Source organism: Alligator mississippiensis, chromosome 15, assembly GCF_030867095.1.
Source record: "Alligator mississippiensis isolate rAllMis1 chromosome 15, rAllMis1, whole genome shotgun sequence".
NCBI lineage: Eukaryota > Metazoa > Chordata > Crocodylia > Alligatoridae > Alligator > Alligator mississippiensis.
In genome coordinates this window covers 36,458,425-36,530,513 of record NC_081838.1, presented here as the reverse complement: position 1 = coordinate 36,530,513, position 72,089 = coordinate 36,458,425, and the positions used below count along the sequence as shown (strand labels likewise).

The 72,089-nt window shown below is 44.1% G+C and overlaps 1 pseudogene; it reads left to right on the top strand.

Annotated features, from left to right (window-relative positions):
* The first annotated feature begins 25,377 nt into the window (after positions 1 to 25,377).
* Positions 25,378 to 58,375, top strand: LOC132245685 (leucine-rich repeat transmembrane neuronal protein 4-like; annotated as a pseudogene).
* The last annotated feature ends 13,714 nt before the right edge of the window (positions 58,376 to 72,089 follow it).

Genomic DNA, 72,089 nt, shown 5'->3' with positions numbered 1-72,089 from the left:
CCAGATTTTTTTTAGTCAGTGGTAACTAGCTAATAACCTTTTAATAAGTTAATAACATGATCTAACATAAAGTAATGGATATTTCAGTTATTATAATGGTAAGATATGACATGACTGGCACATTGTGCCCCTGGGCATTCTTGACCTATTATAGGATAATGTAAATGTAACCACATCAATACAAAACAGAAACATTGCCTTTCAGAAGAAAAATTACCAAACTGTTTTGTTTGGGAAACATATTTTTTCCAGACCAAACATTTTATTTTGAAAAAAAAATGTTTGTTTTCATGGGCAAATTTAACAAGATTGGCACAACTCAGTGGGAAAATGTTAGTTTAGTCATAAGGCTTTAATGTGTTTGGGAGGATAAAGGAAACTGCTGCTGCTTCCCATAGTCTTAGGGTCTGATTTTGCCATTGCAACACTGGAAAAACTTTCTGTTTAGATTTATGCTAAAAGAGAGTGCCTTTGAATATATCCCAGATGCCCTGGACAAACGCACAAATATTTCACCAATAACAGCTTCAGTGGAATGTAATAATTATTAAATTATTACATCTAATATTTACTATTTCATCAGTTTTATGAACGCTGGTATGTTTTAAAAAAGAAGAAAGCACCATGACAAGATCAGTCATTCTTAGGCAAGCACTTACCATTTCATGAATATTTAAGCTGACTGTCACAATGGCAATGCTCTTGAATGTACAGAGCACTGGATAGAGAATTTAAAAACACATCAAAATTTTAAAAGATCAATCTAAATTAAACTTCCCAAAGGTGGCAACCTCAAAATGCAATTCATCTCTTCAGAAACAAAACAAAACTGATATATAATAATCTACTGCTTTTTCCCTTGTCCCTCATTCTTAAGCAAGCCACAAGACTCAAGTCCTGAGCATGCGGGATCCGTAGATTTTTGCTCGTATCCCCACATGAGATCCCATTTGGAGTCTTGGAAGGGTAAGCTCGTTAGCTCAGATGTCCTGGCATAAATGTTGACTTGCAAAATTAGTTTCTGACAACATAAAATTCTTCCTATGCTGTCATAAAACATATCCATTAATAAAGCAGCTATATTTGAACTGATACCTGAGATATTTTCAGCTATTTTATAACACACTGTAGATTTTTTTGGAACACAAGTGTTTCTGAAGCTGTCTGGATGACATGTCATAGACTAGGTGGAGATGGTGGCTGTGAGGAGAGGAAATGTTAGATGTTTGGTGTTTTTGCTGATGCTTCAGAAATACCCCCCAGTGAATTTTAAAATGTCACAGAATATGTTTGTGTGCTAAATCTCTTAAAATCCTGATTTAGCCCAGAGACTCATAGATTCATAGATGTTAGGGTCGGAAGGGACCTCAATAGATCATCGAGTCCGACTCCCTGCATAGGCAGGAAAGAGTGCTGGGTCTAGATGACCCCAGCTAGATACTCATCTAACCTCCTCTTGAAGACCCCCAGGGTAGGGGAGAGCACCACCTCCCTTGGGAGCCCGTTCCAGACCTTGGCCACTCGAACTGTGAAGAAGTTCTTCCTAATGTCCAATCTAAATCTGCTCTCCGCTAGCTTGTGGCCATTGTTTCTTGTAACCCCCGGGGGCGCCTTGGTGAATAAATCCTCACCAATTCCCTTCTGTGCCCCCGTGATGAACTTATAGGCAGCCACAAGGTCGCCTCTCAACCTTCTCTTGCGGCGGCTGAAAAGGTCCAGTTTCTCTAGTCTCTCCTCGTAGGGCTTGGTCTGCAGGCCCTTGACCATACGAGTGGCCCTTCTCTGGACCCTCTCCAGGTTATCCGCATCCCTTTTGAATTGCGGCGCCCAGAATTGCACGCAGTATTCCAACTGTGGTCTGACCAGCGCCTGATAGAGGGGAAGTATCACCTCCTTGGACCTATTTGTCATGCATCTGCTGATGCACGATAAAGTGCCATTGGCTTTTCTGATGGCTTCGTCACACTGCCGACTCACGTTCATCTTGGAGTCTACTAGGACTCCAAGATCCCTTTCCACTTCCGTGCCACCCAGCAGGTCATTCCCTAGGCTGTAGGTGTGCTGGACATTTTTCCTCCCTAGGTACAGCACTTTGCATTTCTCCTTGTTGAACTGCATCCTGTTGTTTTCTGCCCACTTGTCCAACCTATTCAGGTCTGCCTGCAGCTGTTCCCTGCCCTCTGGCGTGTCCACTTCTCCCCATAGCTTTGTGTCATCTGCAAACTTGGACAGAGTACATTTGACTCCCTCGTCCAAGTCACTGATGAAGACATTAAAGAGTATCGGTCCGAGGACCGAGCCCTGCGGGACCCCGCTGCCCACAGCCTTCCAGGTCGAAGCGTGACATAAGCTCATGTCTAACTTGAAATACTTTAGTATGTCTGCTAAAGTTTGCAGAGTGGCTAAGTGGTGCACGGACCTTGACTTCAAATATGCTACTGACATGGGTAAAGTTAGTTATGAAGTTCAGTCATTTAATGAACTATTGGCTACCTGATAAACCCATGGAAGTTGGCATTAGTGATCGTAATCCTAGACATTATATCCTAGACATCACATATTTCTAGGTTTAATCCAGACTAGAGCCATCATTATAAACATATGGACATCAGTAGTCTGAATTAAAATTGGATTTAAAGGATTAAAGTTAATGCCCACTAAGGCAGTCTGAACTAGGCAATTTAAGCCATATTAATTAAGACATATGTATGACAGGTATCTTGGGTATGCTGTTACTTGTGCCCTCCACCAGGTGTAGCAAGTGAGTGCAGTTTTGTGGCCCTGCTTGTGAGTGATGGGAAGTGTCCAGAGCCCCCTGCCATCTCTACTACAGAAGTGCAAAAATACATGAAAATCTCCCTGGTGGCCAATGATCATCTATTAGCCCTTAACTCAAATTGAAATTTGATTCCAACTGTGTGATGCAAATCCGTTAACATGGTGTAGAAAACAGGGAGCATGGCTACAAATGGCCCAAGAGTTTTACAAATTCTGACTGACCTACTGGTTTACTTAAAAAATGCTCAGAGAAAAAAAGTTTTAAAAACTCCTCTTATTAAAAAATCTATGCCACCACTCCTTACCTGTTAAAAAAAAGGGATATTGGTGCCAATATATTTAGATCATAACCTATACTGCCTTCTGTACTTAGATGGTAACCGTTCCCACAGCTGGCTGTTGGTCTGTGTGTGTGTGTGTGCACCATGCCATCCTGTTCTTTGCAGTGCAAAAAACAGGAGGCCATTTGTGTGAAGAGCAGTGTTCCCACCCCTTTTCTTTAGTGTGCCCTGCATGTAAGGTTCACATATCCCCCCAAAACTTCTGACTGGTTGATGTTTCTTTGGAGCCTGCTTCTGCTCTTACACCCCCAGTCTAACCCCGTAAATGTTGACTTTAATGGATTTACTCTAGGTTTACATTAGTGCAAATGAAATCAGACTCCCAGTGAGCACCAGCTCTCGTAATTACCACAGCTGATCTCCTGGGTTCATTTATTTCTTTGCAGAGGAACAAACTTCTTTTTTAGCTGAAATAAAGTTTTGTGGAAGAAAAAAAGCTTTGGCACTGGAAGCAAATGGGATCTGAAATTTTTTCCCCAAGTGCCAATAGTTTTCCTTTGAGATGTGATGCAAAAACCTGCTTTCTTCAAAACCGCCCCTTTCCCCATCTAGACCCCACACCACACTAGGTGGTTTGGGATGCCAATTTATTGTGGTTGTGCATTGTCTCCATGATTAACAGCACTCCCTTTGGCAACCATTTTTTGATTTTATTGACCATTAACTATTTTTGATGTCATACATCCAAGCACATACAACCCTGCAATTAGTCCCTGTCACTTAGGTTCATTGGTATACAATGAAAGTCTTTGGGCAGGGGCTAGATTTAACTAGGTCTCACTCAGCACCAGGTATGTCATTGGGCAAGAACAAAATCCTGGTAAGGGTGAGCAAACTTTTGAAAAGTGCTTCAGTGAATAAGGACACCAAGTCCTATTTCTCAGGTCCTTAGGGCATGGTTATGGTGTCTCCAAATCAAGCTAGGAAGGGCTACTGAGAATATGCCTTTCCCACTTACGAAGAAAGACTGGGGGAACTGAGCTTATTTAGTCCAGATCAGAGGAGACTGAGAGGAGACTTAATAGCAGTCTTCAACTACCTGAAGTGGGGTTTGAAAAAGGCTGGAGCTGGACTGTTCTCAGTGGTGGCAGATGACAGAACAAGGAGCAGTGGGCTCAAGTTGCAGCAAGGGAAGTTGAGGGTAGATATTAGGAAGACTTGTCTCACTAGGAGGGTACTCAAACACTGGAACAGGTTACCCAGAGAGGTGGTGGAAGCTCCGTTCTTGGGGGGTTCAAAACTTGGCTAGACAAAGCCTCAGCTGGGATGATCTTGTTGGGGCTGGTCCTGCCTCGAGCAGAGGGTTGGATTAGATGTGACCTCCTGAGATCCCTTCGAACCCTACTTTCCTATGATTCATTCTGAACTTGGCAGTCACAGAAATAAGGCAATGGTTTGAGATGGCTTTTGGGAAGTCCTGAGTATGGACAACTAAGCATGGCAGAGATGGAGCCTGAGGAGGGATCTGGGCACATGCTTTCTTGTTGGGACATAGCTTCCTTCCCCAAGGTTTAGCACACAGAGCACAGGAGCGAGGGGCCTGGACCTGCATGTCAGCAGTGCTCCTCAGCTCAGGGTGCAGGTGCTGCAAACCAGCTCTTTGATGCACAGGGCCAAAGTCCCACTGACGGTCATTAAAGCTCAGGGTTCTAAGTCACTTAGGCTCTTGTGAGAATTTCTCTTCTTTTCTTTGACCCCCTTCCATTGCTTCAGATAGACTGCAGTATTTAACAGGGAGCACTCCCTGGTGTAAGATATACTCTTACCTTCTTCAGCAAAATGGACTGACAATGATTTTGCTGCATCACTACTTGTAAATTGAACTTACTAATAGAGGTCTTTCTATGCAAAACTCTTTATAATTTACCTTGTAATCGTTGTCCTGCATTTTCTTATATATTTTTTTCTTTTCTTTCTTTCTTGCCTGAAAAAAATGACTTTGGTAGAAGGAAAGCCTTGTGATTCAGAGCCTAGCGAGAGATGCAGGTGATGTGGTTGTAATTTTTGGTCCTCTCAGACTTTCTGTTCCCAGGCAGGTCAGTGATGGGGAGATTTTTCCAAAGTGTTCCAGACCTACAACTGGGACCAGATTTTGGCACACAGTAAAGTGACCAGGTTTTCCTAACTAGATGGTGTTCCGCAGCCTGTATCCAGGTTTTAAGATCCCTTCTGGAAAACCTTCACACGTTAACAAATCCTTCTGCGAAAGTGCACAGAAGAACAAATTTTCCCTGCTGGGACGGGAACCTGGAGCTCTAGAAAATTGAAATGTTACAGACCTGTTGCTTAGATTTCAAAGCCGTGCACTTGGCCCATGATACCATTTCACACCTATGTTGAGCTCAGCATAAGTAATGACTATGGCCGGGTGTAGACGAAACAAGGGGCATGCGTGCATGACACTTGAAAGCGGGTTAAATGCTTTTGCACCACTTTAATGGACTTGGTGTTTGCATGTGTTGGCATAATGCACCTTAAATGACTTGGGGAGCAGCAAACTAAAACTCCTTCGAGGAGTTTTAATTTGCTGCCCTACAACCACAAAGCGAAGCACCGAGCTCCGTGCAGCTCAGGGGCTCTGCAGGAAGCCCATGCAGGCAGCCTGGCAGCAGCCTGGGAAGGCAGGCTCAGCCCAAGAGAAAAAAAAAAAGCAGCGAACCTGATCTTTTTTTTTCCCTCCCTGGAGCCTGCTTGCCTGAGCTGCACGAGGTCCTGGTGCTTCCCTCTACGGCTGAGGTGTACCCTGGGGCTGCTGGAGCCAGTGCTTGTGGGCGGGTGCCACCGCTGCTGCAGAGGGAAGCACCAGTCCCCCCACACAGCCCAGGGACCGCTCCACCTGCCAGCATCTCACTCTCCCCTCCCCACTGCCAGAGAGGCAGGTAGGTTCGTGTGTGTGCACAACATGGGGGTTTAAAGGGCCCTACATTGAAGCAGTGTTTTTAAAAAAAACACCACTTCAATGTAGGGCCCCCATTTCATCTACATATGCCCTATAGCATTATCATCTTGGGTTGGAGGGAAATATTTTCATTTTGCATGAATCTTGTTTTTTCATGAATTTATTTAACTTTTAGATTTCCACTCAAAAAGGGGTGGCTCACCCAAGTGCAGTTTTGTAGTACCATTTCCTAAGTGGCATAATTCTGTGACTAATGTCTGTCAAAAACCATGTAGGGGTCATCCACTAATTTTATGAACTCACCCTGTGGTTTGCCTATGGTGGTAGCAATAGGGCAGAACTGCACTGGCACGCAAAGGATGTCAAGTGGGAAAATATGCCATATTGTGGTCTGCAAAGACAAAAAAGATATGAAGGTGATCAGCTACTGCAACAGGAAAAATGGTTTATGGGGGAATAAAAATAAAATTAAAAAAACCTACCTTGCTTATATTTTTTCATCGTAATGAGGCTTTTGGTAATAGCAGGGTTGACAAAAGCCCCTACTCATCGGCAGGGCTTTAAGGGGATGCCACTTCAAATTGATCCCTCTTGTTCACCAGCTACATTCATATTCTACACCACATCAACCCTGCAGCTTGGCATGCTGATTAGTATTGTCCCTTTTCTTCCCCCTGCCTCTCCCTCTCTCTTTTTTCCCCTTCCCCTTTGCTTTCCAACATGGTCACACAGTTCTGTTGGTGAGATATGGTTTATATCTTCTTAGCCATTATGCTGATGACCTAGGGCAGAGCCTGCCACTTTTAATAAGCTATCAGATCATTTTTGGAATATCCACATATGCTTTTCTGGAGGTACAATTTAGCGCTATGATAATCTACTAAATTGCCTTCTGTGCTATGGCAACTCTTGAGTTGTGCTACATTTTTTTAAGGTATTAAATCACCAGATTAGAAGTGCGTCCAGCAAATCTGAAGCAGTGCTACGTACTGTGAGTAAGGCACAGATGTACTGTATAGCTGCTGCTGCTGCAATGTAGAATAGAACGATGCTTCTACAGTGTGCGTGCAGCAAATATAGTATGGTCTATTTTACATTCACCTGCCTATTGTTTTTATTTCTTTAATTAAACCTAGGTAAAAATAAAGCACTTGTATAATTGAGCTCTAGACAATTACTCTTACAACACCGTCATAATTAACTGACATTCTTCCAGCATCATAACGGTTACCAAGCATAACTTTTATGTGAATAATTCATAAACTCATGGGTCTGCAACATTAAATAAAAACTATGGATAGGCTTGGGTATTGTGTACATTATGCATATACCAACAAGTGTATACTCCTGCTATACATATTATGTCCTATAGCTTTTAGGTGTATTGCAGTATAACCCGTTCCCCTCCTTTTTTCCCAAGGTTTGTGATGCAAGACTGCGGGGGTGGTGGGAAACGCTTTAAAAAGCTCAAGTGTTTGGTAGGTCTGCGTAAGATGGTCACAGCTGTAGAGGTACCTAACTTACACTGGTTTCTGTAGGAGTTAGCACCAAAAAAAAAAAAAAAAAAGTTACCTAAACATCTTTGAGGCTCTTGATCTTAAGCACTATGATTCAAGTTGAGCTTATGCCTAAGTGCTTCATAGAAACAGGGCCAAATGGCTCAAAACGGCAGGATTTGAGCCAAGGTGTCAAATCAAGAGTCAAATACAGCTATTTTCTAAATCAGACACAGCAGGATCTGGCCATCTGTTTGCAAACCAGCCAGTTTTAAAGGGAACCCACTTGTTGGGTGGAAGGACATAACTGAACTTCAGCTAATGATAATTTTTGTTTGATTCAACCTTGGTAAATCAGGACGGCTCTGGGCCCACAGTGCCAAGCCAGCAGTGGTTGCTTGAAGCTTCCCACCCTTTTTGGCAGGTATTGATTCATCATGGAAAGGGTTAATAGGCTCTGCTGATGGATTGAGGCAGGTGGCTCATTATCTTGTGGGACTATAAACTGGTAGAGAGAGCTAGTTATCGGGGTTAGTGTGAAGTCGAGCAGAAGGCAGGGTAGTGCGTGGCTGGAAAGAAAGAAAAATTTCAGGAGCAGCCAGACTTTGGTTTGAGAGTATTTTTGTTTTCTAATAGAGGCAAGTCTGGACTTCATACAGTGTCAGTTGTGTTAGCAGGCTAGATCCATCAGGAGAAAGCCTTGGGGATCGCAACCGTGACCTCATATAAATGCCTGCTTGCTGGGATCAGAAGTTTTTTGGATAGCTCCTACTATACCAACTTTTGCAATGACTTTTAATCCATTGTACATTTTCAGCTATACAAAACATGCAGCTACCGTGAAGGAGTTGTTTTTTTTTAATAGTGCTCTGAATAAGCTTTCACTTGATTCGTTTCAGGAAAAAGATGGCTGACCTAAATAGAAAAAAAAACTAATGTTGATCTTCCAGAGGCTGAACTGTTAGCAAAAATGAATAACTGAAAATGAACACATGCAGCATCCCTCCAGAAATTAAAATTGATCTTTGAATCAGCAGAGCTCTGTGCAGAAGAAAAATATGAAGCCAATTTTGTCAAGAGTTTCTGCTTTCACAAAGAGAGGCTGACAGGTTTAAAATGAAATACGTGGGAATTTAATGATCGGGCCTCAGAGCTTTTAGGACTCTTGCCTCTTCGTGCTGTGCTGTGATGCAGCCTCGTTTCACAACTAAGTGAGGTTGGAGTGAGTCTGTATATGATTGGGAAAGTTGCCAAAAAGGTGCAAGTGCTACAGAAAGGAGAGGTGGGAAACATGGTCAGTGGTGGTAGTCTTTTAAAACTAGTATTTAAAATGATGAAGGTGGAGGATTAAGGTAATGACTGGGATGTGTGCGAGAACAACACACCCCGCTCTGGAGAAATCACTTGGGTGGAGATGTCTTAAAAAAAGGGAGAGGGATAAATGATAGCAAATCAGAAGGACGTGGGGAGTGACATGAGTGACTCCTTCTTGCCCTCAGCTTTCTCCCATGGTAAATAAAAGCAACACCAGGGCAGCTTCACCCTGTTTTGTGCCGGTATGTACAGTGACTAGCTAAGGGTCCTCGGTTGAATTAGGGTCTCTAGGAGGTAAGCAAATACGATTAATAATAGTCTACCTGCTTGTAGCTGTGAAATGTATGTAATTCATTCGGTGTGGAAGGTTTAATTAATTAGAAGTCATTTATTGCAGCATTGTGGTTCTTGAGTGCACGGCGTGGTAGGAATACAAAATGGTATTTATTATTAATTATTTAGCCAAAAGGTAGATGATAACTTCAGATTGTAGTTCCAATTTTCAGGATTTGTATGTAAACTGGTATTGCCTTAGACATAACTTGACCTCAATTTCTATTTATTGACTGTGTGTCTGCTGGCTCACCCTCCTCAGGCATTGTGGTGTGAAATGGGAGATTAAATTCAAGGAGGAATCCAAATGATTGCTTCTCTCTCTATGCTGTACCTGGTTTACAAAGAAACAGGGAAGGTATTTTACAATGAACTAACATGTGACACCCACAGGCAATACTTGGCATACCTTAGCACTAATTTCTGTCCATTTAGTGTTTTTGTTCGTCCATACTCCATCCATTAAAATAAACTTTATTTAATTTCCCTTATGTTATGATGAAAAAATGTAATCTATTACTCCAGAAACTAAAATAGGCAATGAACCTAAGCTCTGACACTGCAAGCATCTCGGGTAGTTTTGTACAAATGGAGAGAGGAAGACCTATCCAGTGCTCTGGGTGCCTCATTGCTATTTTGTACAAAGTACATTGCAAATGGAAGACGCATCATTCCTTTATCCCCCGTGAAACCCAATAATCCAGTGGCAGCTTCAGTAAAAGAAAAGAAATGAATCCCTTTCTCCTTGCACATGTACTGTCACACATAATTGCCATCAGCTAGATCTAACCCACATCTTTTCATGGCCAAGAGAAAAATGGTCCAGCATACTCTAATGACATATAACATTACCCTGTTATGCCTTGGGTTGGGAATGAGTGGGAAAGATGAAGCTTCAATGAGTGTGATACTTGGCTTCAGTAGGCATGTATTAAAGTTAACTGTGTGTGTAAATCATTTTTGCAAACTCTCTTGGTTTGATCACGAGTTTTGTGATACATAAGCTGAGTCCTAGCTGTATTGATACTTTGGATGTTTTGCCATTGATTTCACCTATGCTGTTTTTTGAGGGATGTGGGTAATTACACAAGAAAATCAACTGTTCATATTAAAAATAAGTCCTTACAAACACCTGTGAGGCAGGAATGGCTTAAGCAGGGGGTTAGTTTAGATAACTTTCTAAGATCTTATGGCCCCTTTTATTTTGAATCTCTAGTTCTCACAGTTGCAGAGAAAAGTTGGAAAACATAGACCCTAAAGCTAAGGCAGCAGCTGAAGGCATCGAAATTTATTATTAATATTTTTACCTAATCACATGATTGCTGGGGTTTTGGCTCATTATTTTTGAATGGTTGAGGTTGGCAGTAGTGGGCTTGATCTTTTCTTTTCTTTTCTCTTCTCTCTCTCTGCCTTCCTTTTTTGGAAGCTTTTGAGACCAGGATAATTGTAGCTTACCCTGAGCACTATAAAAGTGCATTGATGTGGTAGACTTTCAAGCACTTTAAACACAGAGATGTATTGGTTTCAGTGAAGCTACATAAATCCAATCTGAGCTGAGTGAAGAATTAGTCTTTTGGTTTCCCATTTCCACTAAATAGAGAGCTGAAAAATGGGCCTATTATTAAATGACTGAACAGCATGATACCCCCAAATCCACTAGGTTCTCAGTCTCTACACTGTTAATTGTGCTTTGGTCCCACCAGGATCTGGTCAGGAACGTTTGTCAGCAGCTGTTTCCAGTAAAGCCAATGCAAGGCTCCCCCTGCTTTTCAGATTGAAGTCTGAAATTGTCCTGTGTTTTAGTGCTGCCAAGTTTCATAATGGAAGCAATGGTTTAATTTGGCTGCAGTCAAACAGTGCAGCTATCCTCTCAGTGTGAAAATAACTGAGCTATGGTTAAACCAATAGCCTGTTCACCTGACTAATTTAATTTGTGCTCTCCATCCATTAAAAAAAAAATAAAAAAATAAATTTGAATAATTTAAGCTGCGACTTACCAGGCAAATATTGCAACCTCTGACACATACGTTTTCACTCTTTGTGATTTCGGTGGTGTGGGAATACATCCATAGTTAAGTTTACTATTGAACAATTTCTCCAAGAAAAGATCTTATGTTCCTCTGGTCCCATAGAGATGATTGGAGTGAATTGACACCTATAGAAATTACTCTGAACAGCTGTAGGATATACTAGTGAATGATGTCCTTTCTACACATACGTGAAGAAAAAAATCAATAGCAGGGGTAGTATTAAATTCTGTGGGATGGTCCAAAAATACTTTAACAAATTGCATCATTTTCTTTCAGGCTGCTGCTACCCATCATTAATCTGACAGTGACAGTGTCTTGTTACGTAGCACATACATTTTCTTAGAGCAGAGTGCCCGCCAGAAAGAGAATATACTTGTGCTCTGTGTGCTCTACAGACACTAATTTGTCCGTCCCATTTTTGTAAGTAAATCTGTACCGCATAGATTCATGATGGAAGAAAATCCAACATGAATTACTCTGCATCTTCTCTTGATACAAATCCTGTTAACATCAACAGGATTAGTTCATAAGCAAAAGGTCCACAGTAGGCACCCACTGTTATGCTCACTACCATGACTGTCACAACTAGTGCTGAGGCTGCTAGCTGGTCAACCACGAATTTGCCACCTGAACTGGAATCATGCTGGGAAAAGTAGCTGATCCCAACCTTACATATATAGCTTTAATGGTTTTAACTTGTTTGCAGTAAGTTGCACATGGCAAGTTTTTACTCAGTTCAGCTGGAGGATCCCTGTGATTGCTTATCTATTTTTTTTACCTTTTAAGGATGTACTGCTGACTTTAAACCTCTTTCTTCAGCAATGCTAGCCATAGAAAGCTACATCTAAAATGTAGCAGCCAAAACCTGCTGCAATTCTGGAAGGGCTCAGGTAAGCCCAGAGCAGATGGTATTTTGCAGCATTTATATCATAGCACCTGTGAGTCCTCATTACTGTAATGTCTGAGCATCTCACGACCCCTTCCTTGGTGTGAGGTAGGGATGTGTGGTTATGGAGCACAGATGGAAAACAGAGGGGCTGAGGCTAAGTGACTTGCTCAGCATCTTGAAGGGAGTCTATGGCAGAGCAGGGTTTGTACCTGGGTCCCCCAGTACTAGCCACTGGGCCATCCTTCCGGTTGCTCTCTTCCATTGGAGAGTCTCTTGTTAAGGGCCAGGTTTTACATGCCAGAATTTTGCTGTCGGGTAGTTTTGGGGAAAACTAAATGTGATGTTGTTAAAAACGGAAATAAACTAAGGCAGGCCTGCTGTGTAGGCTGCTGATTTGGGCCTGCTGCCTAGCCTGAAAAGGCTGCTGGCATAATTCACCCAGCACCGGGTGCTGCGTTACACCCCTGTGCTCAAACCTGTGGTGTGGAATTGTCTTCCCACATTTACGGCCAGTTCTTGAAGGGCTCCTGTACACCACTCTGGCCCTTTTAGACCACTCTGGTCTCAGCCAATGGGGCTTGAAGCAGGATAAGGACCGTAGGCCAGATTTATGCGTTGCCATTTTTGCCAAATCTGGTTCCACCTTAGTTAATTCAACAGGTAGAAAGAGAAACAACCAACAATTTAAACAAATGCATTGGGAACTAGATTCCCAAACTCAGTCCTGATACTTCCCAAAAAATCAATAGGAAGTGTCCCAGTGCTGACCACAGCTGATTTCAGCCCGAAGTAGGAATTTGTATGGCTTGGGTCATAATCCTGAAGATCTTTTCTTGTCCAAATGGTAAGAAATCAGCAGTATTGTTAAATTTTGAGGGTTGTACATTTTAATGGAATTTAATGCTAGTTAGTACCCAAATGCGGTGTATAAATCCTGCTTCCTCGCTACTAATTCAATGGCATGTCTAAAATGTAGTCAAGCTCACTGAATTTAAAATAACCCTGATCAGCGTGTATTTATGTAACCTGTTTTGTTTTTTTTTTTTTAGCACCCCATTCCCCCAGTGTAAATAGCAGCCTCCTACACCGAGTAGCACCAAAGCTGTGGTTATAGAGGGTATGGGCAAATAATATGCAAATCATATAGTTGTTTGGGGAGCTATTTTATTTTTGTGGGGGAGCGGGAACAGCTTTTGTATTATGATTTGCAAGGCTAGATGAATTCTGCAAACAGTGGAGATACAGCATTATTCTCTTAAGCATCTTTGTGAGACATTGAGATGTTTTTCTGCCAAAGACGCCACGGCTCTAATTTGGGAGAAAGAAGCCCCAGTGGTTGCTGGCCCAAAGCATCTTTGCAGATAGCCAAAACTATGCAGCCATTTCAATCCAAAGGGTCTGTCCCTCTTGGTAACTGCTGCTAGGACATTTCACATTGCTTTTCCCTGTCTGTAGTTCAGCTTCCCAGAAGACGTTCCTGTATTAATTCAGAGAGGCAGGGCCCAGTTTCCAGGCTGTTCTGGCTGGCCAGGACTGCTTGGCAGGTGCAGTCAGGTACTAAGGGTAAATGTTTTATTGATCTAAAAACGATGCCCCCAATTATTGTTGGTGCCTGTTCATAGCAGCTGCTTTGAGTGAAGTCACATTCTATAATTCTGGCTGGTGAGTTCTGCATAGACTTCTGCAGTCCGGCATTGTGCTAGGTGCACTCCAGGGCAGAGTATGATTCATATCTACAGTGTGTGTGTTTATATGCAGTATACATAACTAGGTATCTATACATAGATAGTATGTGTGTATGTGATTTGTCTGTATGTGAATAAGTACGTATTCACAGAGTTATGACATATTTGTGCGTGTATATGATTGTATGTAATTGTGTTGAATGTGTAATAGGGCTCATGTAAGAAAAGGTCCATGGTTGCTTTGTGTTACCCCAGTGTGAAACACCAATGTGCTGGAATTCACACCATTTCAGCTGTGTCTGCTTATCAGAACGCACGCTTCTGCAGATCTGCCCCCCCGCCCCCAACTTAAATCTGTGAAGTTAAACCATTGAAAGGTACAATTCCCAGCATTACAGCAGTGACTTGTCTTTTTAAAGCAGTCTCTTAATGAACTGCAGCTGCATATGCCTTGGTTGGAATCGTGCCTGACTTCCTCATTATTTTAAATAAATATCTGCCTGACCAGGTAAAACAATGGAAATGCCTTGACCAAGCTTGTCACCTGAGGTCATTGGTTTGAATCCAGTTTGCTCTGAAGCCAGCCAAAGTTGTCTAGTGGCAGTGTGATGCCTTGTGTAACAATTAGCTGGTGATGCTAGTCCAGGCTCTCCTGGGCAGATGTACACATCACAAACCCCCATCACCCTAGGCACTACAAAATAGCCTCATTGACCTTTTTCAGCAGCTGAGCCAAAGGTTTGCTTTGTGCCTTGAAGACTGAACAGCCTTCAAATGTGTATGTGCTCCAGCTCAGGAATAAAAGTGTTTTGGTGGGACAGCATGAGAAGAGCCTGAACTGCTGCTGGCCGTGCTGTACCTACTGCATGGATAGATAGCGTCATTGTCTAGGCTGATCAGTTTGGCGCCTTTTGTTAACACTCGGTAGTGTAGACACACGATGCACATGGCGCTGCACGGTGAGTTTTCAGGAGCCATTAGAACCCCAAAAGCAGGTTTTCAATAATATTCACTGTCATTAAGGCATACAAATAAAGGGCCAGATTTTAAAAATCACTGGGAAAGTTTCTTGAAGTAAGTCCCACACTAATGAAAACCTGCATCCAGTGGATCAAGCAGTGGCATACTGACGAGGTAGGCACCGGGGTGGTGGGGGGCCCTCCAGAGGGTACTCGGTCCCCCGACACCACTTCCACTTTTGCCGCTGGTTCCACCGTTGACGTTTCTGGGCTCAGCGATCGGCTGCTGGGGGACCCCCCTCTTCCCCCACTCAGCAATGGGCTGTGGATGGGGGGGGAGGTGTTATGAATACATATAAACTATTGTAAGCTGCATATAAAACTCATTAGCAATGAATAACCATGATTAAAACATCTACCAGCCCTTTATAAATGATTAAAATGTGCCCTCTGTGAAAATGGAGACTGTAGAGTTAGAAATGAAATAACGTAAGTGGGAAGATGAGTCTTTTCTAGGGTGTGGAGGGCGCAAGCATTTTAACATTTATACCATGGCAGCCTTCAGTTGAGGATAAGAATACAACTGCACTAAACTCCATGTTTGGAGGGTGTTAAGTAGCTTGCAGGCCTCGCACTTATTGTCTACACAGGAGTGAGTCTTACTCACTTCCAAAATAACATTTTTGTGGGTGTCACTCCCCATGGTGGGGTAAGTTTGCTGAGGCCCTGACCAGTTTGAGTGGCTTTGGCTGTAAATATTAGGCCACCTTCTTGATCCAGTAATTAAATAAGGCTTTAATATCCTTAGAGAAATCATCCAGAGAAAGAGTTATGGAAACATTCCCTCTGTGGCTTGTAAAATGGGCTGCGTTACAATGCTATCGACATGTTTAGTGAATCTTGTCTTGCTTTAAAAATGGACCTGGCTGGTGCTCCACAAATGCCAGGACGCTTATTTTCCACTTTGAAACTTAAATTACCATACGCTAATGGAATAACCTGATACTGCAAGGCTTAAATGTTTCCCTCTTCAGTAACATTAGGAGTAAAGACAGGTGACTTTTTTAGCCTGTTGAATTGTTCCAAGGATGAAACAAATTTACATTTATTAACAAGTGCCCAGTTTGAATTATTGTTATAGAGCTTCAGACCCAATTACTAACTCCAGGATGATCTTCAATGTAAATGATAACCTCAGACCCAATTACTGTGCAAGAGAGGAATGGAAAGTGGGTACATGGCATATTATATGCCTCAGCATTGTTTTGAATTTAAAAAGCAAATTTTAATTTAGAGTGGAGCAAGGAAAGGAGATGTTTCATTAGCAATTTTTTTTTTTAATACCTTTTCCAATTGATTTGGATTTTTCCTTTCTTTCTGAAAATTAGATTGTGATAACACCAGGTTTGGTGGCTGTTACAATAAGTTGAACCCAAACTGAGTTTTTTAAAAAATCTGGTGGTTATTGGGGGTTCAGATCCTCTGCTGGTAAAACGTGGCGCCATTCTGAAGCTGGACAGAGTTTTGTCTTGCCGCGGCAGTGCTGCTGTTACTCAGAGGTATTCTGCCCTTGTTCAGCTTGTCACACCTAACAACGGGCAACAATTTACACCTGTCAGCAAGCTCCTCATTAGTACCACCGCAGTATCTACTGCTGTAAGCCTTTTGGGCATGTATTTACAGCTCCCCTTTTGTGCTGATCTGCATTTGCAAGAGCCCTGAGCCCCAGAGCCTTGTCTCCTTGTTCAGATTATATTAGCTTGTGCATTTAGGTTTGGAAATGCCTGGCTCCATGTCTCTGTCAAGAAGTTGCAGAGCATCCGAAGCTGAGAACTTGGAAGAGTAAGGGCAGACCTCCTCGCCAGAGTTCAAATTTGTAATGACCCTTTACTTTGCCCAATGGAAAGTGAGTATAAAATGCCACCTTATTGCTCAGTGAATGTTTCACAACCCCCTGCCGCCCCCTCTGCAAGCAGAGGGCCAGGTTGTATGAGAAGAAAAGCAAGATAACATTAGGTGTAGAAAGATGACTAGCCTGTGCCATACAAGACTAGTCTCTGATCTGAAAGCTCTGCTGCAGACATTTGCTCAAATCATGTTTAGCTTAGAAGGATTATGGGGAGATTGGTTAATAGTCTTCAAATACTTGAATGGGGACTATAGAGACAATATGGGGATGGACTTTTCTCCATGGTTGTAGGAGACAGCACTAGAAGCAATGGCCTCAAACTGCAGCAGAAGAAATGGAGGTTGGAGATTGTTAGGAACTTCCTGACTGTGAGGTCGGGCATTGAAACGGGCTGTGTTGAGAAGCTGTTTAGTCTCCATCCCTGGATGTTTCAAGACAGACACTTGCTGGGATGGTTTAGTCAGGGGTGGTCCTGACTCGAGTGGAGGGGACCAGGTGACCTTACGAGTTCCCTTCCAGTCTTACTTTCCTGCGATCCTATGTAGATCCAGATCCCCAAAGGTATTTAGGTGCCCAACCTGCATAGAAATTTGTTGCAGTCCCTCATGTATAAATTGTCACTTCCTTACATCACAGGAGGATAGAAATATTTTTAGTTGTTAATTAAGAAAAACAATTCCCCCAAACTGAAATGTGTTCATTTTGGGGGGCAACTAGTAGTACCATTTCTAAAAAAAACAAAAACAAAACAAAAAAAAAGAGTGCTTAAAGGGGCAGGCTTGTTTCCTGTTGTTTGGTCCAAAAGTGACAATATATGTCAAAAGCAGGGCTGCTGCTGATAAACCAACAAACACAACATTTTAAAATTAAGATTCCTTTTCTTTCGAACAATATTTTCAATGGCCATTTCCAATGCCGATTCATTCTGAATTAAAGCACACAAGAAGATATATTCCTGATGGATGCCTGTAGACCTTCCTTTCTAAGTAATGAATATGTACTTCTGCTGCCCCAAAACAGCCAAGATAAAAAAATCTCCATCCCAAAGGGCAGATAAGCTGATTCACGCTGTGTGAACTGGGTTTGTGTAGTTATTGCTCAGTTTTGACTTGCGTGTTCGGTGTCACAAAATAAATGTCGCACATGAAACCAATGCTTGGAGAACCTGGAGCTAGATGTACTAAAGAGAGAAATAATGAATAATTTGAGAGCTTTGAGCAAGGTTCCTGGCAGCTCCGACAAATGCCGCCAAAAACGGAGGCTTTGTTTCTTGGGTGTCTTTTGAGATTCATTCTTTCAAGCAATACGGTATTTTTAGAAGCTGTATCAGGCTATGTAGCCGGGGGCAGTAGCATACTCCTGTACTCCGTGGACTCGCACAGCGTGGGATCTCAGTATGTGATCACCAATGGGTTATGCTCACACCAGACTATAAAGGAGAAGTAAATCTGAGGGTCCTACAGACATACCTGTGCACAAGCAGTCATTTCTGAGCTATGTGCCTAAAAGATGCTGAGTCTCTGTTATAGAGGTCTGCCTGAATACTGCCTCTGTCAAATATAAATAATGGTGTTCATTAGGGGGAGCAGTGAGCAACAGGGTTAGGTTGGCATACAAGGGAGGCAAGCATGTTACATCCATGCATTTGGAAAATATGTGAAACGGCTGTTTGCTGGATCACTATGGCATGAAGCAATGAACTGCAGCTCTCAGAGCCTGTGTGACCAGAGCTCTCATCCTCAAGCTGTTCAAGAGAACATGAATTAGCCAGGGGGACAGGATGTGGTAGATTCTCCATCCTTTTCTGTCTTTCAGAAACGTATGAGGCAGAAGCTATGGACTTCATGCAGAAATGTTGGGGGAAACTTCTTTGGCAGATGTTACACAGGCCTGGGTTTTGAAACGGTTCCCCTGGCCCTATGTTTTTTAATCAGTTAAATGAATAAGACAATGACTTGGCTGAGGCAGTCATAATTAGAGCTCTACATGCACTTTAAAAGTTTTTGTGAATGGGATGACATTGGTAGGCAGCCAATGCATCTAGATAATTGATTAGACGTGGTGGACAGTATTTTTAAAAATGTAATTAGCAAAACGAGAAAAAAATCATAAAGCTTTTATGAAGAAAACCTCCATTTCTCAACCAGTTAGTGGCTGGGGCATTTCAAAGTGTGGAAGAGCCACAGTCCAACTCCTGTGGCACTCAATGTACCAGACTTCCATACGTAGCTCCCCAGACTTCCATACGTAGATCCTGAGATGGTGCAGAGTCACTTAGAAGAACTGGATGCCTTTAAGTCGGCAGAACCGGATGACCTCCATCCGAGGGTGCTGAAGGCACTGGCCGACATCATTGCAGAGCCACTGATGGGAATATTCGAACGCTCGTGGCACACGGGCCAAGTCCCGGAGGACTGGAAAAGGGCTAACGTGGTCCCCATTTTCAAAAAGGGGAGGAAGGAGGACCCGGGCAACTATAGGCCAGTCAGTCTCACCTCCATCCTTGGCAAAGTCTTTAAAAAAATTATCCAGGCTCACATTTGTGAGAGCCCGGCAGGGCAAATTATGCTGAGGGGAAACCAGCGTGGGTTTGTGGCGGGCAGATCGTGCCTGACCAATCTAGTCTCTTTCTATGACCAGGTTACGAAACGCCTGGACACAGGAGGAGGGATGGATGTCGTATACTTAGACTTCAGGAAGGCCTTTGATACGGTATCCCACCCCATACTGGTGAACAAGTTAAGATGCTGTGATGTGGATAACTACACAGTCCGGTGGGTGGCGAATTGGCTAGAGGGTTGCACCCAGGGAGTCGTGGTGGATGGGTCGGTCTTGACCTGGAAGGGTGTGGGCAGTGGGGTCCCTCAGGGCTCGGTCCTTGGACCGATACTCTTTAATGTCTTCATCAGCGACTTGGACGAGGGAGTCAAATGTACCCTGTCCAAGTTTGCAGATGACACAAAGCTATGGGGAGAAGTGGACACGCCGGAGGGCAGGGAAAAGCTGCAAGCAGACCTGGGTAGCTTGGACAAGTGGGCAGAAAACAACAGGATGCAGTTCAACAAGGAGAAATGCAAAGTGCTGCACCTAGGGAGGAAAAATGTCCAGCACACCTAGAGCCTAGGGAATGACCTGCTGGGTGGCACAGAGGTGGAAAGGGATCTTGGAGTCCTAGTGGACTCCAAGATGAACATGAGCAGGCAGTGTGACGAAGCCATCAGAAAAGCCAATGGCACTTTATCGTGCATCAGCAGATGCATGACGAATAGGTCCAGGGAGGTGATACTTCCCCTCTATCAGGCGCTGGTCAGACCGCAGTTGGAGTACTGCGTGCAATTCTGGGCGCCACACTTCAAGAAGGATGCGGATAACCTGGAGAGGGTACAGCGAAGGGCAACTCATATGGTCAAGGGCCTGCAGACCAAGTCCTATGAGGAGAGACTAGAGAAACTGGACCTTTTCAGCCGCCGCAAGAGAAGGTTGAGAGGCGACCTTGTGGCTGCCTTTAAGTTCATCACGGGGGCACAGAAGGGAATTGGTGAGTATTTATTCACCAAGGCACCCCCAGGGGTTACAAGAAACAATGGCCACAAGCTAGCAGAGAGCAGATTTAGATTGGACATTAGGAAGAACTTCTTCCCAGTTCGAGTGGCCAAGGTCTGGAACGGGCTCCCAAGGGAGGTGGTGCTCTCCCCTACCCTGGGGGTCTTCAAGAGGAGGTTAGATGAGTATCTAGCTGGGGTCATCTAGACCCAGCACTCTTTCCTGCTTATGCAGGGGGTCAGACTCGATGATCTATTGAGGTCCCTTCCGACCCTAACATCTATGAATCTATGCAGGGCTTTTGAAAACCTGATTGTGTGAAACAGTTTGAGATCATTTGTTTGGGGAATTTTTTGTTCTTTTTTACATGGGGAGAGCACCCTCGTCCCTCCAGATTTCACAGATAAAGGGTTCAGCATGTGTAAGTTTGTGACTCCGGTAGTTCTCCAAAAAAGACCTTACAACAGGACTCAAACACATCTTAAATGCACAGAAACAAGAAGACAAATGTAAAGAATTTGCAACACAGTCTTATTTTTTGAATCCCGTGATTTAGAAATCATGAGAGTCAAAATGACCCCCCGCCACCCCACTCCCCAGATTTGTTATTATATTGATTGGGAGCTGAATTAAATAAATGCAGTCATCAGTCTAGATGATAAAGAATGGATTGCAGTGTAAGCAAGGTTAGTGGTTATTAATATTGATAATTTTTGCAGGTTAGTGATGATAGCGGGCAGGACACCTTGTCTTTTGGAGCATCCAAACCTCATACACCTTCCTAAACTTCTTCATGCAAGATTTATGTGATTTCTGTGCCTAGATAGACCTGGAGTAGAAATATCAAATAACATTTTCATTCCTATGTTGTACACTTTTCTGACTATTGAACTAGTTTTCTCACTATGGTTTGTGAGAAAACCAAGAACAAACCCAGACTGTTGTTGTTGACTGAAATGTTTTGGGGAGTGGGCACTGGTGGAACCACCAAAGATTTCAGTTTTGGGGGTTATGGTTTTCCAATTAAAAATCAAAAGTTTAGGAGAGAAAGTTCATGAAATTTTCAAGCAACAAATAAAGCTATTTTCTTGCTCAGAGCGTCTAGACTGAGGACAGTTCTGGCATTTTGTCTCATAGAAAAGGAAGTGATACAGAAGCCTAGGAAAGAAAACCACGTGGAAATGTTTTCAGTCTTTTTAGATCTTCCTTGATCTGGGGGTGGGGGAAGAAAACCTGATTCAATTCAGCCTTAGTTGTTCCGTGTACTTCTTCTTAGCGAACTGTCTATTCCAAGTCCCAGGATTCCAGACTCTGGCACCATTTATATTAGGAAATATTATTGGTCTTACATCTGAATGAGCATAAGAATGATGCTGATCATGATGACACGTTGCTTTCATAATCATGTCATCACAATTAAACCTTGAACCCGGTTGGTTGCACATGGGACTAGCTTTATAGCTTGATCTTGATAATTGTAAATCACCCTCATAGTTAGTCATGCAGATTAATCCAAATTCAAAACTTTGAACCATTATATGCAAACGGCCCCAAATCATTATAAGAAGATAAAAGGAAAACCTGGATCAAGACATATCCCAATAGTGAGATGTTGGGATTGTGGAACAGGATGAAAAATGCTGACTTGAGCCTATTTCTGTGTTTTATTGGCAGTGAGGAATTTTGCTTGGCCCTAGGCAATGAAAGCCAAATACTGAACTCTTTTGGCAGGTGTGACTCCTGAAGTTGACTGAGACTGGTTGAGAGGGAGAAAGCAGAGACTGTTTGGTGACCTTGATTTCATTTAAAGCTGATTGCAATATTAAACCCTCATTTTTTTTTTTTTAATGTAAGGAAACACTCCTACTGGAGCCAGTCATCTTTTTGCTTGATAAAGGAATAAGAAATCTAGAAAAAAACAGGCGTGGAATCTGGCCCTGAAGGACGATGGGATTTTATTTTTGTTAATACTGGTAGAATGAATAGTGGTAGCATACAGAGACCTCAGATAGGATCAAGGTTTATTTTGCTAAGTTCTTTCTAGACACATTGGCTATTACTTTCAGACTTTCTACAGCACATAAAAATGAGGACAGATTTTCTAAGGAGCTCGGATCCATCTTAGGCATGTCAGTAAGTGGCCAGATTTTCTGAAAATATTTACACGTTGAGGGCTGAACCATCTGGAAAATCGGGTCTATGCATCAAGAATCGTATGCCCCTGATTCGAAGCCCATTGACATCTTTCCAAAGAATTTAGCAGGAGTTGGATCAGGCCCTCAAATAAGCAAGGTAGATCAAGGTTGGGAGATGAAACACTACAGAAGTGATGGTTGCACAGAAAATCAAAGAAGAAACCATGCATCCTGAGTCCCAGGCCAGTGCTCTGTCTGTGAGACCTGACTGCTTCTGAATTTGGAAAAAAGGTGTTTGTAATTATGCCTCTCCAGCCTTGCATTATGTAACCTGGGTGGCAGCCCAGTAGTTGCCACCCTGCCCAATACCAGGGATGGTGTGGTGAGAGTGGGGCAGGGCTTCTGGTCAGAGGGAAAGATCAGGATTTAAATTAGAGACCTAACCATTGAAGTGAAAGAGAGAGACACATAAGGGCTTTTTAGATTAAGAATGATTTCACTTACTGCCTCTTGGTTTAACATTGGAATTAATAACTGTAGCACAGGGTGTGTGCATGTGTGTGACAAATAATAAAATGACTATTTACAGAGAAGATAACAGGCCTTTAATCAATTCTTCTGATGGAAGAATGCAGCCAAATGATGGGTGGGACTACAACTCTGGACTGAGCCAGGGGGCCTCAAAATTATGATTTGCTCTGAGAAAGTGTGTGTGTGTGCAGGGTGAAATTTCTGAGACTTGCCATAATTATTCAGAGACTGTGCACAATCTGACTGCTTAGCAGCAGTGAGGAACAGCAAGGGGGTCCAGATGAAAATATGACTCTTTAAATGTAACGCTTTTTGCTGATCTTAATGGAACTGTGAAGATGCTGAAGGGCTTCCTTGGAGTGTGCAAGTTCAGTCGGGGCGTTTGCACTCTTGAGAAAAGGCTCTGCATCAGGCTGTGCACACAGGATGCGTGCACAAGATATGACTGCTGGAAATCTAGGGCAGGAAGCCCAGGAAATAAAAGGGGAAAGCAGCTGGGGAGAGGGGAGCTGAAGGTCTGTGGACCTTCAAGGGCTGCTACTGCGGGCAGAGGAGCCACCAGCTACTGAGTACCCAGGATTGCCTTTACTGAAGGAGCAGGGGTTGTGCAAATGGGTTCCCCTCCCCACTTTAAGATCCCAGAGCGCAGGGAGTCCCTGGAGGGAAGGAGGGACAGGGGTTGCTAGAGGAGGTTTTCTGGGAGAGCTGCAGAAAGCAGCTGTGCGGGAGCTCCAGCAGAGAGCTCAATAACCTACAGCTGAGAGAGGTGATCCAGGTGTCAACCACAGGAGAGCTGCCTTGGGAAGTGTCTGGGGATCTGTGTGAGTGATTGCAAGTGCCCAGGAAAGACTGGACAAGGGAATAATCTCTGGCCTCCGGAGCAGCCACCCTCCTGACAGGCCCCCCATCTTCTGTCCAGATGACGGCATCGCCGCCCCTCTTGTGAGGCAGAGCGAGCACCGCTCCCCGGGGCTCCGCTGCAGCCACTGCACAGTGGGCTACTTTGCTGCAAGCAGAGGGATTTTGTGACTAAGCATATATACATACCTGTTATAAGTTGTCTGAGTGGTAAGGTTGATAACATAATCACTTTTGTTAGATGATGAGTATTTGCTTTATCTGCTGGTATAGATCATTATTGAGCTTATTGAAAACAGCTCAATAGTGAGCTATCATTACTAGCTCAATAGCTCACACAAGTTAATAGCTCAATAGCTTGCACAAGTAATATAGCTACAATGTCTCAATAATGAACATTAGTTTGTTATTTATGGGATGTCAAATTTGTCAGTCTCTCAGTTATTATTTGTCAATCTCTGAGTTGTTATTGTAAATAATACATTATTGTAAATAGTTACTTAGTGTGTGGTCTGGTGCGGGGAGCACCACAGGAGAGTGCTCCAGTGAGTGGTGCTCCCAGCCTGTAGACAGAGTGGGAGTAGACCGAGACCTATTGGCACCCCAGGATCCCAAGAACTTGGACATGGCTGCGGGTAGTGCTGCCACCAGGGTCACACAACATTGGTATAAAAGTGTGTGTGCATACATATACACACATACTCATACTTCTATATAGGTGTATGTGTGTGTACATGTGTATATACACACACATACATGTAGGTATGCACATGCAGTACATCAAAATAACACACGTACAAAATAATAGATATTCAAATATCAGTAGATGTGTTTACATCCATATAATGCGCATATAATGCGACCTTCAAAACTAAATTGTGAGCTGTGTATATTAATGAAGGCATCCTCATGATATCGGGGTCCCCTACATCTGCTACACAATATAGATAATACACATGTATGCTTTATGATAGTGTTTGTGTATGGGTGTTTACAGTGCATGCTTTTGTTTTTCCACATGAAAAAAGATCCCTCAATGCTGGTTAGAAAGAGTAGATGAAAACCTTACATTTTGCAATAAAGGCATGTTTCAAATGCAGGTCAAACTTTATTATATGTCAGCTGATCACTGTAGCTCCTTTTTATACTCATTTTTTTGGGGGGGGGGGTGGGGGGCAGGCTGGCAAAGATTTACAAGCAGCTGGGTTTATTAAGAAATATTTTACTTCTTGTTGAACTACCAAAGCAGGGGCTGAGTTTCCAATCGAACCCTGCAGTGAGTTCAGAACAGTGACTTGACAGATACGTTTATTGTTAAAACCTCAGCATCCAGTGATAAGGATATATCCGCTATGCGGTGTGCGTATGTACATGAGATCAAGGGAAGAGCAGACAGGCTCTCAGCCCATCTTTGGGATCATAAATCACACACAAGTAATTGAATAACCACAGTGGTGGTGGTGGCGTGGGTGTGGTGGGACAGGGAGGCAGGCTAGGAAGTGAAATGATAACAGGCATTTACATAGCAAACAATGCAGGAAGGGACAAACAGGTTGTCTCCAAATCCACTGGACCTCCAATGCCTCAGTAGAAACCCCTTGACATAAGTAATCTCCATGTGATTTATTTTAATAGTTTTACAATGCACATTTGTCTTCTTTTTAATATTGCAGTTTTCCGTTTAATGAAGCAGCTGAGAGGCATGAGTGTGGTGTTAGTGCTACTTCCTACGGTGCTGTCTGGTACGCTCACTGCGGCTCAGCGCACTTGCCCCAAGAACTGCAGGTGTGATAGCAAAATTGCGTACTGTGAATCTCACGCATTCAGAGATATCCCTCAGAATATTTCTGGAGGATCTCAAGGCTTATAGCTGTGCTACAACAGCATCCAGAAGCTTAAATCAAATCAGTTTTGGGGCCTGAATCAGCTCATCTGGCTTTATCTTGACCATAATTACATCAGGTCCGTGGCTGAAGATGCGTTTCAGGGGATCCAAAGGCTGAAGGAACTAATTCTAAACTCCAACAAAATTACTCATCTGCACAACAAAGCATTTCACCTGGTCCCCAATCTCTGCAACCTGGACCTTTCTTACAACAAGCTGCAGGTGTTACAGTCGGAGCAGTTTAAGGGCCTTCGCAAGCTCTTGTTCTTGCACTTGTGGTCCAACTCGCTGAAAATGGGACCAGTCCAAGTTTTTCAAGATTGCCGGAACCTTGATTTTCTGGATTTGGGCTACAACCGTGTGCGGAGTCTGTCCCACAATGCTTTTGCTGGCCTCCTGCAGTTAACAGAGCTCCATCTAGAGCACAACTAGTTTTCTAAAATCAGCTTGGTCTACTTTCCACGCCTCTTCAACCTTCGATCCATTTATTTGCAGTGGAATAGGATCCGGTCTGCTAGCCCAGAGTTATGTGGACTTGTAGCTCCTTGGACAACTTGGATTTATCGGGGAATGACAAGACGTGAATAGAACCCAGGACGTTCCACCGCCTGCCCAACCTGCACAAGCTGAACCTGGATGCAGACAAACTCACCAGCATCTCTCAGGAGACCATCAATTCATGGCTTTCACTAATATAAATCTCTCTGTCCGGAAATCTGTGGGAATGTACTCTGAAAGATCATACCAGGCACCTAAAATGCCCCAGAGGCCACTTTTTATTCCCAAACCTACCCTTTCTAAACTGGAAAGTAATCGGCCAACCTCCATTATGCCAAGTCCTTCTCCGGACCTGCCGGCACCTGGAGTGGAACCGGAGTACGAGCGTGTTTCCTTTCACAAAATCATTGCTGGGAGCGTGGCCCTCTTTCTTTCAGTGGCTATGATTTTGCTGGTTATCTCCGTGTCATGGAGGTGCCACCCAGCCAGCGTGAAACAACTCCAGCAGCACTCTCTTATGAAGAGGCGCAGAAAAAATGCCAGAGAGTCTGAAAGGCAAATGAACTCCCCTTTGCAGGAGTATTATGTGGACTACAAGCCAACCATGGGTGTATCCATTAATGGATCTGAACCCTGCACGTACACTATCTCTGGCTCCAGGGAATGTGAGGTATGAACCCCGATCCTCCTAAAACCATTTCAGCAGCTGGGAAGGAGAGGTAAATGTTTGAACCTTTTGCGGCATTTTTAATCACTAGAAAGATTAATGAGCCTTTTTGCTTTTGGGTGTGCTCAGTGTGAAAGGTTATTTAATTAAATGACAACAGTCGGAGAAGTGCCAGTGGTTATTTTCAACAGTGCAGACTTGAAAGAGGTTCATCCAAGGATGAGATTAAGATGGTATGTTAAACCATGTTAAACGCATGTTTAACGTATGTTAAGCCATGTTAAACGCATCTAGAGCCTGAATTTCCTCTTGCCGGGACCCATTTTACACCAGTTGCTTTACGAGCAGTGCCAGATTATGACACGCTGAGGCCCTAAACTATGTCCATCTTAAGAGGCCGCATACGATGAAAATAATCCAGTGTATATATACTTTTGTCACATAAGGATGAAAATGTCCATATTAAGAGTCATTTTCCCATATCTCCTTTATCTACCAACTGCCTATTATAAAACTCGACATTGAGCCAGTTTTCTTTTTCTTATTTAGAGACCCTTCATATTGTGAGGCCCTAAAGTGTAGTTTAAGTAATTTAAGCCTAAATCAGGGACGGTTTACGGGAGTCACTAACAATGTGCACAGGTGTAACTGGGAGGGGATTAAGGCACCTGCTGGTCTAGGGAACACAGAGTAGAATGCTTGGGGGGGAAATCTGTATAGTAGGGACAGTATTACACCTGGTGGCTTCTCCAACCTATGTGGCAGGGGTTTAAAAAAGATGATGCCGTTTCTCTTTTCCATATTCAGTCTGCAGTTCAGGGATATAATTAAGCACAATGAGACTTGAGCACTGGCTTAACTCACTTGAGTGCTCTGCTGAATCAGGACAGATGGGAGCGCTTGTTTATGGACTTGCCTGAACTTGGGTCCTAAAGTAGGGCAAAAGTCAAAAATAACATTTGCAAATGCCTGGTTTGGTGTGTTTTGCTGTAAAGTTTCAACTGAGAGACCAAGAGACGGCAGAAGGGGATGTAGCTCAGAGTTGCACCCTCTTACATGAGATGTCGTTTTGGCTCTGTAAGTGTAAGTAAAAAAAACTGGCAGTCATTGGGGAATGTGTGTGTGTGTGCGTGTGTGTGTGTGTGAGGAGCATATACGCATGTGTATATGTTGAGCTGTAATTTTGTAATAATTAGGACATTAATAAATAAGAAAGGGTTGTACTTTAGATCCCCATGGCCCATTTATACATGGTAAAATGGATTTGTGTTATGCCATTTCAACAAACACTTCTTTGGGCAACTGACTTTCTGCTTATGTGACATTGTGCGTCTGCTGCTGTGGTGTTAAAGCCAGGTTAGACTTGGCTTTTCTTATCACTGTAAGCATCCTAATGGGAAACATGAACGGCCTGTTGTGGCTCCTTCCCAACCTGGGAATTCTCAATGACTTCTGCAGGATGGGTTTAAACCAGGTTAGGGCTTGGACAGTGTCTTTGGTGTTCAGATATGCTAAAATGTAAGGTCAAGATTGTTTAAGTGTAACAACTGATTTTGAGTGACCAACTGGAGATTCTTTCCCAGGACCTGATCTTTTGAGCACTTTTCTGAAGATCCAGACCCTTTAAGATATATGAATTTGGGCACCCAAAAGCACCAGTCACTTTTGCAACATTTTTGCTCTAATGAGCCTGATTATAAGTAGAAGTCTTGCTTTGCGTTTAACTTGCTTAAAGCAATATCCCTGCTGAAATCAAGGGACCTTGCATATCCTCACCATTGCCACCAGAAGCAGTGTGAATTATGGTATGGTATCACTGTCAGCAGTGGTACAGAAAAAAAACAACTCAGTGGGATTACTCTGGGTTTGTCTTGGTATCAGTGTGACCCCCAAGACCTCCTTCTCTTGTCACTCTTGGGTTTGGTTTGGTTTTTAAATCCAGTGTAGCTCCATTAGCTTCAATGAGATTCCCTTTGATTTACGCCAGCACAACTCATAGGAGAATTGCATCTCTAAAGAATGAGTCAAAATCCAGTATCTGAATGGCATGACCACTAAGAGACACAGGAGATGCTATATGTCTGAAGTTATTTAAGGTTTGAAAATATCTCTAATTGGTGTGTGATCATGGCAATTGAATAAAAAAGGTGTGTGTTTTACCACGGGGTAGTAAACAAGGGGGTTTATATTGCATACTTTCTCCAGGCCTATAGTAATCTTAATTTGAGATTTACAATAATGAGACTTCAGGCCATGGTGATGCTGCAGTAAAGGTCATCTGCTGGGAAGACAAAGTCTGAGCATCTGTTTATGACCAATTGCCTTGCAAAGAAAGATCATTCAAGTAAGGTTTTAAGACCATTTGTAAAAGTGCAAGATGGCCTTTAACAGTAAATGTTCTAGTCTTTCTTGTGGATTTAGAAAGCAGGGGTAGCTGAAGATTAGTGTGCTCACAAATGATACAAGTTCAGATGCAAGTAGCAAAGAGCACAATAAAGGAAATGTAATATAAAGGTATTTAATCAGAAATTGGCATCTAAATGGATTCTGATGCAATCTTAAGAAGGACAATGCAATCCATAGTATTAGCTAAATTACTAGTTGCAAGTCAGCACAGTTTCATGACCTGCATTAGCATGTCTGTGTACCTGAGCTGAGATCTGGCCCTGTAAGTCCTACAAATTACATGTGCCACCTCCATCCTTGGAAAGGTCTTTGAAAAGATTATGAAGGATCATATTTGTGGGAGACCAGTGGGAAAAGCAATGGAGCAGGGAAAGCAGCATGGGTTTGTAGCAGGTAGATGAAGCCTGACCAATCTGGTTTCGTTTTATGACAGGTTCACAAAATGCTTAGACACAGGAGTAGAGGTGGATGTCATTTTCTTGGATTTAGCAAGGCCTTTGATATGATGTCTCATCCCATTCTCATAAATAAATGAAGAGGCTGTGACATAGATGTTTACATGGTCCAGTGGGTGGCAAATTGGCTTAGTGGTCGCACCCAGAGAGTGGTAGTAGATGGGTCACTATCGACGTAGAAGGATGTGGGCAGTGGAATCCAGCAGGGTGCGGTCCTTGGACCTGTACATTTCAATGTCTTCATCAGTGGCTTGGATGTGGGTGTGAAGTGTACTCTGTCCAAGTTTGCGTACAATACTAAATTGTGGGGTGAAGTGCACACTCCGGAGGGTAGGGAACGATTGCAGGCAGACCTGGACAGGTTGGATAAGCGGGCACTACACAATAGGATGCAGTACAACAAGGACCAATGCAGAGTGCTGCACCTAGGGTGCAAAAATATCCAGCACATGTACTGGTTGCGAAGTGACCCTCTCAACAGCACAGAAGTAGAAAGGGATCTTGGAGTCACAGTGGACTCCAAAATGAACATGAGTCATCAGTGTGATGAAATCACCAGCAAAGCTAACCGCACTTTATCATACACCAGCAGATGCATGGCAAATAGATCCAAGGAGGTGATACTTCCCCTCTATGTGGCATTGGTCAGACCCCAGTAGGAGCACTGCATCCAGTTTTGGGCACTGCACTTCAAGAAGGATGTTGGTAGACTCGAGAGGGTCCAGAGGAGGCCGCTCATATGGTTAGGGGCTTACAGGCCAAGCCCTATGAGGAGAGACTCATGAGGTATCTGGACCTCTTCAGCCTCTGCAAGAGAAGGCTGAGAGGTGATCTTGTGGCCGCCTACAAATTCATTAGGGGGGCAGCAAGGGATCGGAGATGCTCTGTTCCCCAGGGTGCCTCTTGGGGTAACAAGGAGCAATGGTCACAAACTGACAGAGCAGATTTAGGCTGGACATCAGGAAAAACGTCTTCACGGTAAGGGTCGCCAAAATTTGGAATGGGCTTCCAAGGGAGGTGGTGCTCTCCCCTACCTTGGGGGTTCTTAAGACAAGGCTGGATAGGCATCTGGCTGGGGGCATCTGGCCCCAGTGCTCTTTCCTGCCCAGGCAGGGAGTCGGACTCAATGGTCCTTTGAGGTCCTGTCCTGCCCCAGCGTTTAGGACTCTATGAATTTCATCGGTGCATTGGAGAAGTGCAAATGTATGGATCTGTCCTGTAGTCTTAACTTTGGACAAGCGCTTGGATAGGATTCACTGGATTAGACTCCTCAGGGGGATTCTCCTCTCTCCCACCGCTCTGAACCTAGAGTAACTTTGCCGACATCAGTGCAGCTGTTCTAGGTTTGTACTAGGGGAAGAATCTTGTTTTTTTCTTTCAACAATTGAAGGGACCGACCGACTCCACATGGTCGCCACGGGTCAAACGTTTGCAGGCAAGTACGGTCAAGTTAATTTTATTTACTCAAACAGTCGCCTTCTCAGATCTCTCCATAAAACTCCCATCTCCCCGGTGTCTACCGAAGGTATGAGCATGGCTGCCGGCTCGTGTTCTGTCACCTCTGCTTTTCATGCTGAGGATTATTTCCCCTATTTCCCTCTGTTTGCTAGCGTGTTGTCTGCCAGTTGATATTTGATTTGTAAATTGTTGGGGGAAGGACCTGCCTTTCCATGACTGCTTGTACAGCACCTAGCACAGTGCGGCATTGATGTCTCCAGCCCCTACTGTAATGCAAGTATTAAATAATAAGCATTTGCTTCAGTGTGTCTATTCATGTGAACAAAGTTAAGCCCGTGTATAAATATCTGCTGGATTGAGGCCACAGGTTGTCTATGCACCTGCTGGAAAGTTGACCCTGTATTTCCATGATGATTTTGTATACCTTGGCTATTGATAGAGAAGACTAGAAAAGACATTAAAGCACCTGATCATTGAAGACTCATGTAACATTCATAAGCTCCTACTATCTTCAGCTTGGATTTAACATTTTTCATCCCTATAGCTACCAGGTTCAACTTGTAAAAGGACAGACATGCTCTGTACAGCACTTATCAATAGGAAAAGAATCTTCCTCGGTATCTTCAGCAAAAAAAAGTTTCATAACTGGGGAAAAGGGGAAGTGGAACATAACAGTATTAATAATTGATGTAGTCAGACAGACGTAGTCCGAGAGGACTCGTATTTGTGAGAGAGACACGTAACTCAGGGCCATCTTTAGCAGTCCCGACTGGCTCATTCATTGTTCCCATGCTCAGCTTTCACACACAAGAAAGATTTAGAGGCAAAGTAAAGTCAGGGTCTCAAATATGTTTTTAAGGATAAGCTGAAGTGGCTCAAGTTTTTATTGATTCCACTTTGTCTTTTTGTAAATCATTGCCTGTCTTTAAAAATCCTTCCTATCTATTCTTTTTTCAGAGGCAAAAGTGACCATCTCATGGTTTGAAAAATGTGTGGGCAGCAGGAAAGGAAGGATTATTTAACTCACCTTTCCATTTATAACCAGTGGAAGGTTCCTGAAAGTTTTATCAATGGAAATTAGAGATAGTTGATGATTCCTAAGGGCTGTGTAGGATGCCCCTGTTGTTTTCACAGTGTGGATTTTGTGGTTAAAAAGGCCTGGCTACATTTTATACTTAACCCCCCATTTTCTTCTGTCAATCAAGAATTGAAGCAGTGCATCTTAGATTCCAGCTCAGGACGGCACTCGATCATGTAAGCAGCCCCAAATACTTCAGGGACTCCTGTCACCTGCTTAAAGCACTGTGTGCATTTAGAGAGCTTCCCTGAACCAGGGCATAACCTTGCAAATAAGAGAGCAACAGAAGCAAGTTATATGACTGCATTTACAAACTGGACTTTCAGAATGACTCTCTCAAATGCAGGTACAGAGTCAGATTCAGCCTTGTTGTAAATGGGTGTAAATCCATTGGCACCCTGTGGTGTCAAATCACAGCACCTGGTTCATCATATTCTGTTTAGTCTACTGGCAAGCCTTGCTAAATAATGCCATGCTTATGATTTTGGCTCTTGCTCTTCTGTTAACCAACTGCAGCTGCTTTATTTAGGTATTTGCCTTGTGTACGTGCCGGTATGCAACCTGCGTTTTTCTCACTTATTTGCATGAGTGCTCAGACTGCACTCAAAAGGCAATTGTTTTTATCAACCAAAGTATACTATCATGCATGTATACTGATCTGCACCATGCCGCTGTGTGTTGGGCTGGGGTCCTGCTACAAAGATGTTTGCTTTCTTCAAGTGGAAGTTTGCTGGCTTATTGCTTTTCAGGATCAAAGCTATAAAATAACAAGAATAACAACACCTCCAACAAACTAAAAAGTGATCTTTTTTCCCTGTAAATTGAGAAGCTGAAGCAAAACCGTTCAAGATATCATTGACATGAACCTTGAGTTACCACTTTTACAGGTTCACTTTTTAATCTAACCACTTTTCAACATTTGGCGAATGAGGCTGCCTGTTCAGACAGGACAGCGTCCCGTGCCTGTTGTTCCCAACGTTTTTCATTGGGATCAAAAATGAGGAAGTCATTGCTTCCATTCACATATGCTAAATCAGTCTCATTATATTATGCTCATCCACCTTCTCCTCTCATCAGTAGGAGGAGATAAAGCACTGAAGGACTGTCATGTCAAAAAACCTGTTGAGAAACTATAGATCTGTTCCCTGTAACACTATTTTGAAAAGGAAGTGTTGGTCAAGTGCCATTTATTAGTTAATTATTGAGCCCCGACAACATGCATTGTTTTGTATAAGGCTCACGTTAGGACACTCTCTGGCCCAAAGATCTTGGAGTCGAATGTCCTAATTCCTCGTGTGCCCTTGACTTCAGTGGAGCCACTGATGTGTACATGGTGAGGACTTGTCTTTACAGGATCCTGGAGCACAGAGAAAACAGGAAACAGAGAAGAGGGAATAACTTGGAGAGTTTAAAAACAAATGATCCTATTAATTCTGTTATGAATTTCCTTCCCTTAGCAAAGATGGCTGAGCAGAGAATAGTGGCTTGGTGAAATGGGACTGGAGAAGAGTGGCAAAGAAATGGGGGTGCTCGGAGGGAATGGGGTAAAGGAGGTGACCCTGCAGGCACAGTGCACTGGCAACTATATTCCAGATGGGGCTGAAGATCATCTGATTTGCTAGATAATTAACGTCTGCTGAAATTGTGAGAATAAGCATGATGCATTTCAGTGTCTTGTTCCTCTTTTACACTGTTGAATCTCCCTGGCTTTCCTCTCCCCCCAGCTCTGCATAGGCTTCCCTTTTCTCCTTTGAATGCATCAAAGTCAAGGGTAAAAAGGATGCAGCTTCACTTGCAGCTCTGTATCTGCATACAGGAACCAACTAAGGAGAAAAGGAACACAGCTGCTCATCAGTAAAACATTTCTGAAGAAAACATTTTGATGAATGAGAGCCGGTTTGCGTGTATGCTTTTAGGCACCATGTTAGGTAGATGACCTGAAGGTTAGACCAATGAGAGGTTTGCTTGGCAAAGGACAGAGTAAATCTTGGAGGGTCCTTAATATTTGTTGCAGGTGTAGGTGTTGGCACTAAAGAGGCTATAGAAGTAGCTGTAGTAAAATGTATGCAAAGGCTTAGAGTGCCTAGCTCTCTTAGGAAAGGTCAGACTTTTAGCTTAGCTCCCATTTAAATATTGGCTCATGGCAGAATTGCATGTTGGGTATGGAAAATCCAGCTGCAGTTTGCTGAACCTTTTGGAAAATCTCACTGCACCTTTAGTTAGGTGCCTAAATGGCACCTGAGCTCTTCTGCAAATCCACCCAAAATTCCTGGGTGCTCCCGAGACCTTGTAAATTTAAGACTCCTTGCCCTCAGTTCTACACCTTTTGTTTCTTATTGTATAAACAGGAAGTTCAATATGAAAAGTGTGGGCATGAAATATTGGTGGGTTTAACGGTGGAGCAGAGCTTGTGATGGCATCAATGTGGGTGGGGATGCTGGAGTGACATGGCAGACTCCTGCGTCCCTCTTCCCCCCAGGAAAACACCTTGTTTCTAGAGACATCACCCAGCAGAGAGGCCCTTTTTCATTTGTGGTGCTCCTGGGAGCAGCCCGTTACCATTACTGGCACAGCTGAGCACCCTAAGCAATGTGATTTTCAGAAAACTTAATGAGGCAAGGAAGAGCGTTTACCCCCCCCCCCCCCCGCCCCCCTTTTACGGATATGGAACTGAGCTAGATGCCATGGCTGTGCACTAAACCTGGGTTGGCAGCTAAGAAACAAGACCTATCCACTCTCACTCAGCGCATGCCCAAAGCTGGCCATGTGGGTTAGAAGGGTCCTTAGTGCAGGTCCTTAGCCCTTTTTGACAGAGCCTCAAGACCTCTTTAAGACATCTGTGCTGCCCCTTGGCCAGGCCTGAGTGCATGCAGATTGGGAGGGAGCAAGCAGAGCTTGCTGGCCTCAGCAAGCAAGCAGTATAGACATGGTTTGCGAGGCTAAGGGACTTGCCAGAGACCAAATAATCATTTCTGCAGTTAGTGTGTGTGCTCTTCCTGGATGGAATGAATAGTAAAGTGTGTGTGTGCTCATGTCATTTATATTAATTTAGATGCATGTTACCTGCAACATCTAGGTTGTATGAGCTACAGGTGAGAGCTGCCCAGGGTAAAGAGAGTTTTGGTCCTCTCTCTTATTATACATACCATGTATTCTTTGACATGAAATGTTCCTGCATGTGTTTATAGCACAACTGACTTGCTGGTACTTGGTCATTTCAAGACAGGCATTTTAGGACTAAACTGAGATGGGTGGGGGCAGTACGCATTTTAGACATAACCAGCTTTTATCACATCTGCCTGTGCTGCAGCCAAATAAAATAGATTGCTTAGCATAGATTTTATGTACCAAGCCTGCTCGATTCAGTTGCTAGCAAAGGCCTAGAAGTTGCAGCCACTGCTCTTTGGAGAAAGTCTTCAGCTTTTCATAGCACTGCAGTGGGAATAAGGAATGTTAGCTTCTTTATGCAATACGTAGCTTTGCCTTGTGCTGTTCAGCTGCATAGTGAGAAAGCATGGAAATGGAAAGCTTGTCCTGGTGGAGATGTCAGCAGTGTTCCTGCCAGGCTGCTTTTGAAAAGGAGCCATTCTGTATGCAGAAACACGTGGAGAGAAGGCCAGAAGATACTGATCGTTGAGAATCAGTCGCTACGTACAGCACTGCATTACTTCCCTGAGTTAATTCTCTCTGCATTACTTCCCTGCATCATTTAACAGGTCACTTATCATAGAATTATAGAAGTAGGGTCAGAAGGGACCTTGTAGATCTTCAAGTCCGACCCCCTGCCTGGGCAGGAGGGAAACTGGGCTCAAGTGACCCCAGTCAGGTAGGCATCAAGCACTTTCTTAAAGACCCCCAGGGTAGGAGCCAGCACCACTTCCCTTGGAAGTTGGTTCCAGTTCCTAGCCACCCTTACTGTGAAGTAGTTCCTATGGATGTCTAATCTAAACCTACTCTCCAACAACTTGTGGCCGTTATTATATCTAATATTATATCCAATGCTTTTGTGACCTGATCGTAAAAGGCAATCAGGTTGGTCTGACATGACCTGCCCTTAATGAAACCATGCTGGTTGCCCCTGAGCATCATCCCCGATGCCGGCCCATCACAGATGTGCTCTTTGATGATCTTCTCAAAGAGTTTCCCCAGGATTGAGGTAAGACTGATGGGCCTATAGTTGTCCGGGTCCTCCCTCCTCCCTTTTTTAAAGATGGGGACCACATTGGCTATCTTCCAATCATCTGGCACCTGGCCCGAGCACCGCGAGCGCTCGTAAAGCCATGCCAGGGGCCCTGCAATAACCCCTGCTAGCTCCCTCAACACCCTGGGGTGGAGAGCATCTGGACCTGCTGACTTGAACACGTCCAGCCCCTCCAGAAGCACTCTAACCTGGTCCTCCTCAACCTTTGGTCTTGAGGTGTTCCCCTCGAGTCTGTTTTGAATCATGGTGGGGGAGTCCTGGTCCCTGCACAAGAAAACGGAGGTGAAGAATTCGTTAAAGAAGTCTGACTTGGAAAATGCCCATTTGAACTGGTACAAGTAACAAGCTGCTGCTTACGTTTCACCAGGTAAACTTAAATGCCATTGGCTAAGGTACAGCGACTTAGTAGGCATTAGATAATTACTAAATCCTTTTGAAGAGGCTTGTGGTTTAAGGTTGTCTCTCGACTATCAGGACAACCTCACTTAAATAACAGTCCCAAATAGTAGAATCAGAACTTGTTAGCAACTTTAACTCAGAGGGGGAGGAAAAAACACCAAAATGGGATTATGACAATGTTCTCCAAACTTTGCATGTAAGGTGTTTCATAAGAAGAGAATGAAAAGAAAAAATCTGGTCTAAAAAAAATAAAAGACAGCTATGAATATTAAAATGCCTGTGAAGACTGTGGATTTAATATAAACTTGCTCTGTCTACAAGGGTCCTTTTTTCCGAGTGCCATGAAGACTGGCCCAGTGATGTCAAGGTCACCTTTTAGTGACAGGATAGACGCTTGTTGGCATCTTGTATCTGTTCTATGACATTAGTATATAATTATCTACCTTTTGCACCGCACATCTCATCTCTAGATATTTAAGCATTTTACTTCAGGTAAGTAGCATTTTTCCCAAAAGAGAAAACTGAAGCGTGGGGAGAAGACAAAACTTGACTAAGTTTTGAGTAAATGAGATCAAATATAATTTTTAAAAGCTTGATTCAAAACCAATTGGAATCAAGCCTCCCACTGGTTGTACCAGACTTTGGAGTAGGGCCTGAACCCATACTACTCATTCATAATGCAGAAGAGCAGTATTGTGTTGGAGCTTGGATTCCCTGCAGGGGCACCATCGGCGGTGAGGAGAAGGGTTTTGTCGCAAGAGTGGTGATCTATGAAAAGGGAAGGGAAAAAACTGGGCCTGGACTTGCCAAATGAGCTGGCCAGGGAGAAGAGAGGACGTATCCATTAGACAGGAGGCAGGAAGTCCACAGAGGGATTTCCTAAATAGAGCCTTTCAAAATGGATACAGGGATGGACTGAGAATAACTGAAGTGTATTGGGGGTTGTGAGGGGTATGATCTACACAGAGACTCTTATCAAAACTGGTGGCATTTAAGGGCACAGTTGTTATGTGTGAGTGTTAAAATGGAAGCTATCTGTTCTGGTGAGTGTGTGCGGTTTTCTTCTTTTCTTATTTGTTCTTTTTGTTCTGCCTATAAAAATTTCAATGGGAAGGCTCTCTAGAGCCCTTCTTGATGGTCTCTCCCTGACTATCTGCCTAGTAATATAAGCAGAAATGCCTGCACTGCCTAACTAGTTCCTTGTCATGGAAATAATTTATGGCTTAGATCCAGTATACGTTTTCTGTCATTGCAAAAAGGATGAATGCATCATAGCATCATAGAAAGTGAGGGTTGGAAGGGACCTCCAACCGTAGTCCAACCCCCTGCTCAAAGTAGGAACATTCCCAACTAGATCATCCCAGCCAGGGCTTCACTGAGCTGGGCCCTGACAACCTCCAAGGATGGAGATCCCACACCTCTCTGGGTAACCTGTTCCAGTGTATTACTACCCTCCTAGTGAGAAAATTCTTCCTAATATCCAACTTAAACTTCCCTTGGTGCAACTTGAGCCCATTGCTCCTTGTTCAGTCACCTGCCACCACTGAAAACAGTCCAGCTCCATCCTCTTTGTGACCCCCACCCGCCCTACAGGGAGTTGAAGGCTGGTATCAAATCCCCTCTCACTCTCCTCTTCTCCAGACTAAATAAGCCCAGTTCCCTCAGCCTCTCCTCATAAATCATGTCCCCAACCTCTAGACCATTTTTGTTGTCCTCTGCTGGACTCGGTTCAATTTGTCTGCATACTTTCTAGTGTGGGGGCCCCAAAACTGGAAAACAGTACTCCAGATTTTACCTCACCAGTGCTGAATAGAGTGAAATAATCACTTCCCTTAATCTGCTGGCAACAGACCTACCAATGCAGCCCTGTATGCCGTTAGCCTTCTTGGCAACAAGAGCATACTGTTGGCTCATATTGTCCACTGTAATCCCCAGGTCGGTTTCTGCAGAACTGGTGCTTAGCCAGGTGGTCCCAGGCCTATAGCCGTGCATGGGATTGTTCTGTCCTAAGTGCAGGACTTTGCACTTGTCCTTTTTGAACCTCATGAGATTTCTTTTAGCCCAATTCTCCAATTTGTCTAGGTCACTCTGAGCGCATCTACTACTAGGTCACTCTACCCTCCAGCGCATCTACTACTCCCCCCAGCTTGGTGTCAACTTGCTGGGGGTGCACTTCATCCCATCTTCAAGATTGTTAATGAAGATATCGAATAAAACCAGTTCTAGGACTGACCCTTGGGGCACTCCTCTTGCTACCGGCTGCCAACTGCCCCTTGAGCCGTTGATCACTACCCGTTGAGCCCAACAGTCCAGCCAGCTTTCTGTCCACCTTACAGTCAGTTCATCCAACTCAGCCTTCCTTAACTTGCTTGAAAGAAGACGGTATCAAAACCTTGCTAATTCAAGATATATCATATCCATTGCTCTCCCCGCATCTACAGAGCCAGTCATCTCATCAGAGAAGCCGGTCAGGTTGGTCAGGCCTGACTTGCCCTTGGTTAAATCATGCTGACTGTTCCTGATCATTTTCTTCACCTCCAAGTGCTTAGAAATGAATTCCTTGAGGATCTGCCCCATGATTTTTTGGGGGACTGAGGTAAGGCTGACTGGTCTGTAGGTCATGTTTTCTATGCCCCGCTTTGAATCTCTCAGTCCAGATTTCCAAACCTGGATATTCTTCTACAGGCAGGTCACATATTTAGGCTTGTTCGTGTGCAAGACGTCCCATTGTACACACATTTGCAGGTGTAAATGCAGGTGCATGGGCAAATGTTTTGAGTTCAGCACAGGTAAGTCCTTCTCCCAGTTAGTTCCATCATGTTCCCAGCCTTTATTTTTTTCATTTAATGTTCTTATGATACAGCTTAGTTGCTGCTATAACTTTCAGAGCTCGCTCTGCTGACTGTCTCTAGTGGGTTATGGAATAGAGAAAATCCCACACAATTTACTGATTCGTTTTGATGCACTGGCTGTTAACTGATTAACTGTTAACTGATTGCACAATTTCACAATGATTACACACTTAATTTATACAACACAATTTTATTTTAAAAATCTTTGCTACGTATATAACACTGCTTAACTCTAAGAAACACCACAAACATTAAAAACACAATAATTACATATATCAGAAACAATGCTCCGAATGCACTTCCTTCCCAAACAATACTATAAGAATTAGTGTTACAAAAACAACTACAATTACAACTAAAAGTTAAATTTGAATCAATACTATTATTTTCATAATATATTTACAATCCTAGAATTCCAAGAAGCCAAATACCAAAATATGGTTTCATTCCTCAGTAGTACGATTTAATGGGTTGGCCTCAGTACTACGGTTCAATGAAATGGGCTCAGCAATACAATTCAAAGGCTGGCCTCAGCAGTGATAGGACTAAGTCCCCTTCCTTCAGTCCTTTTCAGGTGCTCCGCAGCTTCAGCGTGAACTAAGAGATCCGTGTTCACGGAGAGGGTAGTTTCAGGTGATCAGTCTGAACCGGGCTATACTTGCGATTTTTCCTTCGTTGTTCTACAAGTATAGTCACCTCCAAATTGGGACAGCAAGTTACCGTTTTTATTGAGCGAGCTGCCGTCAGTGGGCTCCTCCTACTCAATATATCACTGCTCCCAAATTTGGGCTCGGATCTTACTCAACAGATTCTTTTACCTTTGTTGAGCATTTTAAATTACCTTTGGGAAACTTCCATATCACTGCAAATGCCCTTTTCTTACCAACCTGGTCAAAAGGCCTCAGGGTTTGATCTCTTGGAATTCAGGATATTTGCTCTCTTTGTAAAAGATTTCTAAAAGATGAAATTTAAATTAAGACTTTAAGCAAAGTCAGGACCTTTTGCACGTAGTCCCCAAAACAAAGAACTAGATAAGGAGATAAACCTTATCTTCTTCCTGAAACTGGCTAATGGGCAACCTTTATAAACATTCAAACTATTTAATTTAATATGACACTGACCTAACTGTGATCCCACTGAAGTCAATAATAAAACTTGTATTAAGTTCAGTGGAAACCCTCGTCAGTCAGCATGAACCACTTTGGAAAATGTGCACGTGTATAAAAGATATGAAATTGTCCTTGGACAAAAAATGGTAGATAAGTGCAAAGAGATGTCTGGGTTGGAGCTTTTTGTAAAGTCCCTCACCCTCCAAAAGATGCTATATCGACCAAAACCCGCCTTCAAATTCAAACCCTCACATATTGGTGTTAATTTTAAAATTATTTGATTCTTAATTTCTCTTTCCTTCTGTCTCTCTTTTAAAATAGTCTAGCTTTATATACAAAGGAATAGGATAATAAAAACAAGAGGAGAGCCAGGAAAAAAAAAACAAAACAAGCACAATTAAAATTCTTGTCCTAAATTTAAATCATTTTGTTGAATCAAAAATAATTTGGGGGCTTAAATAAAAGGTTAAGTTTTCAATCAGTGTAGTAGAGACACAAATGAGAAATTCTCAGAATCACACACGGTGTTAGAAAACAACTGCACAGTCATTTTGTAGATTGGCACAGCGAGGTTAAGTGACTCTGCAAAGGCCACCTCAGGAGGTAGGTGGCAGACTGAGTAACCGAAACCAAACCATGAGACACTCTGTCCCATGATTTAATCTTTAGTCCTTGATGCTCCTACACTGTACGAGTGTTAACATTTAAGTTTTGTTGGGTGCTTCTTATCAAGGAAGTGAATGTGAACTTTCAATGACATATTAAGTTACACTGCTAAATTTCTGATTGGTTACATCAAGCTTTCTCGCCACCAAACTCTAAACCTTCCCTACAAGGTGATACAGCGTGCCATGTGCCACAGTTTGGTGCTGAATATCTTGCAAGGTATTTGGAAGCTTGGCAGTAACAAAGGAGACTTTGACCCTGACACTCCTGAAGTAATTCATTTAAAGGGATTTTTTTACTTGGAGTTCTGCAGAAGCTGGGTTATTTTTACTTCCACTCAATGAAATTCTCAAGGCTTTGCTTTATCCATATGCTGCTGTCTGAGAGTTGTACTGGGTTTAATTCTTCAGTTTTCATGTATCCTTGAGTTAAAGTCTTGTTGTCTTCCCAAAACAGAGGTCTTTCTGTCACATGAAAAGAGTTTTGCAGCAGCTTAGCACCACAGTTGTAACATTTTTCCTCTCTCGTTATGAATGTAAAAAACAAGGGATTTGCATGCTAGAAAACACACATTGCAGTTGAGGGAATCTTTCATTTGTATTCTTCCATTGTTCCCTTTGGTCTACAAGGTACAAGATTCTGCAGCTCCCCTTGATGGGCAGGAAAGCCAAAATGATCATTAACCCTAAAGATGCTTTCCAAGCTCCATGTAGCAATTCATCAAGCACACTTTATATTTAAAGATACAGTTTATAAAGTGTTATTAAGTGATTAATAGATTTTAAAGATGATTATAAGGACATCAGCATGCAGCTGTTATATATGGTTATCTGCTGATTATAGGATTCTGTTAGCATCTCCAGCTAGTGAACATTTGTTAAAGCATTGAATGACCTTTTATTACCTCTCTATATACTATTTGTAAGTGTGCCTTCAATAAAAGCTAGTCCCAAAGCAGCTGAACAAGCTCACAAAAGTATTATTTGCTAAATACAAGTAGCATGCTGATTTGGCCTGGGTTGAACCAGCTGCAAATTATGACTATAAACAGAATGCAAGCCCAATTCTTGAAACTCAGGGCCTAAATTTTCATCAAAAAAGAGTTTGTATTTGGGATCTGTCTGGTTGTGGGTCCTCATCTTGGAACAAATTAAAGGCATCCCTAAATTTAAAAAAAAATATGAGCATTAGGCTAAGTAGAAATTAGAAGCTGATTTTGAAAACATCAGAACAGTTAGTTCCTCTCAAGATACTATGCCAAACTTGGACAAATGTAATAATACTTGCAGAGATTAAGGTGTATATCTTCTCTGCCATAGTCTCCCCATTTTATATGGTGTAATCTTAGACAAGTATAATGTATTCCAGTGTAGGAAGTGGAGTAAGCTATTCTGCCAAGAGTCATCTTTATCCCCATTGAACTGGGCCTACATTATGGGCTGTGCTGATGTAGCTACTGGGCGCATCCACACAAGATGTTTACTGTGCATTAGACTAATGAGCTGTGCAGTAAACGTCACACTTTTACATGTGTGCCCCTGTTAGGCTGGAGTAAATGAATTTACTCTGCAGCAGGTAAATACAAGTACTATCCTGTTGCGGCATTTTTTACTCCACAGCAAAGCACATGTAGATGCTGCTCTGGCTAGCTGGGGCATGAGGGTGCTTCACTGCTGGCTAGCCCTGCGCTGAAACACCCTTGTGCCCCAGCCAGCCTGTCCACAGCCCATTGAGACCTGCCAGCTGTGTCTGCTCCAGTCTGGTTCAACATGCTGCAGTCCTGGGTATGCATTCAAATGGTGCACCTGCAACAATAAACTCTGGAGCATAAACTTCAGAGTTTATTTCTTCACTTTAATATGCACATGTAGATGCGCCCAATTTGTTTAAAACAAAGCACACCCTTAATACAAATAGTTACATTAATACAAAATGAGGGTACATCAGGGCCTAGTGATAAACAAACATCTTGGACTTGCTGTTTAAAATTAGGCATCTAAATCTATATGTAGGCACAACAAGGGTTCAGGCCACATGCAAAAGAAATCAAAGGCACATTGCATTCAATTAGTACTGCAGATCCTCAGTACCTTGGAGCATCAGCACAGTTTTTTGAGTGCCTTAAACTAGAGATACTTTATCAAACTTGAGCACACGCATCTTAACACACTGGTTGTGACTTACAGTTTCATAGTTTCTAGGGTCAGAAGGACCTGAACAGGTCATCAAGTCCAACTTGGTAACATATTATTTTTTTTAAGCATTTGTGTTACACTAGTGTTAGAGGCCCTACTTGGAGAAGGGTCCCATGGTTGTATATGCTGGACAGACATATTGACAGATGGTACCCTAAAGCATTTACCATCTGTGGAAGTAAAACTGATTCAGATAGGCTTGTCAATCACCACACAAGCCTAACAGACCATTGGGTTATTGTGATGAGGACCATTGGTTTCATGTGCTGAGGTCTAGCCTAACACCTTTCCTCCAGAAATATCGTCCCACACCTTCCTTTTAAAATGAAGTAATCATTTCCAGGAATGAGCCACTGTTTTCCTTAGGTCCAAGTGCAAATTGCTGCATTTGATGCACAGGGATACAGAGCCTTCAGTTACAAATGTGTTAAATTTGCTCTTTAGATGCCACTGCGCATTTCCAGTGCTTTCTGATCCCGGGAAAGAAAACAAGCTTTCCCTCTGTGTATGTATGTTTACTGAGCCAATATTGATACATCCCAGTCTCATTGGAAGCCAGTGTCATGGTGACTTTTTCCTGTGCATCAGGCCGTGGCTTTTTTTCTGTATGCAGTGATATTATTCTCCTCTGCTCAGGTAGGCACTTAAGTACTTGTTCTGCTTGCCTTGTGTTGGTTGCTAATTAGGTAGATGCAAGGTCTGCTTTGTTTGCTTTTAAAAGCATGGCTTGGGACTATGCCATCATCATCTTTGCATCAAGCAACGGCATGAATATCATAGATAGAGCTTGCTTTGCCACCTGTGTTCCTTCCAAAGAGTCAGTTCGGATTTTTCATTTCCACTTCTGCATCCTTTTGATGTTTTATCATCTGAAGTATTTCTTTTTTCCCTCTCCCTTTTTGGCCTCTCTTTCTGCCTACCTCTGAGCTTCGGCCATTTTCTGTAAGAAAGATCCTTGAACCTGCCAGCTTTCTTTGTACTAAGGATCCTGTGAAAAGGCTACTGCGCTGTTGCTATTTTTTTTTTTTTTTTGGCTTTCATTTTATTTTAAGGCAGCTCGATATGATATTTTTCCCTCTTGTTTTACAAGGCTATAGGAAATCCTTTGCTCTAAAATTTAATATGTCCTGAAAAGTTTTATTGGGATTTCTATTCCATTCTTGCTTTGGCTATGGATAATGGTCATTTCTAGTTATAATATTTGAAGGTGGGTCTAAAGGTCTCAGATCTGACTGAACCCTATTTTGGCAAGATGCTATGTATGAGTACAGAGAGGCATTCTGTGCCCTAAACAGTCTGTAATCTCAATAGGTAAGACAACCAAGGGTGGGGAAAAAAGAAATCATTCATAGAATTTAAAGCCAGAAGCAACTATTCAGTCATCCTGATTAAATTGTGTGTCCTAGGTCATTAAATTTCACAGTTATCTCTAGGCTGAACCATATGTCCATTATGTATGTGTGAAGATACACACACAATCTCAAATACGTTTAACTATAGCATGTCTTCTAGTCTAGACAGACATCCAGTCTTGATTTGAAGGCATCAAAAGATGATGAATCCATAACTTTTCTTGGCAGCATGCTCCTCACTAGTTTTAAATCCTTTGTCTTATTTCTAATTTAGATTTGTTCAGCTCCAGTGTCCATTAATTTATTCTAATATGGTATGTCTCTGACAGGTTAAAGAGTCGTTTTACAGTTGTTTCCCTCTTAAGGTATTTGTAAACTGGAATTAAGGTGTCCTTTAACTGCCTTTTCAACAAGGCGACTTTCAAGAGTTTCAGCATGGTGCCTTGGGTGCATCTCTGCAAGGCAGCACCCTGCATGCAGCATTCACTCTTGACAACATGTCTGCATTGGCCTGGTGAATACTGGATATAGAGGTAAAATCACCTCTCTGTCCTATCTTGCCGCTTCATGCATCTGGGTATCACATGATGCTTGAGCATCTCTTAGCTTCATTTATGCAGAACCAAGGCACTGAGAGAGTTTAAATGAATTACCCCAGAAAGTCTGTGGCAAAGCCAAGGATTTATTTCCAGTCCCTTGAGTCCCAATCTGGCACTTTAACTACAAGGCCATCATTCTTCAGCCAGGCTCTTTCCTGTTGAGCTAGTAAGTGAACAAAGATCTTGACATACAGTGTTTCATAGCTTCCTTAGGTGTGTGCCAAATCCCAATGAAATCAAAAGGACTCCTGGCAGGTGAGGGAGTCCAACCACATAGATCATGTATCCAGTTGCTGAAAACAGGCTCTCTATTCAAGGGAATGTACTAAAACAGGGGTGGGAAATTATTTTGGCTGGAGGGTCGCTGACTTTTGGCAAGCCATCAAGGGTCGCATGGGTAGCCCTGCCCCTTGACAGGTGCCCCGCCCCCTGGTTACTATTTTGGGACTGGAAGTCCTGACCTTTGCCCCCCAGAAGTACTCCTTTCAGCAAGGGGGTTTGTCATCTCCGAACCAGAAAAGTACCAAATTATATTCTAAAAATCAAATGTACTACAACATTAATTAATTTCATTAAAAAACAAACAAACAGTTTTTGTCCTGATTTACACGTGTTTGTGTGGCGTACATAGACATGATGGTATAATAGCTTCAAATGAAATCTTACTCTTGTATATCGTGGGAGGGTCTGGGCGGGTGGGTAGAGATTTGTTGCGGGGGTGTGCTGTTTGTCAGGGTGTGTGGGTATGTTGGGGAGGGAGCGTGTGGGTTGTGTGGAGGTGTGGGTTATGGGTGGGTACGGGGTTTGTGGGGGGTTCTGAGTGTGCAAGGGGAGGGTGGCTAGGGGGGATTGTGGCTTGTGTGGAGGGGGAGGGTTTGCCCACAGCCCCCCACAGCAGGCAGAGCCCTCGCCCCTGCTGTTCCAAGCCCGGGCTCCGTCTCCGGGGCCCCAGGGCACTGGCACAGGCATCGGCCCCATGCTGCTGCTCGCAGACAGTTCTCCCCACTTTGCCACTGCTGCCCTTCTCCTGCCACTTCCCCATCCATCCTTGCACCACCCCCCTCCCTCCGTCCCCCCATGCTGCTTCGGCACCACATCCCAGCTGCTCCTGTAGTCTCAGCGCTGCAGCTGGGAACCACGTGGTGCTGGGAGGGGAGGAGAGGGGAGCAGGGGAATAGCTGTGGAAGGCAGGAAGAATGGGCAGCAAGCGGGTGCGTGAAGCACAGCAACAGCTGGGTGGAAGTGCAGGGCCTGTGCTGGAGCACCAGGGTCAGTGCTGCTAGTGCTCTGGATGGGGTGGCAGGAGCATGGGCCCTGGGCTGGCAGGGGCTTGATGGAGCCAGGCTGGGCCGCGCCAGCAGGGTTGACGGACCGTCTTTGACAGGAATCAGAGGCAGATAAATATTAATTTTCTAAATGTTTTAAGTGCCCCGGGGGCTGGATAGAATGGCCTGGCAGGCTGAATATGGCTTGCGGGCCATATTTTGGCCACCCCTGTACTAAAACATCTGGATTCCCCAATTTTCCTTTTCTCACCTTCAAACCTTTTTCTTAGGGAAAACTCACACACATTTTGATGTAAAACAAGTTTGTCTTAAGCTTTGTGTTTTCTCCTTTTCTGACCAGCGTTTTGAGTATTACCTTCTCCATTGTGTGGCGAGCCCCATGCAGCTAGGGCTTCTGCCCGACTTCACAAACAGCATAGGAAATTCAGACGCATTTACTTTCAGCTGAGATCAGCATGCTGTTCATGCTCGTATTTTAGCAGCACCTTGCTTCCATCCCTGCCAGCAAGCGGTTGAGTCAAATTTTTGAAACTCTGCAGTAGCTCTGAGACTTCTCTGCAGACATCCAGTCCTCTATGAGTATCCCATTAACCGTGGGGATCACTGAAGGCTTAGGCCTCTTCCGGACTCCCTTTAATTAATAAGCACAAGTATGCCTTTCACTTGAGCTCTACTGCCCGCTGCCTTTGGTATATGAATCCAGGTTTCTCCTTGCATTGAACTGCCTGGCCATTCCCTCAAGTACCCATACAGCAAGTGGTACCAAAGAACCCTCTTAATTAGCTCGTCATGGCAGAAAGGGAAACATGGCAATTAAGAAACGATTCTGATCCTCTGAAAATCATGGGGATATGTTGTTCTGGGGAGAAAAACTCATTTGACTTTTGTGAATTGGTATAAAAATATTCCCAAGGCAAAGTTGGATTTTTTTGTAAAACACTTTAGATATCATATATAGCACGATCAACTCATCAGCTGATTCAGCAGCTGTTACAGAACAGAAAGCTAGCCGAGGGAGAACGAAGGACCCGGCACAGCACTCGATTCTAGGAGCTGTCGACTATATCCTGCAATTCACTGAGTCCCTTCTTAAAGTCAGCAGGGCCTAAAACATCTCAGAGCTTTGTGTGAAGCACTCAGCACCTTTTGAAATTGGGTCATAAATCAGTTAAACACAATTTGCACCTATGAAATGGCTGGCAGAGATAGCGTGGGATCACATGGAAGGGGTGTATGGTAGAGGGAGTTACTCCAATTGTTGCACATTGATGCAGTTGTGTGAGACAAGGGGACAGAAGTGATGGGTCATTTTTCCCCTTTGTCAGTTTAAATCTCATCATGGCGGCTAGTGAGTGAAAGTTTCAGCGCTGGCTGATGTTTTCTGGGCTGCATCGAAGCAGTTTACTGCTGTTAGCTCATTTTTCATTTGACAGGTCGTCATATTTTTCTGCTTGTACAGCACCTGACAAGGGTTCTTTCACAAGGATTAGAGAGAGGCACAATCACGTAACAAATGATATTAATAATAATGGTATAAATTGCTTGGGACAAGTGGAAAATATGTTGGCAGCTACAGAAGACACATCAACCATTAGGACTGAATTATTCCTTCATCTCAAGACTGAAATGCTCTGTGGAGGGAATAACATAGCTGTGGCACCTCTTTGGTGGCTACAGCAAGGACTCCAGTCTCCAGGGCTGTCAGTCTGGGAGGCATTCAGGAACATTAAATTCCCACACAAAGAATCCATCTGCTTTAGCAATACATATTCCAACCTTGTTATGTAGCTTATTGAAATATGTACTAAATCAAAAAAAAGTGACTGAGCTTCTCCCAAGCTTTGTATCCCCTTTACAATAATTTAAAATGCACAGAAGAATAATTAAAGACATTCTTTGGCAAAAATCTTTTTAGTCTAATAAAAGATTTCATCTCTAGTATGAGTCCTGATTGCCAGTAGAATAAGCAGTCTTCAGGATTGTACCCTTAAATAGTAGCATTGCAACAAGGAAGTTAATCAGTTCTTGTATCCTGAAACTTCTTGTCCCAGCCTTCACCTAGTCTCACAATTCCCTCCTCCCTAGAAATACAGAAGAAAAGATAAGCTTCTTCCGGCTTCTTTAGTACCCAGAGTTGCCAGCTTGTCCAAATTTAAGTCAGTCTTATGCTGTTTGGTGTCTTTCTTAAACCTCTTTTCTTAGAGGCAGAGGATTACTTGAGAATCTCGCCATTTATCTTTTCTTAAATAAGTTTCTAGCGTTTGTGGTGTTGCGGAAAAGCTAAGAAATGTCAACACTGAAGTCTGAAAAAGGAGAAGACAAGAAGATAGGCCTCCAAATGTATTATTTTTTAAACTTTCATGTGTTTGGGGGCCTGGACCCATTTTGTACGCTTGCGACTGGCACTGCGGTAAGACCAACTGTTTGGGAGCTCTGTCTTCCCCCATTACTTGTCATTTAAAATATATTTTAATTTAATCTATCTTCCTGGAGTGCCAATATCTGTGAGACCAAAATTAAGCCACGTCTGAGCACAGGAGAAAACCTCTTGCCTTCCTATTCTTTCCCATTTCCTAGTGATGAACTCAGGTTACAAAATGTGGGTCTGGATCTTGATCCTGAACTAGCACAAAATTAGCCTGTGCTAGAAAGATCAGAGGTGTGTGGAGTCTAACTTTGAGAACGTGCTTCTGCTCCAGTCCTCAATATTTCCCATTTCCTCATGACTGGTTAAGTAATGTATTAACTAGATTATGAGAAAGCCTTGTGATACTCGGGTACCTTTCAGCTTCTTTGGTAGGAAGCACACGGGTTTGTAACAAAACGGATGCAGTTGGGATCTGCTGATAGGCACTAGGTTTGGGGAACCAGGAGCCTCGGGTTGTATTCTCAGCTCCTCTGCTAACTGCTGTGGGACTGTTAGCAAATTCTTGCATTTGCTCTGCTTGAGTGTCTCCTCCTATCCTTTGTCTGCTCTAAGTGTGGGCTTTTTGGGAAGGGACAAGGTGCTTTGTATGGGTTTTCACACAATGGGCCCTTAATCTTCATTGGGAGCTTTATGCTACTGTAATGTAAATCATCATAAACCTGTCCTTTTCACAACACCCTTCCCTATCTCTTGGTGCCATTTAGAAGCATAGACAACACATAACCATGTGAAATGTTATCACCAAACTTTTGTCTCTCTGGTGCCCAGTGGGGTCTCATAGCATGCTATCTGGAAACACCCTGCTAAATAATGGGACCTATTTCGCTCTTTTATATGCTATGATTGCCAAGCAGGGTAATTAGAGAAGGGACCAGGAAGAGCCAGAAGAAGTATTGCACAGACTGTTGAACAGGGGAGGTCATCTAAGTTATTTTAATTCAAAGGGAAATAAGAAAAAATATGGCTTTTTTAAAAGATTATCTCTATCAATAGTCTCCTCTTTTTCTGCCCTTCTGATGCTTTTTATGGGCCTGAGCTGGCTTTTTTATTTATTTATTATTATTGTATGAGGGGCTTCGGCCTTTCTTGTCAGTAATGGCCAATATATTTTAATTGAGCAAAAATCATGTTCCTCAATGCTTAATAAAACAATTTAGAGGCTATCTAAAAATAACACTTGCTGTTGATGTTGATTTTAAATGAACAACATGATATTCTCTGGGTGTTTTAGGATTTGCAGTGCATATCTAGCAGGGAAGACCGTCATAAATAAGTTAAATTTTCTGAATGTCTTAAGACTCTCTGGAAATAATGGACCATCTCAAGACATTTCTTGAACCCTGATTGTACATAATAAAGTACTTTGAGATCCTCGGATGAAAAATATTATACCTAGGTAAACATGGGTTCATCAGATATCTTGGGAGGATATTTTATAATTGGACTTTGATATAAACCAGATGAGTTGCCATGTGAATTTAGCTTAGATGCCATTGACGTTTGGATAAATTTTCGAGAAAGTTTAGTGAGCCAGGATATGAATAATCTTCATTTGCCTGAAACAGGGCCTGATCCCAAGTCCTCTGCTGAAGTCTGTAGGAGTGAGGTTTGTTCTTACAATAAAATTGGCCTTCCCAACAAGATGGGTAAGACTTTGCATTGATGTTTCTTTGCTGTATATGTTTTAGTCATTAGGCGGCTTTCTGGGCTTTGTAAGAGTCCAGACGAGGTTTGGTTCTTGATGAAGGGTAGAATTAGAACGGAATCTACCTATGTGTCTGTAGTTGCAGCTGCATATTTTTAATTACTGTTCCTGTTTAGAAAGGTTGCTGATGAGAAATCAACCTGCCCTGTCAAAGGCAGGGCACCTACTTACCCAAGGGATGTCTCTCTGTGTGACACTGCCTCTGGGAGGGCCTGGCCCCACCTCGAAGAAATAAAACCTACCTACCCAGGCCCACAATTAGGCAATGGAAACAGCTTTAGCCTGAGTCCTTCATACGGTCTAATTTTCAGGCTTGAGTATGGTATTTTAGGTGAAGCCAAGAGAAGGGCCAGGGGGTGATGGGACATTCTTTGTCAGGACCGTGGGCACCCCCTCCCAGGCCTACAGTGGCCTGAGCTGAGTTTTAAGGGTTCAGTGCAAGGCTCACTTCCCCTCCCTCAGTCATGAATTAATGGGTATTGTACAGAGGTAGGCATGGGAGTCTAGAGATTATTTGAATGATCATAAGAACTGGGGTCCCCACTAGTGATCCAGGACCCCATTGTACAAACACAGAGCTAAGATAGTTCTGGTCTCAGAGAGCACACAATCTATCTGAAAGACCCAAGAAAAAAAGAATTTCTTTAAATAGATTTCATAGACATTAGGGGCTGGAAAGGACCATATGAGATGGAGTCCAGACCCCCTGCCATAGGCAGGAAGTCAGATGGGATCAAGTGATGCCAGCAAGAAAAATATCCATATGTTCTTTGAAAGAGTCCAGAGTAGGTGCTTGCACCACCTCTGGGGGGAGTCTGTTCGAGACCCTGGACAAGCTCCACAACGTTTTCCTTATGTCTAGTCTAAATTGGCCTTCCTGGAGTTTATGGCCATTAGACCATGTTATCCCTTGGGGAGTTCTGGTGAACGGCTGTTCTCCCAGGTCTTGATGTACCCGCCTTGAGGGTCGGACTTACTGATCTGCTCAGGTCCCTTCCAACCCTACCAACTATGAAACTCTTATGTAATTGTAGGCTGCCACCAAGTCCCCCCCTGAGCATTCCGTTTTCCCGACTGAAGAGTCCCAGATCCTCAGCATCTCATAGTTTCATAGCAGGTAGGGTCAGAAGGGACCTGAGCAGATCATCAAGTCCGACCCCCTGCCACAGGCAGAAAAGGCTCTCCTCATACAGCCTGCCCTCCAGAGACCGTGCAGCCTCAGGCAGTTCCCGGGTGAACTCCTGATCAAGCCCTTGATCCTGGGAGGGAGGTCTGTAGTAGACTCCCACCATTGTTGGCACAGGGGACACAATGGTGGGAGTCTACTACAGACCTCCCACCCAAAGTCCTGAGCTTGACCACGAGTTTGCCCAGGAACTGGCTGAGGCTGCATGCTCCAGGACCATGGTTGTCATGGCTGATTTCAATTACCCGGACATCTCGTGGGAGGATTGCTCAGCAAAATCTGAGCGGTCACAAAGCTTCCTTTTGTGCATGGATGACCTCTACCTGACTCAAGAAGTCTATGGGCCAAAGAGAGGCAAAGCGCTGCTCGACCTGGTACTGGCTACTGGGGATGACCTACTCGGCGACCTAGTGGTCGATGGGAAGCTGGGTGACAGCGACCACGAGCTGATCACCTTCACCATCCGCCGAAAAGCTGGCAAGTCGGTCAGCAACACAGAAGTCCTTGACTTTAGGAAAGCCAACTTTGACAAGCTCAGGAGGCTTGTCAGTGAGGCCCTAAGGGACCATGACCACGGAGAAAGGGGAGTTCAAGAAGAGTGGTTGCTCCTCAAGGGAGCGATCGTTAATGCACAAACTAAGTCTATTCCATCTCGGAGGAAAGGCAGCAAGAGGGCACAGCAGCCCCCCTGGCTCTCCAGGGACCTAGCAGACCTCCTGAGGCTAAAAAGAAAGGCCTACAAAGGATGGAGGATGGGAGTCACCTCCAGGGTGATTTAGGAACATTTGTATGAAAAAAAAGTGTAAAAATATGGTGATTTGTTACCTTCTTAAATGTGGGAAGAAGCGTGGTGGCTTTCTTGGGTGGCAAACTGGTGATTTTGTGTTGTGTTTGGGGAACATTTGTGGCAATGTGTGGACACACACATACACCCCACCCTGTGTCCGCCTTCTAACTCATTTAATCAGGTCCTGTATGGTTGCTAAAGATTTTGTCTTCATGCTTCTAGGTTTTGGTAACAGCAGATTTTTCACCCTTACTGTAATGTCCTTAACCTTTGGACCAGGTGGCAGATTTCACAATCCCGGCTAGCAGATGTTCAGTTAAAAATGCATCCTCTGGGGAAACCCACATCCAAATTCAATTCCAAAAAGTGGAAAATGTTTAAAGAAGCCTGACTTCGTTATGCTCATCAAGGGTGATAGTGTAATTTCCTTTTCATTAGAAAAGCAATGCTATACCCAGCATAACTCCACTTCAGTGGATCTATGCCACCGTACATGCTTCTTAAGCCCCAGTTTTTCAGTCCATCCCTGTTCAGGAAAGAGCAGTAAGCACACAGATAAAAGGCAGCTCATGATAAAATGCGGTCGCCCATAATCAACAAAGTAAGCACGTACGTAAGCACGAATGCGCAGATGAGCTGTAGCTTAACCGTAGCTCTCTACCGAGCCTGCAAGAGGAATCAAACAGCAATGAAACCTTGGGAATCCCATGTTTGATATTGCTGTAGGATTTCATTTGCTCTTGGGTAAAATCGCCTGAGTTCTGCTATTTTCTGTGGAGCCGCTATTCAGCAACATGGATAGTCCTTTAACCTCTCCAGTGTCAAAATTGCTCTGGAAAGGAAGATTTGTGTCCCTAAATTTTGCCTTCTGAATCTTTTATGTTAATCCCATGGATACAAACTATACAGAAATGCCACGTGTAAAAGAATACTTGTTTCAAGTGCACTACCCTTAGGACTATAGTGTTTATACCATTTAGAAAGAAGATCTACATAGGTGAAGGCTTTAGACATGAATTCCAGTTAATGAATCCAGTCCATTAGCCCAAAACCTTACTTGAACATTTAAAGCGCTTCTAATGTAATAAGCTTCTTTTTATCAATATTCATGGCTCACTTCAAAGAACAAATTCATTTATTGACTTGATCCACTCTGCAACAGTTTAATATACAGGGTATGTTCTTACACAGTAGCATTTAGGGCAAAGTTTAACTGTCCCTTGTTGATCATACAAGTTTAGTCAAAAGAGAGACTGTGCTGTCATCAACACAGCTGAATGGCATGGGGATATATTTCCTTATAAAAGTACATGCATTTCACTACATTAAGTAAATGAAGCATCAGTTGAAACTAAGTCAATATTAATACATGGTACAGTTTTCAGAAGAGGATATAAATTCCATTTAGTAGCAAATGCTGTAAATAGATGGGTACTGGTGCACTGTCTGGTGATAAATATCTTGTCACCCTACGTTTTGTGCAGTGACTTGACTCAATCTATGGGACCGTGCTGTCATGGAGCTTCACTGTGAGCCAAACACTCAATCGGATACTCTGATAGATTATACACAGCCAAGCAGCTCTCCTTACATTTGTCTTATTTTTGTCTGAGCAAATTTTTGTCTTTGTTATAGTTCACTGTGTTCCAGAGCCAAATTTTAAAAGAGTATCATACCTTAAACAGCTTCAATAAATGGCTTTAAGAAGGCTTTTGACACTGTCTCTCACCCACTCACATCAATAAATTAGGCAACTGTGGCATTGATGCACACACAGTTGGATGCAGGCAAAAAATTGGATGGGTAAAAAATTGGCTGATGAGGTGCACCCAGAGAGTAGTGGTGGACGGGTTGTACTCAACCTGGCAAGATGTAAGCAGTGGGGTACCCCAGGACTCGGTCCTCGGGCCCACACTGTTTAACATCTTCATCAGCAACTTGCACGAGGGGGTGGAAAGCACGCTGTCCAAGTTTGCTGATGACACTAAGATGTGGGGCGAGGTGGACACACTCGAAAGGAGAGAGAGGCTGCAACTAGATTTAGACAGACTACAAAAGTGAGCAGACGAGACTAGGATGGGGTTCAATGTAGACAAATGCAGGGTGCTGTACCTTGGAGAAGGAATCCATAGCATACATACAGGCTGGGCAGTTCCCTTCTTGAAAGCACAGAGGCTGAAAGGGATCTTGGAGTCATTATTGACTCCAAGATGTACATGAGCCGCCAATGCCAGACCGCAGCCAGCAAAGCCAACCGCTCCTTGTCATGCATCCAAAGATGCATCTGAAGCCGATCCAGAGAGGTGATCCTCCCCCTCTATGCGACTTTGGTCAGGCCGCAGTTGGAGTATTGCGTCCAGTACTGGATGCCATAATTCAGGAGTGATGTGGCCAACCTGGAGAGGGTTCAGAGGAGGGCCACCCACTTGGTGAGAGGGCAGCAGGACAGTCCATACAAGGGGAGACTGAGGGACCTGAACCTGTTCAGCCTCAGCAAGAGGAGGCCGAGGGGGCACCTGGTGGCTGCCTGCAAACTCATCAGGGGAGATCAACAGCAAACAGTTAGAGCCCTTTTCTCCCCAGCACCACCTGGGGTGATGAGGAACAATGGTCATAAGCTGATGGAGAATAGGTTTAGGTTAGCAAGGCAATATTTTACAGCTAGGGAGGCCAAAATCTGGAACCAACTTCCCAGGGAGGTGGTCCTCGCCTCTACCTTGGGCAAAATCAAGAGGAGGTTGGACGATCGCCTGTCTGGAGCCTTGTGAACCCAGCATTCATTCCTGCCTGTGGCAGGGGGTCAGGCTAGATGATCTGATCAGGTTCCTCCTGACCCTAGCTACTATGAAACTATGAGCTTCAGAGTGGTATGATGGGACTGGTAGGTACTAAGCCAGGAATTTTCTCCTGTCTTTGCCATTGATTTGCTAATAAGAAAACTTTATGCATCTCAATACGAGTTATTCCATTTTGGCCTCTCTGTAACAAGGGTTTTCAAATAAACTCTGCTCCAAGTGGGGTTAAAATGCTAAGTGCTATTTTATTATGATTACCTGCTTTTTGCACTTTGAAAAGTCATAGCCTGTAAAGAAATCTATGATTTAATTGTTATTACGGAAACTTGGTGAGACAACTCTTTTATTCGAATGGGAACATTAAATGTGGGACATGGTTTGAGAAGGGAAGGTTTAGGGTTTGGGGGGACAGAAGTGGCACTGCCTTGTCTGTCAAAAACCTAGTTACTTCTCTGATCCAGGAGGGAGGTCGGGGATTTTCAGTTTATTTTGGGAGAAGATAAAGGTGGCAAGAAGTTCAGTGGTGATATGATGGGGGCTGTTAAACTGGCAAGTCGGGAAGACAAGGCGGACCGATTTTTTTTTTTTTTTTCCCAACACTTTTGACCCTTCCTTTATATACGAGTAGTCCTACAGCTAGTCCCCTCAGTAAGTAGCAGCCCAGCAACTTTCTGTAACAGCTGCCCGGCTCCTTCATAGATTCATAGGGTCGGAAGAGACCTCAATAGATCACCGAGTCCGACCCCCTGCATTAGCAGGAAAGAGTGCTGCGTCTAGATGACCCCAGCTAGATGGTTATCTAACCTCATCTTGAAGACCCCCAGGGTAAAGGAGAGCACCACCTCCCTTGGGAGCCCATTCCAGACCTTGGCCATTTGAACTGTGAAGAAGTTCTTCCTAATGGCCAATCTAAATCTGCTCTCTGCTAGCTTGTGGCCATTGTTTCTTCTAACCCCTGGGGGTGCCTTGGTGAATAAAACCTCATCAATTCCCTTCTGTGCCCCCGTGATGAACTTATAGGCAGCCACAAGGTCGCCTCTCAACCTTCTCTTGCGGAGGCTGAAAAGGTCCAGTTTCTCTAGTCTCTCCTCATAGGGCTTGGTCTGCAGGCCCTTGACCATACGAGTGGCCCTTCTCTGGACCCTCTCCAGGTTATCCGCATCTCTCTTGAATTGCAGCGCCCAGAATTGCACGCAGTACTCCAACTGCGGTCTGACCAACGCCCGATAGAGGGGAAGTATCACCTCCTTGGACCTATTCGTCATGCATCTGCTGATGCACGATAAAGTGCCATTGGCTTTTCTGATGGCTTTGTCACACTGCCGACTTATGTTCATCTTAGAGTCCACTAGGACTCCAAGATCCCTTTCCACTTCTGTGCCACCCAGCAGGTCATTCCCTAGGCTGTAGGTGTGCTGGACATTTTTCCTCCCTAGGTGCAGCACTTTGCATTTCTCCTTGTTGAACTGCATTCTGTTGTTTTCTGCCCACTTGTCTAACCTGTTCAGGTCTGCTTGCAGCTGTTCCCTGCCCACCGGCGTGTCCACTTCTCCCCATAGCTTTGTGTCATCTGCAAACTTGGACAGAGTACACTTCACTCCCTCGTCCGTGTCACTGATGAAGACATTAAAGAGTATCGGTCCAAGGACCGAGCCCTGCGGGACCCCACTGCCCACACCCTTCCAGGTCGAAACAGACCCATCCACCACGACTCTCTGGGTGCGACCCTCCAGCCAATTCGCCACCCACCGGACTGTGCAGTCATCCACATCACAGCCTCTTAACTTGTTCACCAGTATGGGGTGGGATACCGTATCGAAGGCCATCCTGAAGTCTAAGTATATGACATCCACCCCTCCTCCTGTGTCCAGGCATTTCATAACCTGGTCATAAAAAGAGACTAGATTGGTCAGGCACGATCTGCCTGGCATGAACATTTAGGAGCTGAGTCCCCTATCTTGGAGAGGAGCCGTGCAAACTCAGGACTCAGGTGCCCCGGGAAAAGGAAGAGTCTGGCACCGTGGGGAGTCTGTGCTTGCGGCTGGGTCGGAGCCGTGGGAGAGTTCAGGCTGCAGGTGCAGGGGACCTGCCGGTAAAGGGAGGCAGTCTCTATTAAGCAGCCCTAGTTTCACAAGGAAAGGGAACGTGGGGAGGCATTCAGCCTCTTACTGCTTGGAAGAAGTTGATATCCAGGGAGGAATCATCTCGTTGCTGTCTGAATGGAGGTTACCATTTAAAGAAACAGAGGAGCCCTGCGCTGCTGTCTGGTGACCGCTCGCAGCAACGGCAGTGCTGCTATTTATTTCTATGGGAGTGAACTGAATTCCTCGTGAAGCTGAGGGTTCAAGTCTACAATTTGTGACTGGACATGTATTGACAGGGCCGTTGTACATGGGATCACGTGTTACATGGACTATTCACTAATGTTGGGCTTAAAGAGAATATTTTGGGTATGGGTTTGAATGGGTGTTGTTTCACCTATATAATACAGATATGTAGATGTGTGTATTAGATTTGATATTAATCTTTCTCTTCTGAAAATACTTACGGCTAACATAACCAACCCTATCTGTTCCTTAGGCTGGAGTGGGAAGGTGAGAGTGAGCAACACGCCTTTTTGGTGGGACACTGGAGAGCCCAACACTACTGACACCCTGAGGATCTTGAATCTGGTATAGCGCCTGGTGCTGGGGTTGGGGGGCTTACGTTTCCAAGTGTCAGCTTTCCCGGGAAGTGTATGGCATTTCTCAAGGTACCTCCTGAACGTAGAATAACTTTTATTTTGGCCAGTTCCCCAGAAGGTGTTTAGGTCCTGGTAGGAAGCAGGTAAGGAGCAGAATTGGAGATGGGACCCAGAGTTAGCCCTGGAGCATGGAAAACAACGTCCATTTGTACAGGTCATGGCACTGCTCCTTCTAGGAGGATGACTATAAGGGTCTTTATCCTGTGGTTGCACCAGGTAACAAGGGGGTTTACCCCCTACAAATAACTTTTGGCACAAGGTCAGCGTGTCCACCCTCTTGTATCAGTGTAGCAACATCCTGGCAGATATTCCCAGTCTCGGCCAGCCTTGAGCGTGATCAGATGTGTGAGCAATTAGTTGTTTTGCTTTATCTGCCACTAGTCTGCTAAGAGGGACCCTGAGAAATCATGTTGTGTGGAGCAAGAGATGGTGTGGAAAAGCACCGAGAAATGGTTGACAAGGGAAACACATTTATATGTCAGTTTGGGATGTCGTTGTGATTCTGATCCTTCTTACTCTTGCTTGGAGTAGATGTACACAGGGACCCAGGTGGTTGGTGTACTGTGGGTTGTTACTGTGCAGCACAGGACCTCAATTTCTAATCTCCATAGATGCACAGTCTCTGGCTTTTATAGCACTAGAGAGCTGCCTTTGAAGGTGAAGGACAGATCCAAGGCTTGGTGTAAACTGGCACAAATCCTAGGAAATCAAACAGGAATTGTACCTCTTTATGCCAGGGTTTGAACTTGCTCCACGAGTGATTGGAGTTTGCTCTGCCAGGGTCCACTGAGCAACTTGTCTTGTGCATTCCTGCTATTGGGCTGCCATGTAAGGTGAAAAAATGTTCATTTAAAATCCAGCTACGGAGAGTCTTGGAATCCCTCCAGTCAGCTTTCAGAGAAAAAGGAAGAACTAACCACTTACTAGCTCTGAGCAGCAGAGGGATTTGCTCTACCATTGCAAAAGTTATCATTAGCCTTAGTGTCTCTAATATACATAGCTTGTTCCTACCTCCCTAGATGAAGTGCACCAAGCAATAAAAACCCATGATAAATCATCCCTGTGGTCTCCATTTTCCCTTTCCTGCCCTTGAAATGAAAAGGTGTTGGTTACAAAATGAAATTACAGCCAATGTCCCTGACTAGAAAGAGCTTGGGTTTTCTGGTAGTTCTGGAAAAAGCTGATTGCCCGTACACCTTGAAGCGTGCAGGGTTTGGTTTTTTTCCTCCCAAAGACCAGGTTTCTTTCATCTTGATCTTCTCATCTGCTACAGACAGGAGAATGACCTGAAAAGGTATCTAGGAAGAGAATTCTAGCAGACTTTTTTTTTTTTACTAGAAATATTTACTTTTAGGCTTAACCTTTACAACTTCAATTTTTTTTTTTTTTTCCAAGGGTGGCTGTGTTCATTGTGGAAGTTTTCAGCAGAGGTGTGGTACAAAGCAATTTTAAGTAAAAGAATAAACAGGATTGAGGATGGGCCTTATTGCCTTCAGGGGGAATGTTCAAGGCTGAGGAGGATCCGTATCAAGTGAAGATGGGCACCGCTCCTTTGCAGCTAGTGCAGTTATACAGACTCTTTCATCTGCTGCGAGTGTTACCTGGTGGTTGCTGTAGCGCATTTCTAACATGAGATAATTCACAGATGTGAATTCCTCCAGCCAGTCAAACCACAGATGACAGTGGGACTCAGAGAGCCCCAGTGACTTGCAGAATTGCTCGCAAGTGCTGTGAATGTAAAATCCATGTTTTATGCAGAACTCGCTGTCCATAAGGCCCTCATAAGGGATCCAAAAGGTGTTGTGCACACTTTGTGATTCTTAAGATTTATACTGTGATCGTGCCTGGAGGCCAACGTAACTGAAACCCCATTCCACTATGTGCATGATATTTATGCATTTCTTTCTCACTCTCCTTTTTTTTTTTTTCCCCTGTCCCCTTTTCTCTCTCCCTCTCACGCAGGTTCCTCACCACATGAAGACTTTGCCTTGTTACAACTATGGCCAACGAGTGATCAGATACTACCAGGCTCATAAGCCGCTCCATGTAAATAGGGGATATGGCACCATCTCCCAGGAGCAGGCTGAGACCAGCAAATACGGACTCAGTGGAGACCACAACTTCATAGCTACATTCGTGCACTCGGCTGCTCCAGCCATCTACATTAAGAGAAAAGCAAACCAATGATGGAGACAGCTTCTTGACTCAGTTTCCCCCCCCAGCTGCCCTGTGCATGCAGTTTGTGGTGGTGGATAGCAGTAGTTCTCCCTGCAAGCTGTGAGCATGGGAGTTGCTGAATCCTGTTCCTAATAAAGATACAGCTCTGTTTCCCACCCCACTGGGCTCTGCTGAATGGTGACTCGAGGACAGGACCCCACAGGCACAGAGGTCTGAGTGCGTTACTTCATCCCCGAACCCAATGGCACAGATTAAACACTATGTGGTTTCAGAAGTGACCTGTCTCTCGGTGGAGTCACCAGCAGCCTGATTAAGGGGGTTACAGCTTTCATTCAAAGAGAAAAAAAAATGGAGCATTTTGAACCTCCACCAGCATTATCCTTTATTGGAAATCTTGGGGTGAACTGGAGGAGATGGGAACAGAAGCTGCAATTATCCCTTGCAATCACAAAGGCTGAGGAAGAGGCAGAGGATCATAAAATTGTAGTCGTGCTTCACTGCACTGGGGATAAAGCCCTAGAAATCTACACCAACGTGCCAGGGGTGTTTGCAGACCCTACTGACAGCACCCTTGCAGAGGTGCGTGCAGCATTCGAGCACTACTGCGAACCCAGAAAAAACCCTGTCTTTGAAAGGTCTTGGTTCGGGCAACGTGGATGCAATGTGGCCGTAGGCAGAGATGATTTTGTTACAGAGCTCGGAAGTGGAGTGCAGCATGGCGAATGTGGACTTGCCGAGGATGTGATGTTGAGGGACGACGTTGTCTTCAGCATAACTGCCTTTGGCTCCATGGAAGGAGAACCACAGGCAAAAAGCTGGGGTTAGCATTAGGGGGAGGGAGGGGGTCGGCCATGGTTTCTTTGTTAAGTGCTTATTACTCTTAAGGGCTTTTTTTTTAATGTTTTTTTTTTTTTCTTTTTCAATGTACAAAAACGTTTGCTGCTTTTTAAATTTTTATTTTCCTTTTTTTGGCTTTTGTTTTTCAATCGAGCGCTAGTACTTCAATCTCATGTTAGAAATGTGAATGTCATTTCTAATCTCACTCGTGTGAAAAGCGATGTCACTTCTAACATGCCTAATTTCGTGATGTCATTTCTAATCTCATGTTAGACGTGTTGCGTGGGAGACTTGTGTTCTCTTTTCTTGCTGCAGGACTCAGGGGACACTTGAAATAACAGGGTTCTCCCAATTATCTTTTGTCTGTTCTTCTTATTGAATCTGCATGCTCTTCAGGGCTGGGAGGGCATCTGGCTCTGTGTACAGTGCCTAGCACAATGGGCTGCTGATCTCAATAAGAGCTTCTGGGGAGGACTGGGACATAACCCAAGCATAAATAATAATGATACAAAAATAGATTTTTAAAACATGATCTCCCTTGTGCAGTTTTATATGCCTAAAAAGAAACCGATACAGTCCATTCAATCTGTGTTAATACAACGGCTGTGGGAGGTTGTGACTTCCTTCCATTCAGTGCTCTAGACTCCCTAGTGATTTGAACCACTCATCTTTGCTAGGAGAGTACTTTTAGCATGGTAGGAATTAGGGGAACTTGATACACTGATGAAGAGGGGAAAAAGCTTGTTCTTCCCAAGTTCTCTTGGGATTTTGACTTAAAAAGGGATCGCTTTAGCCCAGCGTGGGAGTCGAGCTCACCACAGTCGTTTCGAACAATGAATATTCCATGCATGGGGTGAGGGGGCTACATATCTACAGCACCGCAGTAGTGTGCCAGGGGACGTTATTAGTAGATGTTAAGCGTTATGAATCCAAAAAGATGATCAAGCCAGTAGGGAAATACAGATCGCAGCAAGGTGTAATGTCCTACCGTGGAGGTAACGTATCCATCTTAACTTGGGCCTGAATGCACACTAACACATTTTTCCTCCGAGACATGGAGGAAGAAAGAAGGGGGAGAAGGGGGAGAAGGTCTTTCTGGTAGATGACTACATTACTTGTGTTGCAGCACCAAGCATGGGGAAAATACCTTTTTTACTCAAAGCTGCTGTCCATTCACTTAGGGATCCCATCCATTTTTTGGCTTTCAGAACACAATTGCTTCTTGTTATCACCTTATCTATGGATACCTTCTGACACGGTTGACCTGATTTTTGCTATGCATTTCAATTTAAACGGACTTGCATCTTCCAAGGACTCTTGTTTCATCAAAGGTTTTCTGACCAGTTCTAGTGAAGCCAAAACTAGGGGTAACCCAGCTGATGCAGAAATTATGGGATGAAGTTCTCTGCCCTGTAGATGATCATAATGGTTTTTCCTGGCCTTAATATTGATGTCACTATGACTGCCCCAATATCAGGGCATCACTCCCTAGCTATTCCCCAGCTGCCAAAGACTCAAGACAGACAGGGCATGAACTTTACAGCTGGAAGTGGAAAAAGGATGACTCGAGCTTGGAGTGATTAGACCCTTATTTATTAGTTGCATTTTTGTCTGCCTATGAGCTCCAGTCATGAACCAGGCCCCTGTTCAACAGCCTGTGCAAAAACAGAACAAGAAGATGGTCTCTGCCATCAAAGATCTTTTATCTATGCAAAAGAGAGCAGATGGCTCCAGACAAGGGAAGGAGCACAAAGAGGCAGTACCATAGACACTGATGTTAGACTTAGTAAATCAAGTATTTGGCAATAAAGAAGCATTTTAAGCAGGGATGTAAGGACGCTTGTGAGGTGCTGCTGCTAAGCTTGAGAAGCGGTGCGGGAAAAGGAATGAAAGTACCTGTTTATTTAATAGCTGGTGATGCCTACCATTAAACCCTAAGTGAAATGCAACAGTCCTTTGACACATTTCGTCTAGGTGGCAAAAGAATGAGTGCATTTCTGAGCCATAATAGATAGTATGCAAAATGCAATTTATAAAGAACTTACTCAGTATTTGCAATGTATAGCGCATTATGTAAGAGAAATTGTTGGCAAACATTCATAAAGTATTTATTGGACATGCCACTGTTTGTTCAGTGATTTATAAATGCGGTGATGTGTAAAGTGGTGACAGGGTTGCATATAAATCCCTTGCAAAATATGCCCTATGCATCAATAATGCTGATAAAAATTAGTTTACAGTTTATCTACAGCTGCTTTGGGAATGATTTACAGGTCACTTCTCTTTTCACTAGCCCGGGCAGCTAGGGGCTTGAAATCAAACACAGATTATCTACTAACCTTGATTTTGCTTCTTTTTTTCCATATGAGGAGTGAGCAAACTCCTCACCTATCTGTATAGCAGAAGGGACCTTTGCTGAAGGCCAGCTCCAGCCTTTCTGTGAAAAAGGGGTTAGGGACTAGCAAGGAATGTATCTGAATATTGAGGGACAGGGCAGCACACGCTTAAGAAGGATCATGTCAGTGCGAACGTGTTTGGGAAAACTCAGACTTAAGTGAAAAGCACCGTTATAGATGCAACCCGCAGGTCTGCCACAGGCCTCCACTCTGACCTGGGCAAGTCATCAAACCCCTTTGTTCTCTACCTTTTGTACTAGGATACCACATTTCCTTTTCCCTACCCTATTTGAACTGTAAGCTCCTCAGGCCAGATTCCCACTCGCTATTTATATAGTACCTAGCCCACAATGAAAGCCTGAATGGCACTTGAGGTCTTTGTGCAATACTGCGGTAGAAGTAATAGTGATAAAAAGCAAAGATGGGATGTGAAGATACATTAAACAGTACAATGAACCTTCACTCTAAAGCTATTGTTTTAATCTTCTCTTCCATAAAGATGAAATTATGCTACTGCCTGAACCTGGATCCTTCATATTTCAATTACTTATAGCTTTTAAGAATCACCCCCGGACACCCTTTCAGAAAAGTAAGGGTGGGAGCCACAGTAGGTTGGCCAGATTTCACCTCAATAAAAATCCCCTTCAGGTTTAAACTCGTTCTAGGTTTGCTCTTTGATGGGGATTCGCTGTGTGTTGTCAAACAACCAGTGCTACACCCCAGAAGCAGCTGCATTTCACTTCATGAGCGCTTTGGGCTTAGGACATACTTTCAGATCCCCAGGGATCGTAGATACCCTCATCAACAGCAATGATGATTATTGTGAGATGGTTGCCTCTTCTGCAACACAGGCACCTATTTAGTAAAGTATGTAGTTTGCATTTTCTTTTAGGCAAAGTCTTGTCTCCCTAGATTTCATTGGTTAAACTAAATAATTTTATGAAGAGAACCATGTTTGTGCTTCTCTATTTGCTCTATTAAGTTTTGTACATTTAGGATTCAGAAGTTTTTCAGCTTTTGTGCATGCCTAGAGAGAGAATTCCTTTTATTTACATGCAAGCTGAGACTCTCACATAATCACTGCACTCTAGGAGAGTTGTCTCTGAGAGGGAGGGAGAAAGCCCAGTACATAAAGCAGGGCTCGCAGACATTGCCCTACTGCAGTTTGCTCTACATGGGGCTGCCTTTGAAGACCCTCCAAAATCTTCAGCTGGTGCAGAACATAGTAGCCCACCTTTTTGACAGGAGTGTTATGCCAGGAGCAAATTATTCCAGTGCTTCAGAGTCTTCACTGGCTTCCAATAGCTTTTTGGGTGCAATTCAAAGGGATGGTTTTGATTTATGGAGTCCTGAGGGTTTCAGCCCTATATACCAAAGGGACCACTTCCACCATTATGTCTTATTCTGACCCCTAAGGATAACCAAAGGCAACCTCCTGCAAGTTCTATCTGTGTTTGGGGAGTTGTCTAATATAGCTATATCTATATGAAGGCCAGGCCAGACTTAGGAACATTTTATACATTTGATTTCTCAGATCAGCATCTGGAGTTCTGACAATAAGTGTTGTTTTTTCTAGGGGTGTAGGTACCAACAGCTGATTTTTTATTTTTTTATTTAAGGAGGTGTATCAGCCAATACCTATCGAATTTTGTTAGAGATGCATGCAGCTGGTAAGTCTGTTGTTCTGGACAGGGAGGGGTGTGGTGGGAGGCAGATCAATGCCCCCTGTGGTGAGGGAGGGAGGGGGCAGGGGCAGGCTTTGCCCAGCCAGAGTGGGCCAGGGCATGGGATGGAGCCACGGCTCATTGCGGGGGCAGGGCAGCTCCCACTGCTGTGCATTCCTGGGAGGGCATGGGGGGAGTGTGTAGCCCCATGATGTGTGCAGGGCTGGGCAGGGTGGATGAGCTGCAGACTGGAGCTGGGGCTGTGCCAGGCTCTTCTTGGCAGAGGCTGGGCTTGGGGCAGGAGCTGGGCTCAGGGCAGGGGCTATGGAGGGGGCTGTAGCTACCCCAAATTTTGCCATAGCCCCCCATAGCACCACCACTGCATGCCTGGCACAGCTCCGGCTCTTCCTGACATGTAGGTGGAGGCATGCAGGGGCACATGGGTGGGCACACGTAGGATCATTTTTTGGCCAAATTATCAGCTGCATTGGGCCAATTTCTGATGCATCGAATCTGGTATTGGACCAGTGTATCAGTGCACCTCTAGTTTTTCCCCCTTTTTATTTATGTATTTGGTTTATCCCACTAAAGGCTCAGGGGAGTTTACAGTAACAGCAAATAAGTCATATATATATATCTGGAGGGGATTTGGGACACAAGTTCAATAAACCAATTTATCCTAAATCAATTACGTCTGATACTATATCCATCCAGATTTATCTTAAACCGGTTTCAGCCATTTTGGAAGAGGTTTATGTGCACTGAAGTTCTGCGCTAGGCATTTTATATATATAAAATGACTTATTTGCTGTTACTGTAAACTGCCCTGAGCCTTTTGTGGGATAAATCAAATAAATACATATATACATACATACATACATAGGGCAAAAACTAACACTTAATGTCAGAAGTCCAGGTGCTGATCTGAAAAATCAAGCATATAGAATTTTCCCAAGTCTGGCTCAGCCTTCTTAGAGCCCCTTGCAGCCTTTTCATCTTAGTCCATTTTCTACCTTGAAGGTGATTCTCACTGCTAAACATGAATCATTTTTTGAACAATAAAGTGAATTGGTGATCTCACCACCTTTTGTGTTAGGAAGGACAGAGCAGAAAAGCATTGTTCATGAAAGCACACAGCTGAGGCATACGAGGCAGAACCTAACCACCTTTTGCTTTCACCTGTACCTGGAGGCACATGCTGCTCTTCTGAGAGCAGCTCAGTTCGATTATAAGCCCAAGCCAGGAAGTAGTGCTTCCCCTCTCCCAGGGGTGATAGTGGAAGTGTTTCAGTGTGAATTCGTGGTAGACTACAGGGACTAATTAGGTTTGTTCCTCTTGGGGTACAAACAGTTCCAGGCTGAATTTTGCTTGTAATAATTTGTTGTTGTGCAGCTAGTATGCATCTCGCAGCAAAGAAGGTCTGTGCTTTGCCTATGCCCCTTGAGCAGGGCCTTGACTGGCGTGAATTTTGATGAGCCTGTTTAGGTGACCAAAGGACTCTGCATATATGTCGGGGTGTACACAGAGAGCAGGTATCTCTAACTTCTCTAGCTGCCTGCTTTGTAATGCTCCAGGTCTGGTCTAGCTGTGGCACTCTGGCTGTCCATCTATAGTTGTCCTTATTGAGTCATTTGCTTTGACCCTTTGAAGGCTCACATGTTCTCCAGCCTGAATAGTTCTCCAGTACAGCTCACATGTACTCCAGTGTGCTTTGCTCTAAGTGAAGGCTGAGCACCTCACATAGTCATAGCGTTCCTGGAGCTGAGGCTGCAAGAGGAAATAACCTAATTGCATAAAACTTAGTAACCCTTGCAGCTAAAACTCCAGGTGCCAGTCTCTCCTGTGAGAGATCAGACTCATGACACTCCCTAGTCCTGGCCCTAAACTTCTCAAGGCCCTTAGAAACTCCCATCCCTTTGTATCTGACAAGCTGCTCTAACCATGATATACTTACTATTTGTCTGAGGGACATGGTTATTATTACTATTATACTTTGCCTTCTTGCTGAATACGGCAGTCAGCAATCTGTATGACCAGAGCTGGAGGTGCTGCTTGGTCCTCTGTGAAACCAGACCCATCATGTTGCCTTTGTGTTTCTTTGAACCCCAAAGAGTCCTCCCAAACTAAGAGTCTTTTCTACTTGACTGGGTACTCTAGTCATAACATACTCATCCCTTATCTGAGACTGGGTGAACTAGCTAACTCCATCTCCTTGCTGCATTAGCAAAGGGTTTGCATGCTGACAGAGCAGCCTCTGTCAGGGAAGCCCAGATGTGGGTGAAGCAGGCTGACTTTAATGAGCTATTGCTCACACCTGGTGGTGGAGAGGGGCCCAGGAGCCTCTGCCAGGGAAGCCCAGAGCTGACCCTAAGGAGTTACTGCTTGTGTCTCTACCTGGCTCCACACCTGAACTTGCTCAGAGGAGCTGACAAAGCCACTGCAAGGAGCTCCCCAACAGCCAGGCTTGCTGGTGCCTCAAAAGTGAGTACCTAAAGCATGTCATACCCCAAACACACCAGATGTGCAGAGGTTTGGACTTGTGGTACAGACTTGTGTCCCAGGTTCAAGTCCACGGATGTAAACACTATTACTAGGCCTAGGTGATGTTGAACTGCTTTGCCCTGTGCTGAAGCCCACTGAACAGCACACCCATTCAGAGGGCATGTCAGTGAAATCCTACTGAGTTGCTTTGTTGAGCAACAGGAGTGCAGGTGTGTGTGTATGGGGGGAGGTTGGAATAAAACACAGCTAATGACTTTTTTTTTTTTTTTTCTCAAGGGTGTCATTTATTCAGCCAGTCTCAGCAAGATTTCACATGCATGTGTGGCAGTGCTAAGGATTTGACTGAACAGAAGTGCCATTGGTTTCCGTTAGTTTTATCCCCCGGGTTGAGAGAAATGTGAAAAGGCCAAGCTGGTGTTTTGAGTGATGTGTACCTTGAAGTATTAAAGCGCTTTAATTTAAATTCTCTAAGGCATATTGAACTTGTCTTTGGCTAGACTTCTGGAGTCAGGCCCTCATTTTCTCCCTCATTTCCCTTCCTCCAACCAAACCAAACACAAACAAACAAACAAAAAAATCACTGTCATTCAAGAGGCACAAAGCCTGTGGTTGTCTTCATTTGCTTTCTTAGTTTTACTCCTTTCAGATTCAAAGGGTTTTTATTTTTAGTTCCTGTCTACATGCAGGGCTATAAGCAAAGCCTGAGAATCTCTTTTAATCCTAGGATCTTGGCTAAGCAAAAATATATCACGACATACTGCAAAACTTAGCAACAGGTATAGCCAGAAATCCCATAGCTGCTCAGGCTTTTGAAAAATATCATCCCCTTAAGCCTGCCCCTGGGCTTTGCATCTCTTAGGAGCCTTAACAGATGAAGGAGACTTGTTACTTTGCTGGGCACTCTAGCCACTAAATATTAGCCAGTTGTGTGAGAGACAGCGAGTTGGGGAACTCCATCTCCTTGTGCATTAGCAATGGGTTTCCATGCTGGGGCAGGCTGTGGGTTGAGGGGGAGGGGCAGGGCACTGGCATATTCAGTGCTGCACATCCTGGTGAGAGGAGGGAGTAGGGGCAGCTCTGATTTTTCTATGACAAAAAAGCTAAAAGTAAATGCTGAAGTGTACAGATATCTAGAATGTATTTTATGATGATAATAGAGGCACTGGTAGGCTGCCAAATTGCTTTAAAGTTGTAAATAGATCAATAAAACATTGCCCAACCGATCTCTCTCTATATAGTGGCATTTCATTTTGATAGCGAAAGAATACTATTTTAGGTATTTTAAAGAGAGAATTTGGTTTTCTTATCAGAGACTTTGCAATTTTTAAACGGGGAACACCAGGATCTCAGGTGGTGAGACGGGGGCAGAGGAGCCTGTCCAGGGCCAGCACTGGGGACCCAGCTGGAGGGCAGCCAAGGTGGCTGACCTGTTGGCCATTTGGGGCCAAGAGGACACACTTGGACAGTTCAATACAGGCCACTGCAAGGAGCACATTTTCTGGGTGATAGCTGCCCAGATGGCAGAGCGGGGGTACCCCATCTGGGTCTGGCAGGCGCACAGCCATGGGGCTGCAGGTCCAAGGGGGCGGATGCTGTTGCAGGTGGCAGCAGGTCACAGCCAGGCAGCAGCCCCTGCTGCCAGACCACTGCAATGGGTAGAGGGGGCAGGGGCCACTCCAGGTCACAGCTGCTTCAGCAGTCCAGCTGGCACAAGGGGTAGTGTCCCCAGACACCACCTGGCCGGCCCTCAGAAGTTCCTGAGGGCAAGTAGCCCTGAGCTGCACACCAGGGCAGGTTTTCATACTGCTGGGGGCAGCACAAGTGCTGGCCCCCGGCTTTAGTTCTCCTTGTCTGCAGATCTGGGAGGACCTGGGCAGGGTCATTTTGCCCCAAGTGGCACAACTTGCCCCACACCAAAGTGCATGTTCAGGCTCATGCATGGAAGCAAAAATCCCTGGCTCCAAATTGTGCTGCTTCTATTTGAGCTGCTGCAAGTGCACGTGCCAGCATGTGTGGATGTGCTCACTGTGTTTCTACCTTTGTGCTTCTCTGAACCCTGACTAGTCCTTCCAAACTAAGAGGCATTTCTGCTTGACTGGGTACTCTGGTCATGAAATACTAACCACTTATTTGAGATACAGCGAGCAAGTGAACTGCATCTGGTTGCATTAACAAAGGCTTTCCATGCTGGCAGAGAGAGGACTGAAAACACATGACACCCCAAATACACTACAGCTGGGCTGGTGCCTGTTGTGGTACAAATTGTGCTTCAGTCTCAATTCCCTTGCTGCAAATGATTCTGGGGTGTGTGGGTACCGTTCACCTCGGTCCACGGACCCAGTGTGAGGTCTGGGCTTTGCTTGCCTCTCTGGTGAGGGGCTTTGGTTTGTGGGCATGTTCTGCTGACTTAAGTGCATAATAGGCAAGGGGGGGGAGAATTTGGGGAGACAAAGCCTTAGTCAGCAAAGGATCCAATGCTCACAGCAGCACTCCCTGATAAGCCGACTGGACAGAGCTGATACTGGTTTCATTATCCAGGTTGAGAGAAATCCAAAAAAGAGCCAAGGTACCACTTTGAATGATGTCTACTTCTAACTCTAACTGTTTTTGGGTTTTTTTTTTTATTTTCTTAGGTATCGCACAAGCGTGTGTGTGCTTGCAGGCGGTGAGGCCAGCTCCTCATTCCCTCCCTTGCCCCTACACCCACCACCAAAATTAAAATGTTGCAAGCCCTAGACTTGTGGTTGTCTGTCTGTATCTTTCTTTCTCATTTGGCCCTTTCTGATTCAAAAGTTTTCCAGCTTTTGCCTGCACCCACAGCTGGAAGTGTGTGGTTGCTCAAGTGAAGGCAGAAAATCACACATAATTTGGGCCTGTAGGAGCTGGCACTGTAAGAAGGGGCAAGAAAACCCACTACATATTACAAGCATCACAAAGATTAGCAATACTTCAGGCCAGACCCGGAGGTGCTGCTCAGCCCTCTGAGAAATCAAAGTCATATCCTGTTTTCCTAAGCCTGCCTTTGTGAGCCCTGAGGAGCCCTTGCAGACTAAAGGGGCTTTTGTCCTTGATAGGGTATTTTAGCCACTAAATACTAATCACTTATTTGAGAGAGGCAGTGAGCAAGGTAACTCCAGCTCCTTGCTGCATTGCCAAAAGCTTTCCGTTTTGGCAGAGCAGCCTCTGGGGAGGATCCCAGAGGGGTGGCAGCAGGCTGACCCTAACCACTTATTGCTTACACCTGTATCTGGCTCCTGCACTGCCCTGCTCAGAGGAGCTGATGAGCCTGTAGGTCCAAGCCATTGTGAGGAGCTCCCCAGCAAGCAGGCTCCCCAAATTCCCCTGCTGCAAGCAAGTCTGGGGTGTACATGTGCCATTTTCCTCTGTTCACATAATGAGCTAGAGGTCTAGGCTTCACTTGTGCCCTCTGACCAGAGACTTCAGTTTGTGGGACGGCTGGTGATCTGCCCCAACTGACCTGAGTGAGCAACGGGCACTGCGCACACATGGTGAATGTGGGGAGGTAAGCCTTAGCTAATGAGGTTTCAAATGCTTGTGGCAGCACTGAGGACTGGTCTAAACAGACCTGAGACTTGGCTGCGTTGCCCAGGCTGAGAGAAATATGAAAAGCCCGAGGTAGCATTTTGAGTGCTGTGTACTTTGGGCTGTCAGAGGACTTTCAATTGAATTCTCTAAAGCGTAACACAAGCACGTGTCTGGTTATGGTTTCCAGAGCAAAGGGTGCATGTGTGTGGGTGTGTACATGGAGGTATGTATGTATAGAAGTGTGTGAGTGTATGTGCACATATGTGTATGTATACATGTGTGCGTGTATATGCACGTGTATGTATAAATGTGTGCCTACTAGTATACATGTGTGTGTGTAAAGGTAGCTTTAACGAGTGCTAACTGTGTGGTTGTCAATTTGCCTGGTTTATTTGGGCTCAAAAGTTTGCCAGCCTCTGCCTCCAGGGCTGGGAATGGATTTCAGTGCAGGAGACATGTGAAAACCTCAGGACGTTCTCACGCTCTTGGAGCTGCGACTCTAAAGGGTGGGGAGCA